Source organism: Prionailurus bengalensis, chromosome A1 (assembly GCF_016509475.1).
Source record: "Prionailurus bengalensis isolate Pbe53 chromosome A1, Fcat_Pben_1.1_paternal_pri, whole genome shotgun sequence".
Classification (NCBI taxonomy): Eukaryota; Metazoa; Chordata; class Mammalia; order Carnivora; family Felidae; genus Prionailurus; species Prionailurus bengalensis.
The window spans coordinates 162,504,391-162,576,479 of record NC_057343.1 but is presented as its reverse complement, the minus strand read 5'-3'; the positions used below and the strand labels follow the sequence as shown (position 1 = coordinate 162,576,479).

The 72,089-nt window shown below is 36.5% G+C and overlaps 1 protein-coding gene across 2 annotated transcripts; it reads right to left on the bottom strand.

Annotated features, from left to right (window-relative positions):
• Positions 1 to 22,778: 22,778 nt before the first annotated feature.
• FAM174A (family with sequence similarity 174 member A) lies at positions 22,779 to 60,299 on the bottom strand. Of its 2 annotated transcripts, XM_043594439.1 has the most exons (3): positions 59,617 to 60,290; positions 36,996 to 37,130; positions 22,779 to 23,431 (listed from the first exon to the last, which is right to left on the bottom strand). In XM_043594439.1, exons 1-3 carry the CDS (start codon positions 60,054 to 60,056, stop codon positions 23,428 to 23,430), a joined length of 579 nt encoding a protein of 192 aa, XP_043450374.1. In that variant the 5' UTR covers positions 60,057 to 60,290; the 3' UTR covers positions 22,779 to 23,427. The 2 variants fall into 2 exon arrangements, with proteins under 2 accessions (XP_043450374.1, XP_043450384.1); XM_043594449.1 differs by lacking the exon at positions 22,779 to 23,431 and having other exon boundaries at positions 36,992 to 37,130; positions 59,617 to 60,299.
• Positions 60,300 to 72,089: the final 11,790 nt, after the last annotated feature.

Sequence of the window (72,089 nt, the reverse complement as noted above, 5' to 3'; positions counted from 1 at the left end):
ATATGGTTACCTGTCTTTCTCTTTATGACTTATTTCACTTAGCATAACACTCTCCAGTTCCATCCACATTTCTACAAAAGGCCATATTTCACTCTTTCTCATTGCCAAGTAGTATTCCATTGTGTATATAAACCACAATTTTTTTATCCATTCATCAGTTGATGGACATTTAGGCTTTCCATAATTTGGCTATTGTTGAAAGTGCTGCTATAAACATTGGGTTGCAAGTGCCCCTATGCATCAGCACTCCTGTATCCCTTGGGTAAATTCTGAGCAGTGCTATTGCTGGGTCATAGGGTAGATATATTTTTAATTTTTGAGGAACCTCCACACTGTTTTCCAGAGCGGCTGCACCAGTTTGCATTCCCACAAACAGTGCAAGAGGGTTCCCATTTCTCCACATCCTCTCTAGCATCTATAGTCTCCTGATTTGTTCATTTCGGCCACTCTGACTGGCGTGAGGTGATATGTGAGTGTGGTTTTGATTTGTATTTCCCTGATGAGGAGCGACGTTGAGCATCTTTTCACGTGCCTGTTGGCCATCTGGATGTCTTCTTTAGAGAAGTGTCTATTCAAGTTTTCTGCCCATTTCTTCACTGGATTATTTGTTTTTCGGGTGTGGAGTTTGGTGAGTTTTTTTAGATTTTGGATACTAGTCCTTTGTCTGATATGTCATTTGCAAATATCTTTTCCCATTCCCTCGGTTGCCTTTTAGTTTTGTTGACTGTTTCTTAGTTTTGTTGATTGTTTCCTTCACAGTGCAGAAGCTTTGCTTCTGCTTCTTTGAGTAGCTGGGAGGCTACATGGGTGGCTCTCTAACCACTTTCAGGTGAAGGATTTCACTAAGAAGTCCTAGCCTCAGTTTCCACCTTGATTCCGGCTCCACGCTCAGTATTTAGACTGTTTTTATGCTACTGATATCTGCTGTGCCTCTACTTACTGTCTGCATCTCTAGCACCAGTTCATGTCTTATGTGCTTATTTGCTTGGGAGGGGTTATCCTCAGAGACTGCCACTACCTTATGTGAGAGAGCAATGCCTGTGTGTGTCACAGCTACGATATAGTTGTTTGGAAGTTAAAGGATCTTTCATGTCACACCACTCCACTGGAATACTGGTTAAATATGGGAAAAAGTGGTATATTTTATTTACCTTTTATATTTATAAATGCATATAGAAAATGCAATATGATTATTAATTTTTTCTCCTCTAATCTACAGTTTTTACTTTGAATTTTTCTAGGCTGTGCTTTAAATACAATTTTATGATTGATATTATTTTCCTTTTAACATGAAGTAACGTCCTTTATTTATATCTTAATTTCCCTTAAATTCTATTTTTCATATAAATTTGCTTTTGCTAGTCTTTATCTAGTGAATTCTTTTCCACCCTTTTATTTATATTCTTTTGCAACAGGTGTTCAGCTTTTAATGATAAATAGTTATATAATTCTAATCTTGTGTTTCTCAGAAACAGTAAGTTTATGTCATTTATCTTTATTGTGGATATTAATACTAATATGCATTTGGTCTAACTTTTGCAGTCTGTGATATATGCCATGCTGCTTTTGCTTTCTTTTTCTTTACCTTTTTTAAATTCATAAGTTCCTCCTTTTCCCCCATTAAACATTATGTTATACATTCCCTTTCTAAACTCGGTGACTAGTCTTAAATATTAAACACGCTTATTAAGTATTTCTTCCCTAGACTTCCCACAGCTTTCAAACTCTTAGTCATGTGTTGCTTATACACATCTTTGTGTGATTTTCACTTGTGGGTAAAAGATTGATAGAAAATTTGAGGTTTATAACAATTGCCCCTTAGAAGTTTTAAAATAAATTTCTATTGTCTTCTGAATTTTTTTTAAAAAATTTTTTTTCAAAGTTTTTTATTTATTTTTGGGACAGAGAGAGACAGAGCATGAACGGGGGAGGGGCAGAGAGAGAGGGAGACACAGAATCGGAAACAGGCTCCAGGCTCGGAGCCATCAGCCCAGAGCCTGACGCGGGGCTCGAACTCCCGGACCGCGAGATCGTGACCTGGCTGAAGTCGGACGCTTAACCGACTGCGCCACCCAGGCGCCCCTGAATTTTTTTTATTATAGATGATGTCTGCTACAATTCAGCATTTTGTTTTGTTATTTTTGTTGTTGTTAGTTATCATTCTTTTTTCTTGGGTAGTTTTGAGTTTTTCAATATGTCCTTGATATTAAGTAGCTTTACTAGAATGTATGAAGTGTATATTTCATTTTCTGTTCCACTTGCCTTATTTGTTGAGTACTCTCAGGTTTCTTTGAGTCTCAAAAATTTTAGCCATTATAAGTCTGAATTGTATCTCTCCAATTAGTTCTCTGTGCTGCTCCTAGAAATTCAATAGCATACTTGTTGAGTTTTCTTCTCTCCTTTCTGTTCTAAAATTCTACAAGATTTTCTCAGTTTTATATTTCTGATTATATATTTCTATGTGCCTAGTTTACTATAGAGCTTTTCTATTAAAATTTACAATATCAACTATTAAATTTTAATTCCAACATTTTAACTGGTTAATTTTTATATTACTCTGTTATTAAGAACTACGTGCTTTTATCCCACAATTCATTGGAGTCTGAGACTCCTAGATATCTTGGGAGTAGATTCTCAGTAAAAGCAGCATGTGCCACTTCCACATGTGGCTCATAAATCTCTCACCCATGTTTTCCCATGCTCTTCCCATTTTCCTGTCATCTTCAAGATGGTAATAGGAGCAATCCTGAAGCCAAGTACAAAGATGGAACAACCACCTACAAGTCCAGGTCATTGAACAACTGTATGTGTCACACCAGTAAAATTCCCACTCTGGACTGTTTAATGTGAGAAATACCTTATCTTTTAAGTCAGTAACTCTTACCTTGAAAACTCATCTTGCATTGGAATATTTCTCTTTTCCACAAGACCACTCCTCCCTGTGCAGTATTTTCTGAGGTTATCTCAGCCCAGCCCAAGGGTTCCACAGTTCTTAAATAGGTCAACCAAATGTTTGTAACACTAAAGGACAGTATTTCTTTCTTAAAACCAGCATTAAGTTGGCCAGCGTTGAACTTGTACTGCTACTTCTTTTTACTCCCTCCACCACATACAAGCAGTCTGTTTGTTCTACAAGTGGGCAAAATTTTACCAGCTTCATTCATGTAGCTAGCCTGGCTTTGGGACTCAGGCATGAGCTATGCTGTCTGTTTTCATACGCAAACGTTGAAATTTTAGACTCAACTCCTGCTTCTGAGCTCAGGGCTATAGGGCTTCATTTCTGATTGTAACTTGTAAAATCTTTCTTTTTTTGTATTTTATTTTTAGCACTGTGATACTCTTTTATCATCTCATAAACTGTTTCTATGTATTTGTGGAAGTAAGAACAGTTATGCTTGTGTACTTAAACTAATTTCATGAGTTCTCTAATTCATTCTAAACAGTGAGGTGTATGTAGAGATATATATACAAAGATATTTTAGCATTGTTAATACAAATAAAAAATGAAAATGATTGACAAAAGGGTTTGATTACATATATCACACTATTCTGCAGAATAGAATGTATACAGTCAGTAAAAATAATTATGTTAAAAGCTACTAAGTTGAACATATATTAATTTTCCAAATTAAAAAATAGCCATTTATAAAACATTTTATATATGTAGTTAGGCAATTTCATGTTTGAATATGTGTGTGCATATACAACATGTTACAGTGATAGGCTATCAGATTATTTTAAATTTGTGGGCTCTAAATGTGCATTTTCCAAAATTTTTATGATGAACATTTTCTTATTTCAAAAACCAGGATTAAAAAGTTCAATTTCTAAAGGTAATGCTAGACTTTCATTGTGAAAAGAGTTGGTATTAATTCGTAATGTGCTTAGAAAATAATTTGATAAAAAGATATTATTTAGCTTGTGATTTTTTATTCTGTTGTTTCTGGCCCCAAAATAATACTTATGCTTATTTACAACACTCTGGGACTCAAATCTGGGATCCTGAGCCTACTGCTTCATCTGGCATATGTTTAACAAACAGATGGATCTTCCATTATACCCCAAGGGTCAGAAAACTTGGGCTCTTTCAAGCAAAGCAGTAAATTATTTAGTAACTTCCTCATGGTTCCATTAATGACCTGATAGATCAGCACATCAATGAAATGTGTAAAGTATACTAAATTGATGGTGGTATGAAAAATTCATTGAATACAAAAGGAAGAAACAGATTAATCAAAAAATAAGTGAGAAGAAAATTTGCCAACATACATTCCTCACAAAATCTTAAGGGAAATAATGAGGTAAACGAGAACAATGTAGAGAAGCATTAGGGAACAATGAGTTTAGAACCTTTGGAAGATGCTTTTTTGACTATATATGCTTAGAAAAAATATATAAATTTCTGTTGTGAATTATGTCTTAAAAACGTAGTTGAAACAAAATCTAGAGGGCTTATGCATCGAAAAAAATTACTGGACTTGACTGCTTTTAAAGCATTCGATACAAACTAATTTTTTTGAGGGTTGGGCAAGTAACTGTAATTTTTATTTTCCAATGTTTCTGCCTAGTGATCTCCATGTACTAAGTGATCATGAAATCATTGCTGAATTGAACAGAATTGATTGGAGTTTCCAAAAGTAAAAAAGTGGGGGAAAAAAGTGAAAAGTGATATATACAATTATATAAATCTGAAAAATGACAAGGCCAAATTCAGAAAACCTATCCTTTATTTGATATAAATATTTTGCTCTCTAATTAATATTTCTGTATAGAAAGTACCTTTTAAAAATTTTTAGGTTTTAAAAAATTCATCCTTGTTTTAAGTTTTCCTGTGCCACTTATTTACTCTTTCCTTTTTAAGTCTTTTAAGACTAAGAACGGTGGGAGTAGAAATAGATGTTTTTTCAAGGTGACACATTTAAAAAACCCAAAGTTCATAAATAATGAATGTATCTTGGCCTAGAATTTAACTGATGCACACAAAAGCTAGCCTACCCGATGAGGCTGACTTTCCCCTAAGCTTTGAAGGTAATAATAGCTTTAACCTTCTTAGATGAAGAGAAAAAAGAAAGGAAAAGCATGCCTCCAAGTAGGAGGCAGCTATGTTTATGAACCCTGATGCCTGGCTAACATATTTTTGCATAAAACAAGGCTTGCTAACCATGGAAACATAAACCTAAATCATGTTAGTCAGCTCTGATTGTGAGACACAGCTGTAATGGAGAGTCTGACTGTAAAAACAACCTTGGTAGGTTTTCATGTTGCTTCAGCTAATATACATAGGTATTCACTCTGCAAGGGAGCATGCAAACAACAACAAAACAAAACAAAACAAAACAAAGCAAAACAAAACAAAACAAAAACATGCTGCTAGGGTACAGACAAAAGAAACAAATAGAAAATAAAATTTAGATATCCACTAAGGAACCCAACTTATTACCAACTTCTTAAAGGTTCCTTCGTGATATCTGGGCAATCATATATCATCCTTCACTATTTTAAATTCTCTTTAATTAATCAAAAATTTTGGCTAAGGTATTCATTTGTTACATGCAACGTATTGGCGATAAACTACAAAATAGATCCAAGAAGTCCAAGGTAATTTCTTTATATACCATTTTTATGTCTGCAAAAGATAAACATTTTGCACACATCCTGTATTTCGTATCTTTTTACTTTAGTATTCTCCCATGAAATATATATTTATTCCTCACCATTATTTTTTTTCTTTTTTCAACGTTTTTATTTATTTTTGGGACAGAGAGAGACAGAGCATGAACAGGGGAAGGGGCAGAGAGAGAGGGAGACAAAGAATCAGAAACAGGCTCCAGGCTCTGAGCCATCCGCCCAGAGCCTAACTCAGGACTCGAATTCACGGACCGCAAGATCGTGACCTGGCTGAAGTTGGACGCTTAACCGACTGCGCCACCCAGGCACCCCTATTCCTCACCATTATTAACTGAGATACCTCTGAAACGTTAACGAATTGCATTTTAGTAGTGATATCAACTCTTTAATAGTTAAAACTTGTCTTTAAGCCCACTTTTTGTAACCTGTAGAAAAAAAGAGTCTTGGCTCCTATGACTTGTTTTGAATCCACATTCTATTATAATAAGATAAATTTTGAATGATTAACCAGAATAAATGCCAGAAAGCCTACCATCCCCATAATCATAATTTCAAATATTTTATATTCCCAAACTATTTTCCATCTGGAAAGCTTACTCTTAATAACATTCCCATCACTTCTGGAATACTTTTATTTCTTCAAGATCACCAACCCATTGATCTCTTCAGTTGTTTACAATCCATCAAGGCTGTCATGTTTTCAGATCTCTCATTGTCTAGTTTAGATTCCATTGCTAATCATTTTAATATTCACTTGCAAATACTCTCAAATGCCTTGCCTTCTATTTTTTCTTTTGCAATCACTTGGCAAATTCTAAACCCAGTTCTATCTAACTATCATATAAATAGCTGAATACCTAAAATAATTATTCCCTATTCTCTTTCAAACAGAAGTCCATTACATTTTTTCCTTATGCCCATACTACTCATCATGACCAGGTAATTTAGGAAAGGCTGACTCAACCCCAGATGTAAATTCTGATTAGACTAAGCCGGCTATATATATATATATATATATATATATATGTGTGTGTGTGTGTGTGTGAGTGTGTGTGTATGGTCAAGTTAGCTAACATGCAGTGTAGTTAGTCTTGGTTTCAGTAGATTCCTGTGACTCATTACTTACATATAACACCCAGTGCTCATCCCAACAAGTACCTTCCTCAGTGCCCATGACCCACCTTCTCCACCACACCCAACCCCCCACCCTCATCAACCCTCAGTTTGTTCTCTGTATTTAAGAGTCTCTTATGGTTTGCCTCCCTCTCTTTGTAACTTATTTTTCCTTCCCTTTCCCTAAGGTCTTCTGTTAGTTTCTCAAATTCCACATATAAGTGAAATCATACGATATCTTTTTCTGACTTATTTCACTTAGGATAATACCCTCCAGTTCCAACCATGTTGTTGCAAATGGCAAGATTTCATTCCTTTTCATTGCCAAGAAGTATTCCATTGTATGTATGCATGTATATGTGTGTGTGTGTATGTGTGTGTGTGTGTGTGTGTGTGTGTGTGTGTGTGTATACACACCACATCTTCTTTATCCATTCGTCAGTTGATGGGCATTTGGGCTCTTCCCATAATTTGGCTATTGTTGATAGTGGTGCTATAAACATTGGGGACCATGTTTTCTCATTGTACTTGTTGGGGAGTGGTTGAAGCATGTAATTATGACAGAATTTGGGGCAATGAAAGAAGTTTTCTAAGTGGCTTCTAGAAACAGTTTTATTATTATTACCAGTTACAAAGAGATAATGGTGTTATAGTCTACCTTCTTTGGCTAGATGTCTGCATATGGCTCTAAAACTTTGGCAACCATTTTACATCCATAAGGGAGGCTGGTCTAAGAAAAAGTCAAACACTTGGAGAATAGCCAAGGAAAGTTGCAAGAACTTTGGTTACTGTGACCCACTGACATAACTGGAATAATGAAACTTGAGACATCTTACTTGATAAAATAATTCACCCTTACTGGTTAAGTTGATTTGGGATTTTGTCTTACTTGTAAGCAAAAGTATTCTGAGAAATGTGGTTAAGTTGATTTGGGATTTTGTCTTACTTGTAAGCAAAAGTATTCTGAAAAATGATACTAATTAGCAAGTTAATCACATACCTGGTTTCCCTTTTAAATTATGATCAATTACTCTGCATAGACACTGTATACCACTGAGCACCGAGCAATACCATATCCTTCCTAGTAATTTTACTTTTCTACTGATTGAAAATGCTATTTTATACCATCTCCTTTTTTTTTTAAGATTTCCTTATCACTTTAATTCCATTCTTACTGATCATCTTATCAAAATCACAATTTTTTTCATTCCTAATGTTTCAATCTTAGTGTCTGCATCCTACTTCTCCTTCCTTCTTGTTACATTTGAAGAAAACTTTATGCTTCTATAAAGTACCAAGCCCTCCATTGAATTCTAAATCTCCATCACCCTTGGTCTCTAAAGGACTTAGATTCCCTAAGTCTTGTTTCTTCACTCCTGTTTTCTGTAAGAAAAAATTGTTTTCTATATTGCTCCTACTTGATCTCAAATTCAGTCTTAAACTTATTTTTTCTGGGTTAAGTCTCCACCATTTAATTAAGACCAATTTAGCAAAGCATTCAATAAATTTCATGTTTCTCAACTCAATATATACTTTTATATCATGTTATTAAAAACTTTCAATAGTATCTGATAGAGTTGACCACTCCATCTTTCCCAAACATTTTCCATTTCCCTTTCTCAGCCATGGTGTCAGCCTATAACTTTTCTTCTATTTCCATGGTAATTCTTCTTCTTCTTCTTTTAATTCTTTGCATATCTGTCTCCACTAAACCTTTAAAAGTTCAAGTTTCTTAGAGCTCAGTCTGGGGTCCTCTTCTCTGCTGAATGGACATGCTCTCCTATGTGACTGGGGACCCCCCTTCATTCTCATAACCTTTTCCCCCAAATCAAATATTACGCACACAGACACATCCATATACATTTTCCGTAATCTATAATAAGTCAAGGACAGGAGAATTCTTCACAAAACTCTGGATATTGAGGTTTCTAAGATGATGAGCTTATGACTTCTTCTCCCTAAATCTATATAATCTACCCAGGTAATTTCATTTTTACCCCATGATAAATACTGTCTTATGTTGATAATGCACAGTATCTTTACCTCCGTTCAAGAGCCATAGACTTAGATACCAACGCTTTGTGGCAATACTCAAATATATATTTCACCTCCTTTGCCTTCCTGACCCATACCCAACCATCTACTTGATATCCTTACTTGCTCATCTCACTGAAATCTTACAATGGAAATCTTGATATATTGGTCATCCCCAGAAAATACTTATCTCAAACTTAATCTTTTGTCAATCTGCCCTATCTCAGAATACTACAACTAACCCAATTACTGAAGAAAGGAAATGGGGAGTCATTTTGACTTCTTTTTCTTTATCTCCCCAACCCAATCCATCAATAGCTCCAACTGGTTTGTTGTGTGTCTAAATTGTATTACATTTCATACACTTAGATCCATTTCACCTCTTACCACCTTACTCCCGCACACCACCTATTTATTTCAAAAGCCTTCTAACTAGTTTCTCTAATTTTCTCTGAACTCACTCCAATGTAGTCTCCATATAACAGCCAGAGGGATCTTTGTAACACAAATTAGATTAAATCACTCTCTATTTTAATCCTTTCTGTAGCTTCCCATTTGCATTTCAGTTATAATAAAACCCAAATTTCTTGCCAGGCCTTTGTTACTGTGCAATCTGGCCCACGTTGGCTTTCTAACAGTGTACTAGTCTCTCCCACTAGCTCACTCAACCCCAGGCATTCTGGTGTTCTCTCAGTTTCTCTAATGGCTCAAATTAGTTTCTGTTTAGGAAGCTTTCAGAATGTAATTCCCTGGAATGCTTTCCCACTGGTTTTTCACACATAGATCTCTTTTCATTCCTCCAGGTCTCAATTTAAATATACCTTCTTGGGGAAGAATTTCTTGAATCCTATGTTAAGGGGCTTACCCTGCCCCTACCAATACTTTTTTTAATATAGCAACTACATGTTTCCTTCATAGTGCTTATCATAGTCAGTAATCATTTTATCTATGTTTGTGTACTGGTTTACTGTCTGTCTCCTTTACTGGGATATAAACTATATGTTTAGTTTACTCCACCACCTAGTGTGTGTGTGTGTGTGTGTGTGTGTGTGTGTGTGTGTGTGTGTATCTCCAGTCTTAGGCAGAGCGACTAACACATAGTGTGTGCTTAAAAATTTTTCTGGAATTAGTGACTAAATATTAAGACTCAATAATATTATCCATAATTCAAAGAGAAATGTGGGGTATGATAAACTTTTTACAGAAGTCCTTTAGAACTCTCCCTGAAAAATCCTGAGATACTAAATCTTAAATTTTCATGCAACCTTTCCATACTTTAATATTCAGAATTATGTACATTTATTTAAGCCAAGTCTCATTCTAAAATTAAACTTCAAAATCCTAAAGTACCTTTCGAAAATATAGTAAAAATTCCAAATTGAGGAAAAAAAAAATAAGGTAGGAAATTGCTTCAAAGTGGAACTAATGTATAACAGCAGTAACTATTACTTAGTGAGAAATGGTTTCACATAGACACTATGCTAACTATTTGCACTATCCTAAAACAGTCATCATACTGAGCTTATATTATCCCAGTTTTTCAAAATAGGAATACTGAGGTTTATGAAAATTAAGTAATGCCTATGACCACACAGCCAGTGGAGTGCGAATGCCACTAAGCCCGAGTGCTGAACCTACATGTTGTATTTGCCACTATGATATCGTTGCTTCTCAACAAGGAAGGAAAAATGCAATAAAAACCAAGCGTGACAGATTGTACATATCTGCTTATTGATTACTCATTCTTACATGTTTTTTAGCTTGCCTTTCTGTAAAACAGACTGTAGATCTGAAAACTGTAATCTCCAGACTGCTTTGCAGTATCAAGCAGAAGTCTGGCAATAAACTGGAACACAATCAGTCAGCCTTTGGGCAGGGACATCTGATCTGGCGTGTATAATCACAGAGGTATGTTTTTCTGGGGCAGCTGTAGCAGTTTGTTATCTAGCTCCTGGTGTCATAAGTGTTAGGAGATGTTTCCCTTTGTATAGTTTTTCTCTGGCCCTTCTCGGGATTTTATGAACTAACTGTTACTAATTAAATTATTTAGAATGCATTGTTCGTGCACCTAAGTACTGTGATTGGTTCAGTAATTGTTACTAGAAATAGGTTGCTATAAGTAACAGGAACTAAAATGTGGAATTGACTTAATGGATAGAGATGAAAATTCAGGTCTTAGATACTTGACACTAGAAAATAGGTCACACTTTATACACAATGGAAAATATTTGGTTGGACTGTCATCTGAGGAACTTTGCAAAGCAAACTATATACTGACTGAGTCCTGTTGGAAAGAGTGGGACTGATCAGAATGTTGGCTAGTGCTGATTCTATTACCACATTTAGGAAAATGAAGAGCTAGATGAACCCAGGTGAAAGGTAGATAGCTTGGAGGCATGGATGAGAGGAAATGCCACTTCGGCAAGAGAAGGGCTCGATTCTCACAGTCTGATATCTGTATTGCCAGAGAATCCTATAATTTGAACTCTTAGAAGGCCAAAACAAAACAAAAACCACACAATTCGCATCCTAAATAGAAGGCATTATAAAGCAGCAAACTTAATCAGAGATAGGACTGGTAGGCAGCCAGGCAAATGCAGCCAGTATGAAGGCACAAATGAAATAAAGGGTTTAGCCTTCCCCCAAACATATGATTTTAAATTACACCACGGCAATAACCATTAAGTTAAAGCAAGAAGAGTGGGCAGAATGTAATGGCCAGGCAATAAACACAATATCCACTGTTAAAAACATTGACTAGATCATATCTTTAGCTATAGTTATACCTACAGGAGAGTAACTAGACCTGTATAACCTGCTAGTGTGTGACAGAATTGTACGGTGGCCAAACATCTAGTCTGGACTGTAAACTCGTGCAACTGTCATTGCTCCACTAAAAAGGTACGAAACTATTCCCAGGATCCCCCAACACACAACTGCATGTAATTATTTTTAGAAACTGTACAAGAGGCTGAACTATCACATCTGTGTAGCCCCTCAGAGGGCAGAGCTAGAGACCACAACAATGCAATGAGAGAGTACAGAGTTGGCTGATCCAGAGCTTCCTCTACCCCAGTTCAGGAGGTCCCTGCTATACAGGGTCCCTGCGGTCAACAGGACTTGAAGATTGCTATGAATGTTAATTCTCTGGGTTTTTTTCTTAATCCTCTATTCCCAAACGGAGGTTTTAATAACAGGAAAAAAAAAAAAAAGGACCCACATTTCCTAGTCTGCACTGTTTCTTTACCCAACTATGAAACAGTTCTGGTCAGTGAGAGAAATATACTAAGGATTTCTGGAAAATTTCATTTTCCTCAGGTCATAGATAGATAATCTCTAAGGATGGCCATGAAAATTCCTTCTTTTGCCTTACAGGCATGTTCCCTCACCCCCAAGAGATGGAGGTTTAGTTCCTGTTTTCTTGAATCTGAGATGGCCTTAGTGATTGACTTGACTGACAGGATATAGAAAGGATATTCAGAATTTCTGAAAGTAGGGCATATGGAAACCTGTTAGCGGCACAAAGTTTAGTGATAGTATGCCACAGTAATGTATAAAATAGAAAATTGTCCTAATGAATAGATATATCAGTCTAAGAAAAATGCCAGGCAGAAAGCTGAACATGCCAATTGGTTTCTGTTAGATGCAGAAGATCTAGATAAAGAAAGAATGAGCTAAAAAAGACAACATTCAACATTTTATAGAGGAATTTAGAGGATAAATAAAAGAGTTAGGACTTATTGGGCTCAAAAATAGAACTGTTTATCATGTCTTGTCTTTGCAACCTGCAAAAAGTTTCTCAAAATAAGAAACCACATCAGGGTAAAACTCAAACCCAGAATATTTCCGGTAACATGTAACAGGAGGGTAAAGTTCATTTTAGTGGTGCATTTGGAGCATCCTTCCCTGATACATAAGAAGCATTTATGACAAGCCTTCAACCAGATGAACAGGCTTCTATGAATATCACTGAATGTCTTATAGACTTTCCTAACTAAAAAATAGAGTTCCTAAGAATCCTAAAGATATGAACCCACACTATCAAGACTCTCAGACCAAAGTAGAGAGGAGCCTTTTGGGGGGGTGGGGAGGGGGAGTGGGAATGTTGATTTTTTTTCTAATGGAGTGAACCCTAATAAAACTGGACTAAACAAAACAGTTCAAAACTTAAAAGAGCCCTTGGAGGCTCCAACCTTCTGAAGGCAGAAAGCAGGCTGAGAAGACTACTCAGCAGTAAACACAGGCCAGTTGTAAAGGAAAAGAAGGGAAGTCTTAAGAGTGCAGCACCAGAAACCCAGAGGGCAGACAACTGGCACACAGCCTCATTCTCAGGGAGCAGGACTCGCCCCCACTCAAGGAACTTTTGATTCCTGTGTGCTCAGGCAGACTTCAGACTTCCTGTGCATGAGCGACTGCTATGTCTGTCAGACCGGATTTCTTTTTCAAATTGGGAGGTTTTTTGTTTTTGTTTTTTTATTGCAAATTCATACACATGCATCACCACTGTACTATTGAATGTGTTAGATAATTTATTGAGTTTATTGGGCAGACAACCTGTCTTTTTAGGCAAAAGGTTTCATTAGAGAGAAATCATGCTTGAGAAACTGCATTTGTGAAGTGAGACCCTCATCAACCCTTGATCCTGACTTAAATGATAAATCCTGGACTTTAAACCAATGTCATAATGCCTGCCACAACTTGGGAGACAGTGAAGGGCATTAGTCTACTCTGCATGTGGAAGGGACATGAATATTAGTAGCCAGACAGCAGACTGTAGTAGATACTCTCCAAAATTGGCCACCACTGATTCCTTGTCTCCATCCCCCTGTTGCTTCTCACATGATAAGCTAGGCTCTCATGACAAGCTTTCCTTCTCATGCATATGAGTACACCTTCTTTTCTAACCAAAATAATGTGACTAGAAGTGGGGCACGTGGGTGGTTCAATTGGTTAAGCATCCCACTCCTGATTTGGGTTCAGATCATGATCTCACAGTTTGTGAGTTTGAGCCCCGCATCGGGCTATGCGCTGACAGCATGGAGCCTGCTTGGAATTCTTTCTCTCCTTTTCTAACCCTCTCCTGCTCTTTCTCTCTCTCAAAAAATTAATAAACAAACAAACAATGTCACTAGAAGCAATATTCTCAAACATCAGAGACCAGGTCATAAAAAGTCTTACTGCTTTGATTTTTAACACTTACTCTTGAGATGCTTTCTCAGAATACAGCTGCCATGCTATGAGAAGCCAAAGCATGTGTAGGCATTTCAGCTGAGCTCCCAGACAACAGCCAGCATCAACTCAGCCATGAGTGTGTCACCTTGGATATTCAGATCTGTTAAGCCTAAGATGCCTCCAGTCCCAGCCACAATCTGACTGTAAACATGAGAAATACCAAGTAAAAATGGCCAATTGAGCCTAAATCATTACATAGAACCATAGGTGATGATACTAAATTATTTTAAGCTACTAAGTTTTGGGAACGTTTGATATGAAATAATAAATGGCAAGAACACCTGTTACCAAGACCAACTATTTTTTTCTGGTACTTTCTTCCTTCCTTTTGCAATCAAAGGCATGATTCCTACAGCTATAACAGTCATCTTGAGACCATGAAGGAAACACCAAGACATTTTTAGAGACTTTGACCCTGAATTTCTTGATCTATAAAAGAAACACTAGCAACCACAAACCTCTTGACTTCGAGATAATGAAAAAAATAATCTATTTGGATTTTCAGTTACATGTAGCCATGCTAATAAACTGATACTCCAGGAATGAGATGAATACACAAAATGATATACCATAAGGTGTTGTACTTTGCTAAACAGGGGTTGTTGGTTCAGCTTCAAGTTTTATGGGCAAAGAAAAAAAGTCAGTCATACAAATTACAAAATTGCCAGAGTACATAAAATAAATATCCAACTAGCTGCTCAATGGTAACACAAATATTTCTGGTACTCAACTGAAGGAAATATTTATCATTTCCTTGTATAAAAACTGATGTGAGGGGCGCCTGGGTGGCGCAGTCGGTTAAGCGTCCGACTTCAGCCAGGTCACGATCTCGCGGTCCGTGAGTTCGAGCCCCGCGTCGGGCTCTGGGCTGATGGCTCAGAGCCTGGAGCCTGTTTCTGATACTGTGTCTCCCTCTCTCTCTGCCCCTCCCCCGTTCATGCTCTGTCTCTCTCTGTCCCAAAAATAAATAAACGTTGAAAAAAAAAAATTTATAAAAAAAAAAAAAAACTGATGTGATGTGATGTCATATACAACTTACTCATTGTTAACAAGTTAAATGTAACCTTATCTTTCACAGCTAAAAATTTCATAATCTCACTCTTCAGCAAAGGCATAATCCCAGATAGTCCAAAGTGATTCTACAAAATGAAAAACAAAAGCAATGAGGTACAGCTTTACAGGCTATTGGCAGTCTGAATTAATCCAAGAATTGAATTCAGAGTGTAGAGGAATTGGTGGCCAGTGGTTTCTACTTCCAGTCTTCAAAAAAACTTCTTGCTAGTAAGATTTTGATGAATCAATATAATATTTAGTGCTGTAAATACTCTATTATTCAAGATAGATTCAAATGCTGATATGGAGACAGAGTTAACATTCTCTTATGGAAACTGAAGAGTCTAATTAGGATATGTGCCTGGGTGGAAGACTGTAATTCAGTCCGCAGATTGGCCAAGATAGTAGTCAGTAACAGAATAAGGACTTTCTTGCAGAACATTTCTGTTCATTTTACAACAAAAATGGAAAACTGAGATGCTAATAATCTAGCCCACAGAGTATAGGCCCCATAATTTTTTTATGCCCCATAATTTTAACTTGGAAAAATTAAATTTTGTACTGCCAAATGCTCTCTTTGATTATATGTATATGTGAACATGGTATTGACTAAATATGGCAGGTGAGGAAGATGCTAAGGAAGATTCTGTGACTTCTGGTTTGCATACTTAAGTGAATGCTGATGTCCTTCACTGAAAATTGGAACACAGAATAAGGCCTAGTCTGTGTGAGGACGATCATGAATTTGATGCCTCTATGAGCCATCCACATGGGGTGGGAAGTATATACAGGCATTTAAATATATAGGTCTTAAATATCAGAGAAATTTAAGGAAATACACATCTGTGAACAACATGCTGACCAAAATGGCCTTAACATTCTATTCCCCTTAACTTGACTAAAATGAAAACTTCTTCCTAACTCATGATTCCTTACCTACCTTTTTGTTTGTTTATTTATTTGAGAAAACATAATTGTAAATTCTCTCTCTGCCCCTTTGAGATGTAAATCTTTTTTTTTTTTTTTTCTTGTAACCTCCTGACAGTTTTACAACCCAGAATGTCTTTCTTAGGGACTTGGGAACCATCTGTTGGAAGCATAAGTAAACATCAAGGGAGATAGTACCCTTATCTCCCAGTTCTTGTGGGAGAGCAGGAGCCCAACTTTTTTGGGGTCAAGTTGCAAAACTATCATCATAACGATATGACAAGCTTATTTTCCATTTAAATAAAGTCAATTAGTAAACATATATGGACTGTAACTTTACCAACATCCTCTAGTACTTTAGGGCTTAAGAACCCTTCTGATCTTTGTTTCAGTGGACTTTAGATTTTGTTCTGGCCTCTATTCTTCTCTTTTTAAATAATTATTTATTATTTGCGGAGGCCAGGGACAGAGGGGGAGAGAGGAAGACAGGGAGAAGGAAGGATAGAAGGGGGAAGAGACAGAGAGAGAGAGAGAGAGAGAGAGAGAGAGAGAGAGAGAGAAAATCTCAAGCAGGCTCCACATGCAGTGTGAAGCCCAACATGGGCCTCATTCCCATGACCCTGGGATCATGATCTGAGCCGAAACTAAGAGCTGAATGCTCAACTGACTGAACCACCCAGGTGCCCTAATATACTGTCCACTATTGTAACAGCCTTGAATGAAGTCTTCCTTGCCTGGTGCAATTTTTGATTTGACACTGTCTGTATGATAAGTGAAGTCATGAGTAGTTATGCCAAACTTATGCTTATAGCCTAAGGACAGATCAAAGTATGAAGAGGAGAAGATCTAAGAGAAACCTAAAAGTAAAGAGAACTACAAACAAAAGGAGAAAGAGAGGAGGAAAAGCAAACACATGTTGAAGAAGTGATTCCTTTTATAGGTTTTTTTTAAAGAATATTTTGGTAAAGGCTGACTTAGATAACGTTAAGACTTACCTTCCCGTTAGTATGAATCAGTAGATAGTTGCATAAAAACAGGATTATTTTGCTTTCCTGTGAAATTAATTTTACTGAATTATATTGGAGTGTGATGCCTACAGTCTATATTAAAAGACATTTTAAAAGATGTGCATGGCATACTTTGTGAGTTTATCATAAACATGTTGAAGAAAGAGTTATCAGAGGACCTTCATTATATTACTACTTGAGAACCCAGGAAAAGAAATTTCCTTCTAGTCCCTGTACTAGCAGTAACTGAATAGCTTTGCCATCCTCTTCAGTGACATTAATGGCACACTTATAGCAAGGTATGGAATTTCATAGCATAGACATGAGATAATAAAATCATAGCATGACCTTATTTTCCTACCTATTCCTTCCCTGTATCTCAATTTTCTCACCTCTGCAAATTGATTTTATCTTTTTGTTGTATGTACATTTACAAACAACCTAATCCTTTCTTTGGAAACAAAGTGAGATTTACATTAGTAAAAACAAATTTTAGAACTTACATTCAGTAGACCGTTCTGCTACTTTCTAGCTCTTGGATTTGAAACAAATTTTCCAATCTTTCTAAGCCTTAGTATCCTTATCTGCAAAATGAGGATAATAATCCCTCTCTCAAAGAGTTAGTATGAGAATTGAATGTATTAACAAACCTAAAGCATTTAGCACACTAGTCGTTTAGTTAGTATGAACTATTACTTTTATGTGGAAAATAGGAGACAGTGAAAAAAGAAATACTGGAGTTACTAAGAGGAAAATGATGGAACCAGAATTCAGTACAAGATCTGTTAGACTCTGAAGCTCTGTTCTCAATCACAATGTGATTCATCGTTAGACTGGAAAAGGATCTCAATCTGAGTTTACAAAAGAATTGCTCATGTAGCTTTATTTTTTTTTCTTTTTAGTTTCTTTATTTTGAGAGTGTGAGCAGGGGAGGAGCAGAGAGAGAGAGAGAGAGAGAGAGAGACAGAGAGAGAGAGAGAGAGAGAGAGAGAGAGAGAGAGAGAATCTCAAGCAGGCTCCACACTGTCAGTGCAGAGAATGAGGCGGGGCTCGATCTCATGAACCGCCAGATCATAAGCTGAGTGGAAATCCAGAGTTGGGCACTTAATACAGTGAGCCACCCAGGAGCCCCAGCTCATGTAGCTTTATTTTAATTTTTTTTTAATGTTTATTTATTTTTGAGAGAGGGAGAGAGGCAGAGACAGAGCGAGAGCAGGGGCGGGGCAGAGAGCAGGGACGGGGCAGAGAGCATGAGCAGGGACAGCGCAGAGCCTGTCACAGGGCTCTAACTCATGAACCACCAGATCATGACCTGAGCCGAAGTCAGCTGCTTAACTGACTGAGCCACCCAGGCACCCTTTAGCTTTCTAACTGTACAGATGCTTAAGCCACTCCCAGTGCCAATATAACATGAATTCTTCAGTGTGGAACCAGCAAATGTATACTTAAAATATTTTTTTTTTCCATAGGCCAGGAACCATCACACTTCCTGCAGAAAAGAAATCTTCTTGCTCTTGAATAATTCTAGGAAGAGACCCCCTTTGGTCCTGCTAACAGTTCTGGCCTTTAGATCCCAAGATACAATTGTTTTTTTTAAACCATGTACATCATAAACAAATTAAAAGTAAACTAAACTGTGAACAGATACCCAGAGTAGGTGTGTTTGCTTGACAGCATACTAATTCAGGAGCAATAACCAGTGGGTTCCTATGGATGCCAGAAACAAGCTTGATTAATCAACCCCTATCTATCAAAGTCTATTTTACCACAGAGAGAAAACAAAATTACGGAATATTATGAAATAAAATTCGTGCATCCATATCTTAAAAACAAAATACTGAAATCCATTAAAAGGTTAAGCCAAAGAATTGGGATGCTTACTTTTGGAGCCTAGCTTGCCATATTTCAAGGAAAAAAAAATGCAGAATTTATCTTTTGTGAAAGACTGCACCTATTGATTTTACCTTAGATTTTAGGGTTTGTTTAACCCATAGCATGGGTATGGTGTATTGCAAATCTGATAAACCCTCTGACAAAGGTCACATGCCTGTTGCTTGGAAACAAGTAAATCTACAGGCTTCCTGGACCTCCCTGACCACACTGGTACCAGTCTATTTAAAATTTAGCTAATTAACCCATGAGAAGCTATTAGCTCATAATAGTTTATCAGCTTACTGACTAAAATGCAGTTCGAATTTTAGGAGACTAGATCCTGAACAGATGAAGAGTTGCAACAGACTGAGTGGGAAAAATACATAAAACAAGGGGATAAGAGCTAAAGTCTGAAGCTTAAAGACTGCTACCCTTCCTGATTTGGAGATAAAGGATTTAAAAACAAAACAAAAACAAAACAAAACACAAGCTGCACTCTATGTCAAGAACTTTCTTCAGGCAAGGAGGTGAGCAGAGTCAAAGGATGAAGTGAACACCTAATCCTTCTTAGGTAATAACAATAGGTGGAGACTAAGGCTGCTTCAAAAAGGACACTGGCAGATTAAGAACAATAACTATCAGAGATGTTCGGCTTACTTTCCTTCAAATGCCTATTTAACAAAAGCAATCTGAGTGATTTTGTTTTATTCTTGGATGACATAGCATGGGTACTGAAAGAACGTGTATAGTAAGAATGGAGAGAAATACAAATAAAAACATATTTAGAGTGAGATGAAAAAAAAAAAATTAAGAGCCAGACACCTGCCAATACATCCTATACTGTGGCTTTATAATAGGATCTTTTAATGGAACACACAGCATTCAAGGTTTCTCAATGAGCTAGTCATGAAAGCTTTGGGGAGGATCCCTCCCCTAATTTCTTCCCTCTGTCTTTATCTCTTGCTTTGTAACAGGCTATTCCCATGGGCAGGTAAAATATATTGGAGTCTGTGGATTTAAAATGTTCAACTTCTGATATAGGAACTGACAGTGTAAATTAGAAAATATCAAACATCTATCTTACTAAATCAAGCATAGCATCTATATTGAGAATAATTTTTGCTTGATTCTTACAAGTCACTGAAACTGTTCATAAAAGTCATTACTGACTGGGATAGCTTTGGTGGGGTAGCCAGAGAAATATTCAGGGAAATAAGTATTTTAAATATTTATGGAATGGCTTCTTTCACTACATTCATCCCTTCAATCCTTTTTTTCTAAGTTCTTTTTACATTCCAACATAAGAAAAACAAACTATCTTTCCTTTATTGTTTCACGTAGAGAGGTAAATTAGGTAAAACTATACTACATAAGTAAAAAGGAATAAAGTTAAAAAGGACCAAAAGAAAAAAAAACAAAGGACCAAAAAAAAAAAAAGGATAGGTGATACAGGGTCACAACTATACCTTCAGTGAGGTAACTAAACCCAGTAACCACCTGTGAGCTGACTCGGTGTGGCTTGAGTACCAAGCCCAACAGCTTGTCTTCACTGTATTGTAGTGACTGTCTACCTAATAATTATAAGAAATTAGGCAGAGAGAAGCTACTTAATTTTCTAGCGCCATGCGGTGATTGATCAGTTGAAGTGTATGACATCTATAAATTACTCCAAACCCATCTTTTCTCTAATTTACTCTAGTCCTAAACTATGATCACAATTATACTACTTTCCATTGATCTCTAATTCCTAGGGTAGGTTCTTACCAACAAATTATAGCCACAAATAAGTAAAAAATGAGACAGGAGAATAGTAACAGGTTTTCACAACATCTAAGATATCACCAGGTATTTTATAATGTACACATAACTTTATAGATGAAAATCCTAACCATTTTATCAGCATGCTTGTTACATATCCAATGAAGCTAAAATCCGGCATACTATCTGGCACTTTAATCAAAGTGTGGCTTATTATGATTACTATTTAACAGATTTGCAGTTCAGTAATGATTATATGAATATAATGAAATAAGAGCATTTCTAACAAACATGCCAGAATTCCCATATTCAGTTGAAGGATATTCTCTTTAAAGTAGTCACTTAGAGAACTTGTGTATTTCTAATAAAGTTGCTGCTGCCCAAAGATTTCAGTAACACCTTTTTAAATTTGTTTTTAAATTTTTTTTAATGTTTTTATTTATTTTTGAGACAGAGAGAGACAGAGCATGAGCAGGGGAGGGGCAGAGACAGGGGAGAGACAGAATCTGAAGTGGGCTCCAGGCTCTGAGCCGTCAGCACAGAGCCTGACGTGGGGCTCGAACTCATGGAGTGTGAGATCATGACCTGAGCTGAAGTCGGACATTCAACCGACTGAGCCACCCAGGCGCCCCAGTAACACCTTTTTTAAACCTAACTTAGAGGGGTGCTTGGGTGGCTCAGTCAGTTAAACGTCTGACTTCAGCTCAAGTCATGATCTTGTGGTTTGTGAGATCAAGACCGGAGTCAGACTCTGTGCTGACAGCTCGGAGCCTGGAGCCTACTTCAGGTTCTATGTCTCCCCCTCTCTCTCTCTGCCCCTCCCCTTCTTGTGTTCTGTCTCTCTCTCCTTCTCTCCCTCTCTCTCAAAAATAAATAAACATTAAAAAAAAAAAAATTCTAAACCTAACTTAGAGATCATTTATTAAAATTATCTTTACTTCATCTTAAACATTATTCTTATCTTCAGGCAGATTTGATTTTTACCTCCATTTAGTTTTAATTCAAAAGTCAGTTTATAAATAACAGCAGTTAGTAAATTATTACTATTTCTAAGATACTATAGTATATGATTTTCAAATATCACAAAATGGTAGGTAGGGGGCTAAAATTAAATCCAATATTATGTTGTTTTAATTACATTTAAAAATGAAGAAAGTTTATATAAGAAATCTGGATCCTTGGCTTCTCTTAGAAAACTATGAGTTCGTAGTACTGGGCAAGTGTTTCCTCATGGTAACTATTGGTGGGAGCTAAACTGAGGCTGCTCCCTTCAGAAGAGGAAATGTATTTTCACTTTTAAGTTCCTACTTAGACAACATATAAAAATACAGTGACATCAGGGGGACTAGACTTATTGTAGTTAATTTAAGCCATTAACATACTTGATAAAACTAAGTTGGCATTTCAGGTGGCCAAATACTCCAACTTACCTCATTGCTAGAGGATTACCTATCCTTGCCTTGTTGAACTCTGGAGTAGCCTTAGGGTGTGTTTTGGCCAATAAAATGTAGATGGGAATGAAATATATCACTTTAGGGCAGACGCTTATGAACTAGCATGTAGTTCACCACATCTGGACATTTAGCTACGAGGCATTATTCCAGGCAGAGGTTTCTCCATCAGCATTGACCCTGAAGAAAAGACAACGGAAGAGTAGAATCACAGTCCATAACAAACGGGCAGCAATCTTTGTTGTAACCCACTGTGATCTGGGGACCATCTGTTACTACTAAACAACTTAGACTATCCTGATAGACAGACACATATTTAATTTACCTCCCTGGCCCATATCAGCAACTAAATTTGTGACCCATGCTTTTCCTGTAAGTTCCTTTCTAAGTTTTAGAATGTGGAAAACTGAAGCCCAACAGGGTTAAATAGCTTAGAGTTAATAAAGTCAGTCTCTGTATTCAGGTCTGTCTGACTCCAAAGTTTATGCACTTACTTTAATTCCTTTTTCTCCTGCACCAAAATATATGACTGGAATGTTTTGTCATTACTTCTATCTTTCACAATACTGTAAATAAATAAAATGGCCTTGAAATTCACATTTTTCTAAAATATCTAATCAAAGAAGGTATCTTAACAAGTTGCTCAATAAAATAATCTTTTTTGAAAGATTTTTCTAGAAACCATATAATATGTATATATTAATATATAATTCTATAGTCTTTGGATTTATTCTGTAAACATATTCTGTCTGTACCATGTTAAAAGAATGTTTACATCATTTCTTGTTTTGCAAACAATTCAGACATTTATTAATTTACAAAAAAACACAAATGCAAAGTAATAAATTTGGCTTCTTTTTCCCAAAAAAATGGGAAATACATCTTGGTAAAGAAATTTTAAATTATTTTTACACACCAGTTGGTTGTTGGGATTTATAGTTTTATCAAGAAAAAAAAAAGGCAAAAATCCTCCCCAAAACAAAAAGTCCCCCCCAAAACCCACAAAAAAACAAAACATTAGCTGATTAATATATAAAACTGTTTACAACAATATGGTAAGCAAGAAACAATAACTGATCAGAAAACACCCTGCTTTAAAGTAATTTTCACACAGATTTCTACTATAGTGCAGTTCACTCCCAACAACTGTGAGCCCATTAAGAGCACTTCTGTACATTCAAAGACATAACAAAATGATACAGTATTTATTGCAACAACAAATTAAAGGTTGTTATAATATATATAACTTAAATACCCCGCCCCTAGTGATAAAGTGGCTTCTTATTCCTTAAACATAGAAATTCTGCTCTTCATTGTAGAAAGATGAAGTCCTTTCATCAAAAGGCACATTCTTATCTGCAAAAAACAAAACAAAAACAAAAACTATAAATGTTCATCCCGGAATAAACTTGAACACATTTTAAAATATCCCCAAAGATTTGGCCTGGCAGGAAGGTAATGAAAGTATTTAATGTAAGGGAATTGCAATGAATGGCACTGAATAAAACAAACGATTATTTTGCCTATATTAATTAAATCAGACCCTATCTTTTGAATTATAATTCTAACATTTCCAAAGAGATTTTATATGGTAGTGACATGTAGAAGAAGTACAGGCAAATCTATTTCAAATATATAGTTTCATGTGAAAACAGGAGTGACCATAATACTTAATGCTTTGATTTATTTAAAATAGGGCCTGCAACCTATTCAGCTATGTGTGCTAAGTTTAGTACTTAAATACATCACCAAACATATACCGAGCTATTATCTGCCAGAAAGAATGCTTGATACTGGGGAAGATGGTGATGACAAAAAAGAAAAAAAGAGAAAAATAATAAACATTATTCCCTGCTCTTGTTATAGAACCACAAATAAAGGGCAGAAATCACTCAGAGGACAAAAAACCTGGCCTAGAAAGGAAGTCTGAATTCTAATACCATCTTGGTCAATTATTTACTGCATAAGTTCTTCTTCTTAAGAATGGTATAAAACAGGGATGCCTGGGTAGCTCAGTCAGTTAAGCATCCAACTTCAGGTCAGGTCATGATCTGGTTCATGAGTTCAAGCCCCGCAGTGGGCTCTGCACCAGTAGTGAGGAGCCTGCTTGGGGTTCTTTCTCTCTCTTTCTCTCTTTCTCCCACCCTCTCCCCCTCTCTCTCTTGCTCCCCCTGCCCCTTCCCCACTTGCTCACTCTCTCTCTCTCAAAATAAAGACATAAACTTAATTTAAAAAAAATTTTTAAAAATAAAAAAAAGTAAAGAAAATAGGATAAAACAGGGGCACCTGGGTGGCTCAGTCGGTTAAACATCTGACTCTTGGTTTCGGCTCAGGTCATGATCTCATAGTTCGTGAATTCGAGCCCTGCATTAGCCTCTGCATTGACACTGTGGAGCCTGCTTGAGATTCTCTTTCTCCCTCTCTCTCTCTCTGCCCCTCCCCTGTTCATGCTCTCTCTCCCCAAAAATAAACAAAAAAATCTGCTTATTAAAGCTTTTTAAAAAAGAATGAGATAAAACAGTTTCCAAGAATTTAAGGATGTCTTTTTATGGAAACCTTCAGGATGAAAACAGAAAACTATTATAATAAGAGTCCAAGAGCTGGGAAAGAGTTGAGAGATGCAGACCAATCACACTATTTGTCAGGTGACATGGTGAGGAAGAAAAGCCAAGATTCAAGAAACAGAATTAAGGAGATTCAGTTATCAATGACAGAAGCTCAAGAAGCATTTCAGTCTACACAATCATATTCTGTTGCTCCTTATTTTACCACAGCACTCCTCAGTCATGAGGATTTAGTCACAGAAGTTTAAAGATTATATCAGATTAGATTAGCTGCTCTATCGTTCTATTGACAGAATTCCCACTGCACACATATACACAAAACGCTACTCTGTTTACATTGGATTCCTACTCATACTGCTCTGCAAAACAGCTACTCGTGAACGATAATTCCTTAAAACACATACATTCATTCTGTGACCTCCAAACCCAAATATTTCTCTTACTAGCTGACAAATTTAACCTTCGGAAAACATCTTGAATAGTTAGGGTGACATATTATAAGCTGCGTATTTAACACTAATCTACTTTTTGTTTGCTGATAAAAATATTGACTCATTTTTGTCTTTGTTTTTGCTAGTAAAAGGGGGTGAAGGTGTATTGGGAAGAATATAGTTCTGAGAAATTTTGGCTTTCTGATAAAGAGACTGAGGTGGGGTGGATTCTTGCCTACCACCCTCTTGTTACCCGAAACACAGATGTGGTGGCTGAAATTACAGCAGTCATATAACCAGGATAAGACAAGCATGAGGAAAGGCTGGAGAAAAGTGCATAAATTTAGACTCTGATCAAACAGCCATTGAGTCAATGTCAGGAGCCAACTACTACAGATTTCTTATGACATGACAGAAACTCTTGAATTCAGAAAAAATTCTGCTATTTTATGTTCTTTATTAAAATAGGGAAAAGTAAAAAAGTTGTAGAAAATAGTCAATCATAGAGAAGCAGAGAGCAGAATGGTGGTTGTTGGGGACTGAGGGAGAATGAAATGCGGAATTGCTATTCTATGGGTATAAAATTTCAGTTATGCAAGATGAGTAAGTTCTAGATATTTGTCATACAGCATTGCACCTATAGTTAATAATATTGTATCGTGTACCTAAAAATTAAAGAAAGTAGAGCTCATGTATTCTTAACACAATAAAAAAAATCACCATGCTCTTCTATGAGGTAAAGCAACTGTGCAGTTTTTAATAATTTTTATGGAAACCTCAGTTTGAGTACTTTTCAAACCTCAAGAATGTTTTGTCTCTTCATATTACAAAATGATGCAATAATAAAAAAAAGTCATTATTTTCAAGGACAACTTAAAAGCTACCTCAGAAAATCTTAAACTATTAAAACAGCTACAAATCCAAATGAAGTTAAAAAAATGTCTTAGTGCAGTCAAGAGTATTGTTACTCTTTATTCATTTAAATAAATTTGCAAATATTAGATGCCTGTTTTTGTTTTTTGTTTTTTGTTTTTTTTTTTGTTTTTCCTCCCAAATTCTTTTAAAGAAGATACAGTATCTATGGATCTGGAAGAATGAATAATATCTGAGAACACTAGGAAAGGTTAATGACTTAATAATTGTGTTTATAACTTTTCTGTCCATAAACTTGAGGTCCTTGTCCCTATATTGTCTTTAACCCCATTCAGGCACATCAGCCTCATGGGGTAGCTATGCTCTGCCTCCCATATCTGTCTATCTCAACTTAGAGGGACTACAATCCAAACAGTCACAGTGGGGTATAAATCCTGAACAAAAGCAGCAAGCATTTCATTAAATGGATCAACTGCTATATGGACAGAAATTTGTGATTTAACTGTTGTAGAAGTGTTCATTTAATAGAATTAATTTAAACCAGATCAAGCAAACATTTTTGCTCTAGGTCTGTTCTGTCCAACAGCCACTAGTCACATCTGGCAATTTAACTGTAATTTCAATTAGTTAAAATCCAGTAAAATTAAAACTTCAGTTTCTTAGTCACACTAGTCAAATTCAAATGTACGAGTCACATGTGGTTAGTAGCTATCAAATTAAATAGGATAGCTCCAGATCATGCAATGAGATGAGAAAGGGCATTACCAAAAAATCTGATGTTATATAACATTTGTTAAAATAACATACAAATAATTCATGTTCTTAGGGCACCTGGGTGGCTCAGTCGGTTGAGTGTCTGACTTTGGCTCAGGTCATGATCTCATGGTTTGTGGGTTCAAGCGCTGTGTCGGGCTCTGTGCTGACAGCTCAGAGCCTAGAGCCTGCTTTGGATTCTGTGTCTCCCTCTCTCTCTGCCCCTCCCCTGCTCACACTCTCTCTTTAAAAAAAAAATAAACATTAAAAAATAAATAAAAATAACTCATGTTCTTATGCACATTGTAATGTCTAATTAATGGAGCAAGGCAAATTTTCTTCTAAGGCTCAATGTTCACAGAAAAAACATACAACAACAACAACAACAAAAACAACAGGGGCATCTGGGTGAGCATCCGACTTCAGCTCAGGTCATGATCCCACTAATCGTGAGTTTGAGCCCCACATCAGGCTCTGTGCTGACAGCTCAGAGCCTGAAGCCTGCTTCAGATTCTGTGTCTCCCCATCTCTACCCCTCCCCTGCTCACACTCTGTGTCTGTCTCTCTCAAAAATAAATAAACGTTAAAAAAAACACAAAAAACATTAAGGCTCTCTTTTATTACCTTTTATTATTACTTTTATCATTTAAATAATGACAAAGTTGCATAGTACCCTTTAAATGGATAAAGTACAGACTAAACGTAACATTACCAATTTTTATCTAAAATAAACATTAGTACTTTGACATACTCTTATATTCTATTTACTTTGAATACTCTTAGTGTTTATTCTGATAATATGTTTCACAGTGAAAGTAGTGTTTTAGGAATTAGAACTATTTTCAAATTGGTAACTGAATAAGACCTTCTTAATGAGTGTTTCTGGTTAAATACTTATACATCAAATCTGCTTTCTAATTCTGATATAGTGATGTTAATATGAAAAAAATATTTTGTGGTCAAGTAACATTGAGCACAAATGTAATGAAGACATATATATTAAATTTAATGAAGCAGAATAGAAGTAGCTAAGAAGCAAATTTAGGGTTTTAAAAATTACATACTTGAAAAAATAGAGGTTAGAGTGAGAGAGAGCCAAAGCATAAGACTCTTAAAAACTGAGAACAAACTGAGGGTTGATTGGGGGAAGTGGGAGGGAGGGAAGGGTAGGTGATGGGCATTGAAGAAGGCATGTTTTGGGATGAGCACTGGGTGTTGTATGGAAACCAATTTGACAATAAATGACATACATTAAAAAAAATTACATACTTGACAAAAATGACTAAAACAGCCTTGAAGTGATGTAAGTGCCAGCTTTTAGAAGCTGCTACCAAGCCTGTTAAAATGTCCTGTGGTGTACATCATTATAAAATACTACTGGTTATTTTAATTTTTGGTGGAAATCAAACAGAATAGCAAGAAAGTATTGTTCCCATTTGTTGTACATTGTTTTAAACTGTTTTGGGGACTGGTTATGAGTATTTGTTTCCAATATTTTTCTTTGAGGAAAAAGGGACTTTTTAGTCAGTATATGCTGATTCCTCAACAGTTTTTCTATGCAAGAGGGCTGAAACATCCTACACAACACTTAAAAACTGACATTTGCTTTTTAGTTTTGGGATTTCTTTGTGCAAAAAATTTTAGTAACCAAACATAAGAAATCACCTCTCATTTACAAAATTAGGATATCAATAGTAAATTCAAGAGAAGTTATATTAACCAAGTTGCTCAAGTTACTTTTTTTCCCATTCATATATTTTCCCAATTTCACCATATTAATATTAATGTTTAAAGTACTACATATGAGGACACTGCTGGATAACTCCGCAATATCCACTGGAACACAAATGATAATTCTTACCTAATTATGGTACTTCCATTTTTCTTCCCAGGAGTTTAGTTTAGAAATGGCCACATGACCAGTGATATGGAAAGCAAAAACAAAAACAACCTTATTTAGAATTTCTGGGGAAACTTTTCTCATTCCTAAGAAAGGGATATAAGAGAGCAAGTCGCTAACTTCCACTGAAAGTGCCATTCTAGATATGATTGTAGAAACTGCTGGCGCCGTTCTCTTATCAGCCTGAAAATAAAGCCAACACATGAAGATATGCAGAACCAAGGGGACTGCAAAGAAAAGAAGCCACAGTCTTAATGTACTGTGTCCAGAGTTAACCCTGTGACATACTATTATGTGAAATAATAAATTTCCTTGAATAAACTTAGATGAAACCATATATTGGCAGTTTCATATGGTTCCATCTAATACAAAGAAACAGTGAAAATAACTACCCCAAATCCTACCAACAACAAACATTAAAATTCTGATGTATTAAAAACCAAAGTAAAAACACTCCTCTCAGAAAGAGCTGACTACAAAAAGATAGTTTGAGGCTGTGATAAAATTCTAAGCAAGGAAATTCATTTGCCTCTCTGGAAATAACTTGCTTCCTGTTATTTTGTGGATAGAATCTGGAAAATAAAGAGGAACTAATTTTAGAAAGAACTTAAACAATGAAGGCAGCATCAGTAAGAGCTGATTCCACAAGAATTACTAGCAGTTATACTCTAAGACTAATATGATTCTGCACTGCAGTTGGCAAAGTAGGCATATCATAATATTTACATTCCTTATTTTTAGGGTCCTCGTTTGCAAAATAAAGAGTAATAGCAAGTGCTGATATAAAAGACAGAATGAAGAGAATTTAGAATTATTCTCTTTATTATAAAGGTATAAATCAAGTAAATATTTAAAAAATGGAATTAGGTTACAGCAGGAAGAGAAACCTATTATTTAAACTCTCTGAGACTCAAACATCCTAATCTTTAAAATAAGACCAATGTGGGAGTGGGGGGTGGCAGTGCCTGGGTGGCTCAGTCTGTTAAGCCTTGGACTTCAGCTCAGGTCATCATGATCTCATGGTTTATGGGTTTGAGCCCCACATCAGGCTCTGCACTATCAGCTCAAAGCTTGGAGCCTGCTTCGGATTCTGAGTCTCCCTCTCTCCCTGTCCCTCCCCAGCTTGTGCTCTCTTTATCAAAAAATAAATAAACATTTAAAAAAAAAAAAAGACCAACAGCAACTACTTTGCAAGACTGTCTTGATGATTTCATAGTACATGTAAGGAACCCAGTACAGTGTCTGCTATATCCTCCACTAAAGTAGGTAAAGTAGGTACCTACTAACAAATGACTATTGTAATTGCTCCTATTGTAGTTCTCTGACCCCACTCAGTCCAGGCTCCCCACTGGGTTCATTGATAATATCCCTTATCTTATCCCTCTAAAGACATTTCTACCAATATCATCCATTCCCTTGATTTCTTCTATCATTTATACAGTAGGACTTCAGGTAAGTCTTTGGTGAAAGTCCTCTTTTAGGGCCTAAAATGACCTTATAATACACTCTCCACAGAAGTACTAATTCTCCCTCTATATTAACTTTTTAAAAGTGTATTTGTTTGTTTTGAGAGAGCAAGAGTGCATGGGTGGGGGAGGGGCAGAGAGAGAGAGAAAGAGAGAGAGAGAGAGAGAGAGAGAGAGAGATCTCAGGAATCCCATGAGATCATGACCTGAGCCAAAATCAAGAGTTGGATCTTTGACTGAGCCACCTTGGTGCCCCTCCCCTCTTTTTAATGGGAGAAGCAAATGGTATCAACCCTGATTATCTGTTACTAAAGTCAGTCACAATGAGATCTGTATGTATCTTTCCCACAAGATAAATATGAAATGTTGACTAAATTGATGGAATTATTCATGTTTACGCATGTTTAATTTCTAACACCAACATTAGACGATCAGAGCTTTGCTCATTGAATCAGCTTCAAATGAAGTAGCAGAGTTTGGACTGTGTATCTCATTACAGACAATAATCTCTGAACTACAGAAGGCAACAGGAATATAAACACATAGCTAGTCACAAAGTAGAAAAGAAATGTGTCCACCTTCCCCAAAGTGAAAGACATTTCAAAAAAAGGGTCTGTAACTGTACAGACTACAAAAAAATTCAAAGCAGAGGTCTAGAATCAGTGTAGGTGTTATTTAAATGATGCTTAATATTGTTTGAAAAGGAATAAAAAGGGAGAATAGAATAGTGGTTTGATGTTTGCTTCTTGGTGTATGGAAATATCCATCTCATTGCTCATTTTGCAAAAGTAGCTCTGGCCTAGTGAAGAACATTACCCCTGATTGTGCCAAGGTCAAAAACCAATTAGGTGAAGGGTTCCTGGGTAGCTCAGTCGTTAAGCGTCCGACTTCAGCTCAGGTCATGATCTCACAGTTTGCGAGTTCGAGCCCTATGTTGGGCTCTGTGCTGACAGCTCAGAGCCTGGAGCCTGCTTTGGATTCTGTGTCTCCTCCTGTCTCTGCCCCTCCCATGTTCATGCTCTCTCTCTCTCTCTGTCTCTCTGTCTCTCAATAGTAATTTAAAACATTAAAACATTAAATTAAAACATTAAAAAAAAAAGGGTGGGGGGACCTGGGTGGCTCAGTGGGTTAAGCCTCCGACTTCGGCTCAGGTCATGATCTCGTGGTTTGTGAGTTCGAGCCCCACGTCGGGCTCTGTGCTGACAGCTCAGTACCTGGAGCCTGCTTCTGATTCTGTGCCTCCCTCTCTCTGCCCCTCCCCCCATTCACACTCTGTCTCTCTCTCAAAAAAAAACAAATAAACATTAAAAATTTACCCCCCAAAAAAACCAATTAGGGGAATCTCAAGTCTAGTCAAGATTTCTTTGTTCTGTATTCCTGGCCTACTACATTGTTAACTATATAAAGATGCTTTTTTTTTTTTTTTTTTTTTTTTGTCTAATTTTGTTCACCACCATATATCTTAGTAGAGTATTTGGGGACAAATGACAGGCAGTTTATCACTGCTCTTAATGAAAAAATAAATTCATGAAATTTGCTATGTCCACTGGGATGCCTTATATTTTCATGGTTAAAACTGATTTTCACACTCTTTGACCCATAATCTCAGTACTAGAAATTTACTCTGAAAATGCACATGCACAAGGTTATTCATCGTAGTATAACTTGTAATTGCAAAGTAATTAAAACTATCTAAATGTCAAAGCATAGGCAATGGACTGAATAAACCATGGTACCTACACACCATGGGGTACTATGAAGGTGTTAAAAATGAAAAATATCTTTATGAACTTATAAAGCATGACTCACAGGAGATATTACAAAGCAACAAAAAGGTATAAAATAACATGTATTATACCTTTTGTGCAAAAAAGAGGAAAGCATAAGAAATACATATTTCTGCCAACTTCTATAAAAAAAAAAACACAGGGTAGATAAACCATAAAATAATGAAACTGATTACCTAAAGGGGTGAGGTGGGGAAAATGACATGTAAAGAATATAAGAGGGAATGATATTTCTGAGTGTATGTGTGTGTATATTTAAAAAAAAATGTGTATAGTTTTTACTTTTAGAAGCATGTTAGTACTTTTCATATTAAAAATGTCAATGAAAATGGGAAGGGGAGGAAAAATCTGAAACAAAAAGCAAACTCAAATGACTTAAATTATATTTCAAGTGATTATGATAATCACACTAAAGAGGGGAGGAAAAGAGAACCAAGCCAAATCACGTACATATCTAACTATATATTCTGTCTTGGGCAAGATGAGGTTGTAAAGAGAGAACTAACAAACTCTAAACCTTAGCTGGCTTGTTTATCATAGTGCCATAGGTAAAGCAATTCTGAAACTGTATTAATATTATTTTAGGAATAACCAAATGAGTAAATGTGCTGATGTTGTTGGGATCCAGAACATTGTTGGAAGTCATTCTCATGACAGAACAAAGAGAATGCAGCTATGGAAAAGGAAGAAGGCAAGAAAGAACCCAGTGCCGATAGACCAGCATGATAGAATGGGAGGTATGAAGTAATACTATGTAAAGTTTATGTATATATGTGAATACGCATGTTTATATGGGCATGCGTGTGTGTGCCCACACATTTCATAGCCCTATTGGCTGAAAGGACCAAGAAGTAAGGACACACTTTAGTAACAAAGAGCTCATTTAGGGGCCATTAACAGAAACCAAAGCTCTTTGGAGAAATGGCTGATTCCATCACTAGGGCAGGATAGATACAAAATGGGCCTGGAATAGCTTATTAGGCTAGAAAGTAAGGAAGTGCTTTAAAAACAATGGGAGCAAATCACAAGGACACAGAAGCCAGCTTGAAGAGGCTCCCACTGGCAAGTACAACAATGAATTATACACCACTGAAACAAGAGAAGAATTAGGATTCTATACTGTCAATAGTTAGATAAATGAATGCAGAAGGAACGAGGAAAAGCTCTTGCTTACACTATAGTATCAATGCTAATTGGTAAATATGAAGGAAATGTTGAAGTTGGAAAATCATTACTTTGCAACTATCACAGTGAAGATCAGATCCGGCAAGAATTAAGACGAATGACTGCTAAACCTAGGGGAAAATTTTGATAAGAATATTTTCTGGGGCGCCTGGGTGGCTCAGTCGGTTGAGCGTCCGACTTCGGCTCAGGTCATGATCTCGCGGTTTGTGAGTTTGGGCCGCGTTGGGCCCTGTGCTGACAGCTCGGAGCCTGGAGCCTGCTTCGGATTCTGTGTCTCCTTTTCTCTCTGCCCTTCCCCAACTTGTGCTCTGTCTCTCTCTGCCTATCAAAAATAAATAAATGCAAAAAAAATTAAAAAAGAAAGAATATTTTCAGGATTTTAAAATATCTTCTTGGTTGCAGTGAGGAAAAAGTTGTAACATACTATTGAAACTGGGCAAAACTTTAGATAGGTGCATCAAAATTACTACTGCTAATGAAGGAAAGAAGGACATTGTGTGTCTCCAGATATGATAGCCTGAGAAAGTACTTCAGGTAAGAATGTATAACCTGGATCTAATTACAAGGAAACATCAGAACATTAGGTAAACATAAAATGAGGGAGATGCATTTTTCTGTAGCTACACTATGAGGTAGAACACAAAAGAAGAAATGTAGTAAAATGTGTTGTTTTTATTTAAATTCTAGTTAGTTAACATATAATGTAATATTGGTTTCAGCAGTGGAAATTAGTGATTAATCACTTAGGTACAACACCCGATGCTCATCACAGCAAGTGCCCTCCTTAATACCCATCACTCACTTAGCCTATCCCCTGCCTACCTTCCCTTCGGCAACCCTCAGTGTGTTCTCTACAGTTAGTTAAGAGTCTCTTAAGTACAATGTTAACAATAGGTAAATCTAGATTTAAAAATAATAGGATATTCTGGGATGCCTGGGTGGCTCAGTCAGTTAAGCGTCTGACTTCAGCTCAGGTCATGATCTCACAGTTTGTGAGTTCGAGCCCCGCATTGGGCTCTGTGCTGACAGCTCAGAGCCTGGAGCCTGCTTCAGATTCTGCGCCTCCCTCTCTCTCTCTGCCCTTCCCCCGCTCTTGCTCTGTCTCCTTCTCTCAAGAATAAACATTAAAAACCATTGAAAAAAAATAATAGGATATTCTTTGTACTATTTTTATTCTTAGGACTTTTCTGAAATTATTCCCAAACAAAAAGTTTTTTTTTTTCCCTAAAGTAGTGCATAAATATATGTTCTTGGGGAAAAAAAAATCAACATAGAAAGATATAGAAACAAAAATGAAAATGAACTGTCAACCTCCCAATCTCAACCTTTTGTCACTAGAAGTTAACCTTCACAAAGTTAGAATTTTTTTTCTTTTTCTGTTGCTCTATTGTATCCCAGGTCAGCGCTAGGCACTAAACAGTTGCTGTGTAAATTGCTTTTCAATCATTCATTTCTTGGATCAATAAATGAATGAATGAATGAATATGTAAGCACTGTTTACTGTTCTCCCTACTTTAATCAAACATATCTACGTTAAAGTTTTTTCTACGTCTTTTTTTAAATAAGTGGAGTCATACATAGTAGTAAAAGATTATCACTGGGGTGCCTGGGTGGCTCAGTCGGTTAAGTATCCGACTTCAGCTCAGGTCATGATCTCACACTCCGTGAGTTCAAGCCCCGCATCGGGCTTTGTGCTGACAGCTCAGAGCCTGGAGCCTGCTTCAGATTCTGTGTCTCCCCCTCTTTCTGCCCCTCCCCTGCTCATGCTTTGTCTCTCTCTGTCTCAAAAGTAAAAATAAAAACATTAAAAAATAATAATAATAAAAATAAATAAAAGATTATCACTGATAATTATAATTACCCCTGAAACATGCTTTCCTATTATTATAACCATTTCTCCCACTTTAACTCTCCAAACACAATTTCTAAATCTGGTTCCTAATACCTTTCAAAGGCTCTTGAATAATTATCTCCTTTCCATTTCTCTTGCTATCACTCTACTACTGGCCACCCCATGTACTTGCACCATCTAACTGGTCTTCCTGGTTGCCTTACTCCTTAACTTACTTTTCTCCAATCTATGTAATCTTCAAAACACAACTTTGATTATGTTTCCTATCTTAAAATTTTCTAAGTGGCTTTTCATAACCTGTAGAATAATTTCTCACTGATTGTCATGGATCATGATCTGCCTTTTGATTCTTTGTTCTTCCTTGCTCATCACGCTTACTTTTGCATTCAAAGCTCAAAAATTATTCACTCATTCATTTATTCTCACATAGATTAACATAGCATCTATTTAACTTCTTTTAGTTATATTTTATTACTTTTTAAACTTTATTTTTTAGAGAGAGGGAGTGAGCAATCAGGGAAGAGGGGAATGGGGAAGGGGGAAGAGAGGAAGAGCGCGAGAGAGAGAGAGAGAGGGAGGGAGGGAGGGAGAGAGGATCTTAAGCAGGCTCAGCGCTCAACATGGAGCCTGACATGGGGCTCAATCTCACAATTGAGCTGAAATCAAGAGTTGGATGCTTAACTGACTGAGCCACCCAGGCACCCCAGCATCTATTTAACTTCTTTTAGATTCTTGAATACTCTATATTCTCTTTTGCCTCTTGTGTTGTGTGCCTGCTGTTCTCTCTCCAGCTCCCACCTCTACATCCACCTTTAATGTTGCTAATTTTTGCTCATTTTTCAGTATCCATTAACATATCACGTCTAAGAGTCTTTTCTGAACCATTAGTTTTTGCTTAAGTGTTCTATGCCCCTAGTACAAGTTCTCATACCACCCTGTATTTACTGTTTATGTAACTCTAATGTCTAGCTCCCTAATAGAACACAAAATTCATGAAAAGTGGGCAACAAGAGTGGTGTAAGTATTAGAGAAAGGTCTGTGGTGAGGCAGGATACAAAATAAAAGATAACTACAGCTAATTACATCTCATGGAAACCATTCCCTCCTTTATATGCCTCCTATATTCCTTGGTTCTGTCCCTCTCCATCCTTCAGCTCTTCTAGGCCACCTTCTCCACTACTACAAGACATACTCTTCTACAACATGAATCTGATTATCTGATTACATACACTCCATACAACACCAATGGTTCCCCATTGACAGCAGGTTGATACCAAACTCTTTAGCAGATTATAAAACTACACATTTCCCTCAAAAAAAAAAACAAAAACAAAAACAAAAACAAAAAAAACTTGCACATTCCTATGTCCTGCCAGAGCTGATCCTCCCATCCTTACATGTATAAAAATCCAAGATTTCTGTACTCATGGTATTTGTAACTAAATCTGGACTCTAGTTTTCTTTTGCCCAAAAAATCTCCTCTCTATTCCAACATGTCTTCCCCTATTGAGGGGATTTTTTTTACTACCTCCTTTCTTCATTCCATCTGCTTTGAAACTAAGTCCATAGCCGTTTAACTCTGCTTATCCAAACTTCTTAGGAAGCATCTTAATAGTCAGCAAGAATAGATCTGAGAATAGATATCAGACCATTAGCTATACTATCAGACCACTAATACCATAATTTGCACAAAAACATGATTTACAAATAGAATAACAGACTAAAATCAAAATATTTTCAAAATTCAAAAAGAAAATCAAGTTTATTAATATTTCTCTTTCTTTCTCTCTCTTTCTCACGCACATACGCACACACAGACTTACTACATGTTACATGTAGCAGCTGAAAGAACAAAGCTCTACAAGGAGACCTACAATGAAGATCTCTTGTGGGGATGATATTCTGTTTATACCTATTTTAGCAAAGCAATGTGCATGTGATCTATTGGTTGGGTAAAACAAAGAACTTCATTAAATAGAACTAAATAAAATCTGTTAGGATAAAAACTGCTAAATGAAATACTGTATTTTTTCTACTTTATTTTTTCACTTTACTTATCAAGAACTTGCCTCCTAATTCATGGAATGAAACTGTCCAACACTTACTTACCTTCGAGGATGATTGGCATCAAACAAAGTGTTATCATCATCCTCATCATCTTGTTCTAAAGGTGTCAACTCCATGTTTTCTATGTTAGTATCCAAAACTCCGTATCTCCTAGTCTTTCGGTTTCTTCTTCTCATCCTATTAAATAGAGCATATTAACAAATAAAAATTATTTGGATATGGCATAATGATCCTTATTTTATATGTAATTATAAACGAAAAATAAATTATCCCTCTGTTGCTGACATACGAGGCACTCAATATCAGAATGGCTACGTTTCAGAAATGGAAATGATCTACTACCTAGGATTATTTATGAAACAAAATCTATCCTAATCCTACATGTTGTGTACCATTTCTTCTGTCTGACACATTCTCTTCTCAATAAGCTTATGGTATAGACAGATAAACTTTTAAGCCTTAGTTTGGGTACCATGTTTTCACCGAAGCTTTGTATTCCAGCCTTTTCCCTACTTCCTCTATGCCTTCTTCCCATTGGGCAGGATTAGGTATTTTCTGCCCCACTAAGAAACTCTATGTGATACATGTTCAAATTCTACACTAAGCAGCTTACAAACCTGGCTGCATATTAGAATCACCTAGGGTATTTTAAAAAGCTCCACACTTAGTCCATATCTCCACATAATTAAATCAGATTTTCCAAGGAGAGGAACTAAGCATCAGTATTTTGTTAAAGTTCTTCAAGTTATTCCAATGTGCTGAAAACCACTGTCTCAAGTCAGTGGTTCTTGAAGTGTCATTTCCTGGACCAGCAGAATGATAATCATCTAGGAATTTATTAGAAGTGTAAATCCTCATGCCCATTCAGACCTACTGAATACAAAACTTTGAACTTGGGGCCAAGATCCCTACATTTTAACACTTCTTGTCAGTATGATACATGCTAAAGTTTCAGAACCACTGCCTTAGAGGACAGAAAATATTTTAGGGTGCTAAACATTAATCATTATTTGAATTCATATGGAAGTCTCTGACTTAGGATTGCACTCTAAGGTTTTCTCTCACATAACTTGTTCTTTTCCTTCAAATTATTTATCTCAGTTTGCATTTATATTTACTTGTAGATATGGTTATTTGAGTGTTTATTTGCCTCTCTCTTCCACTAAGTTCCAGGAGGGCAGCTATACATGCCTTGTTTGCCATTGTATTACTGCTTTGTACAACAGTTTCTGATTGATTAGGATGCTCCTTAAATACTTGAGGGTCTGAATGACACATACTAGGTCAGTGATCCAAATCTGATCCTACAATCAATGCCTAAGTCACCTCCAATGCAATAACCTCAAATCCATACACAAGAAAATATGTTTTACACAAGTTTCTATGGGAGGTTAAAAACAAAACAGAAGATATTTCAGTAACAACATATATGTTTATGCTTCTGGGTCACTTTATATGATGTAGTAAGTGTAAAAAGATATACTATGACTACAGTGCCAACTGGGAAAAGCTATACAAGCCTCTGTAAAGATGACAGTGGATCCCCTGAGAGACAAACTGTCTCACACATATACATACTCAAGAAATATTTGACTCTTATGAAGCATCAAGCATTGTGCTAGCTTCTGAGGGTAAAGTACCCGGTCTCAGTGATGAAAATTTAGAAAATACTACTAAGTCTGGACAAAAACCAAGAAAAGATACACCAGTCACTGCCTATAGATCTATTTATATGCCTACCCAAACATGTTGGAACAGGAAACAAGAAGTTTCAGTATAGTATTTAAAACTACAAATGCAACCAATGTAAGAGTTAATACTAATGTTAAAACTAATAAAATAAAATAAAATAAAATAAAATAAAATAAAATAAAATAAAAATAGCAAAAAGTAAAAACAGCAATAAATAGTATAAGCTAGTCTTTTATATGGCAAGAAACTAAATGGTTAGGTTGTTAAATTAGTAAGCACATCCATGTGTGCATGTCTGTATGCATGTATATGTGTGCAAGCACATTGATACACACTCACACCCATGTAGAGATCAGAAATCTAAACTTTTTCTGCAAAGAATCATATAGTAAATATTATAGACTGTAGCAATCACATACAGTCACTTGTCACATATTCACCTTAATTTTTTGCTGTTGTTACTTTGGTTTTTTACAACCCTTTAAAAATGTAAAAAAAGAAAAAAAATCTTGACTGATAGGTCTTAAAAAAATAGATCAAGAAACCACATGTGACTGATGGGCCATAGTTTACCAACCTGTGATTGAGACTAATAAAGGTATTCACAGAAAAACTAAGAAAATAAAAGTGCTGATCCCAGAAATAGGAAAAGCACAAGGGAGATATACCTAACTAATGGTTCTTTTGAACTACATAATTCAATAACCTTTGTCATACATTCCTTTGGTTTCAAAAAGTGAATACACAAGAGTAAGTGAAGGGATGTGGCAGTGTAAGTTAAGGATATTCAGAGTTAGAATTTCTCCTCTTCCCTTTTGCCAGTCTTTCACTCAATTTTCTAAATCATGTGGCTTTTCAAACATTCTGGCATTTTCACTAAACAAAGAAGAAATTAATGTCATGTGAATTATTTTTGATCCTTCCAGGTCATATATTATTTGTCAAAGAGTCAATACGTCAGTAACCTAGTCATAGTCGGTCACAGGATACCTTGGCAAGTCTTAAAAAAGGGAATGATACAAACGTAGACCTTAAGGACTTGAAATTTTATCTCAGCTGACACTCCTCCCCACTCCCAAGGTCTTCATTGTTTCTTGAATGAATCTTTCAGTGCATGGCTGAACTAATCTGGCTAATCATGCTATTTTCTATACTCTGTATAGTGTAAATGTTTGACTATATTGGTATGAGTGAGCACTCTGTTACTTATTTTAGCTTGCACTGTATTTTATCATTTATATAAATGCTGTCTTCCAAACATGAATCTAAGCTCTTTAAAAACAAGAACGTACAGAAAAACTACATTGTTAGGCACCCAATAAACAGGGGAATGCTGTTCAATTTAAGTGAAGTTAGCATGTTGGGGCGCCTGGGTGGCTCATTCGGTTAAAGCATCTGGCTCTTAGGCTCAGGGCATCATCTTATGGTTTATGAGATCGAGCCCTGTGTCAGGCTCTGTGCTGACAGCTGGAGAGAATTTAAAGAATGAAACTTAATTTAATAGAATTTAAAGTTGAAATGCAATTTCTCAAAAAGAAAAAAAAAAGTCTTTCCTAAGTCTAAAGATCTAGGCACTGATGGTTACATGGCTGTGATAGTAACATGGGTATAAAAACACCAAATATATCCACATGCAGTGATTTTTCTCAGGGAAGGTCAAAAACACTTGTAAACCTTTAAGTTATTGGGCCCATTTAATAAGCCATCTACTTAAAATAATAATAAATATTGAACATAAAATACAAAACACAAAATAAAAGTACACATTTTAACTAAAAAGGCTACTTTTATCTTAATATGCAGTGCACCTTAGTCTTAAACAAAAGTATAAGGGGGCTTTAAAATTCATGTACTTTTAACAGCTATGGTTCTTTTGTCACAATTGAATGTTTTCTTTAAGCTCATGACATCCCATCTTGTCTACATGTATTGATAATTACATAAATCTATAGTTACACTTTTCTATTAAACATAGTAAATGCATATTGCAACCTGAAAAAAAAATTGTTGGCTCTCAATTAACAAAAAAATGAGGATTTTATAAATGTGTAGAGGAAAATATAGAAGATTAAAAGGGCAAAAGAAAATAGCTATATGGTTGATTATATTGAATGATATTCACTCATCACATGGAATGCACAGGTAAATGATCTTGAGATCCCTTCTAGGTAGTCAAGTTAATAGCTAACCAATATAGTTTGCAAATTCTTCAAAATTTTATTTTACTAAGGTTGGTAGGAATTATTTCCATTTAAATAACATGTAAAAGCTACAGTACAAAAATAAAACTAAACTACTAAAGTAAGCTTGATAAAATTTTATGTAAAAATGTATGAGGCTACATAAAATAAACACAACAGAATAAAACTCCATTTCATTTTACTACTCTATGAAAGAGAGAAAACTGATCAATGTAACTTGCAGTACCCATCTGGTCTTATTCTTTTTGTGTTCTTTTAAAGGAAAGCCTGTAGGTATTAAGTATGGAATAATGTAAGTAATATTACTTAATTTCTTCCAAAGCATATTCAAAACTAAACTGAGGAATATATCATCTACTGGATATTTTATACACAGAAGCTTCTCTATATGAGAGACATAATGATTAAGCTGAGTAATTTTTAAAAATTTTTTCTGGGGCACCTGGGTGACTCACTCGGTTGAGCAACCGAGTTCAGCTCAGGTCATGATCTTATGGTTTGTGGGTTCGAGCGCCATGTTGGGGTCTGTGCTGACAGCTCGGAGCCTGGAGCCTGCTTCAGATTCTGTGTCTCCCTCTCTCTCTCTGCCCCTCCCCCACTCATGCTCTCTGTCTCAGAAATAAACATTAAAAATTTTTTTTTTAATTTAATGTTTATTTTTGAGAGAGAGAGAGAGGGAGGGAGGGAGGGGCAAAGAGAGAGGGAGACACAGGATCTGAAGTAGACCCCAAGTTCTGAGTTGTCAACCAGAGCCAATGCAGGGCTCAAACTCACAAACTGCAAGATGATGACCTGAGCCCAAGTCAGATGCTTAACCGAATGAGCCACCCAGGTGCCCAGCAGAGTAAATTTTTTTTTTTTTTTTTTTTTTTAGTTTTTTTATACGCTTATTTATTTTTGAGAGACAGAGGGAGACAGAGCATGAGCCGGAGAGGGGCAGAGAGAAAGGGAAACACAGAATCCGAAGCAGCCTCCAGGCTGTGAGCTGTCAGCACAGAGCCCGATGCCGGACTCTAACTCATGGACCATGAGATCATGACCTGAGCCAAAGTCAGATACTTAACCGAGTGAGCCACCTAGGCGCACCAGCAAGCAGAGTAATTCCTAATAAGTAAATGTACAACTACTACAAAATTTTTGACTTCACTATTTTTGGCAAAAAAGTAAATCAGTGACCAAGAATGATTTTGAAACTGATTACTTTGCCATTGTAACATAATACAAATAAAAATTAGTGAGCCACAATTTAGCCGCCTATGATTTATCAAGAAATCCAACTCAATGGGATATATAACATATTATAAAAATACTTTTATCTGACCTGTCTGTCATTTCCATATCCCATTGCCAAAACCGAATCCATCAGTTATCACTTCAAGTTCTTCAAGAAGTAGACACCAACAAGAGATAAGACTATGTTATGGCTTGAACTGTGTCTCCAAATTCATATGTTGAAATCCTAACTCCTAGATCCTGAGAATGTGACTTTATTTGAAGATAGAGTCTTAACTAGTCAATTAAGTTAAAGTCATTTAGAATGGGCCCTAATCCAGTGTGACTATTGTCAAAAAAAAAAAAAAAAGAAAGAAAGAAAGAAAGAAAGAAAGAAAGAAAGAAAGAAAGAAAGAAAAGAGAACAAAGAAGATGAAATTTGGAGACAGACTTCCAAGTGAAGATGAAGAGTCAAGGAGAGAAATCTGGAACAACCTTCCATATATTAATCTGCTCAGGCTGCCATAATGAAATACCATAAAATTAATTGCTTAAACAATGGAAATTTATTTGTTACTATTTTAGAGTCATCAAGGTATGAGCAAGGTAGGTTTCATTCTGAGGCTTCTTCTCTTGGCTTGTGGGCAGCTGCTATTTCACTGTGTGCCCACATGATCTCTTCTTTGTGTGTACAGGGAGAGAGCTCTTGTATCTCTTCCTTTTCTTATAAGATGCACCTGCCCTATTGGATGAGGGCACTGTCCTTACGACCTCATTTTACTTTTATCCCATCTTCAAATATAGTCACATATGAATTTGCGGGTAAATAAACATTCAGTTCAGAATATTCCCTCATAGCCTTCAGAAGGATCCAAGTCTGTTAATTAATAGAGTAGAGGAGATTTATTAGGGGGAAGGCCTCTGAAGGACAGATGGAGAGAATAGGAGATCCTACAAAGGCTAATGCAGGCCTTCGACCTGTGCAAGAGAGTGGAAAAGAAGCATAATTGGTTAGGAAGAGCAGTAGACAATAATGCAATTATGAGAAAGCTTTGACCAGGACAATGGGATGTCCTCACACAAAGGCTGTCCATTAGAGGAGGGAGTCCTCTGTTAATCAGGATGGCCAGATTTAGCCACAGTCAGTCACTGGCTGGAAAAGGCCTAAGAATTACGGCTCTGTCATGGATGCAATGATGGATCCAAAGCTGTGGCAGCTGGAAGTTGTTGGTCAACTATGCTTCCTACAGCAGTGTCTCTTAAAGGGAAGTCTATTCAGTGTAGCTTCATGGCTGTCACAATCACAAAGTCCTATTGATTGTACTTCCTGAGAATTACTGAAATCCACTTACGGTCTTCACCACTGCTATCACCAATTGCCTTGACTATTAAAATAGTTTAATAACCATAGCACTATCTACCTGGCCACCCACTAACCTTCCCTCCATTTTCTAAAATCTCCAACAATTTCCTTTAGCTTAGCAGTGATGATTGTGTAATACGGCCTACAAAGTCCAACACAGCATGGCTCCTAACTTACGTTGCTAGCCTCACCTTGCTGTTTACTCTACATTCTGCTTCACCTTCTGCACCCCATCCACAAAGCCTTCTAACTCATTCCCATATAATGGCCATACGTGCTCTGTCATTGGCCTCATACTCTTCCCCACACACCACACTGTTGCTGAGTTAATGCCTATTCATGTTTCAGCTCCAGCTCAGTTATCACTTCCTTAGAGAAGTTTTCCTTAATCTACCTAACTAGGTCATACATAAACACCTAGTACTGGCTTCCATAGCACCCCTGGTACATGTCCTTTGAAGTATTTATTAATGATATACTTGTATACTCTTTTGTGTAAACTATTTGTGTTCCCTACTAGATTTAATTTCAGGAGAGCAGGAAGTAAATTTGTTTTTGCTCACCATGATAACCACAGCACACAGGGAATGGCATAAAGCAGATGCCTACTATCTGTCAAACTAAAATATATGGATTCACATATATATTGCATTTTCTATGTGTACCAACAAAACCTACAATTTTATATGTTAATCATCACCTCTGGGGTAAGAGAAGCCTGAAAAGAACATCATCTCCAAAATTATACCAAAACCTATAGGAGTTAGCCAATTGTTAAATCAGAATACACATAACAGCCTTCTGGCTCAGAGGGGAGGGGGGAAAGGACTAGAATAATTAAACATATCAAACATGCACTCACTCCAGGATTTCTTAGACACTCATTTAGGATGCTTTAAGTTGAGCCCGGGTGATTCTCATAAGCTATCCAAACAAGAACCACTAGTATTCAGCTTGCAACCTGTACTGAGTAGTTTCATTTTCATCTTTTGGGTATGTAAAATTACCATGTTGTAATGTGTAGTTATACTTCATTTAGATTCTAAATAATTGAAGTTTATCCATTCAAAGCCAAACTGACCTTTTCCTTATTTTCTTTTAAATTCTCAGCATTCTACATGGAGATATATCCAATGCTAACAATATCTCTACCCTATTATACAGGATAAAATGAGCTAATTCTACTATTTTAGATGTCTCAATATTATTATGATTATTCCATTTTGCTGTAAAACAATAATGCTCTCAGGAGCAATTGACCCCATGTTGAAGTTCTCAGATTATAGTGCTTTTTAAAAATTCTTTTGGCTTCCTTTCATAATTATAATTGGGTCCTCTCTATTGGCCTATCAGCTACCAAGCTCTGTCACTATCATGACCTTGACCAAGTGCAGCACTAAATAGAAGATTCCCTCAACAAAGTATCCTGCCATTCTTTATCTCCAGTAAAATGTTCACTGCTAACACCTAAAAGTTAAAAAAGATCAAATGCATGTTCATCTATGTTTAGGATACTGCACTATTTTCTCTGATAGATCTCTTCTCACCTAGCTCCCTGTAATTTAGCACATACAATCAGTTCCTGTGTTTAGACTTGTCTCCTATTTTATGTTATAATGGTAGATAGCCCCAGGTGAAGTAAATCCTAAATAAGTATCATATAGCTTAGCTAGGACATGTCATGTAGTAAGTGCATAGCACATAGCTCCCTTGTTCATTTCTTGCCTTGGTCTTTACATGGATATCCTAGTGTTCTTTTCCTGGCACTAAAACTCGGGATGTGAGGCTTGATAAATTCTTCTGACATCCACTTCTAAGAATTCAGCATGGAATTATTCCCCAACTAACTTTAAAGTACTATTTACAACTCAGCATTTACAAAGTTCATACTATTTCACCTCCCACTCTAAGACCAACCCCTCTAGTGGGTTTCTCTTACAATCTCCTCAGCTCCCACCCTGTCTCTAATAATCTTGCCAGTCCTAACGTCTTGCTGATCATAGGTATTTTAGGAGGTCAAATACTACATGTATAAAGAATGGTGTGAAGAGGTATCAAAAAAACAGAGTAAAAACCCCAAAATATATTACAACTCTAGACATACAAAATCACTAATAAGGTTAACATTTACCTGGTCTGCACATATGACAGGCAGTGAGCTACGCAGCTTACAAGAATTACCTGATATAAACCTCACAACAATCCTATAAGTACCTTCATTTTATACATAGAAAAGCAGGACTTGGAAAAAATTAAACTTGAGATAGTAAATGGTAGAGCTAGGATTCAAACACAGGCAATTTGGCTCCTGAGTCTGGGATCTTAAAACATTAAGCACGACTGTCTTCCTAATGAATCAAAGTAATTTTAAACAAGGTCACAAAACCAGTTACCAAAACAGTCTTCTGATCCCTAATATAATTATCTCACACTATGCCAAAATGAACATATTATTTTAGTGAACTGCATTTTCTGGTTCATCCTTTTGCAGTAAAACTAATAACCCAGTAGCTACTTGCATTAACAAGTACATTTATGTTTTGGTAAGGCCATCTCTTAGTTCTGATCACAGAAACAGAATCTGCTTTTTGTTTATCCAAAAGGAAACCCTACTTTGCTTTAACAGAATCATGATTTTGTTTACAGAGCAATTGGGCCCAGCCCTAAGAGATACATAATGATCATAATAATTGGTGTAAACCTATCATGGAAATATAATTTTCCTTTTGCCAGTCATTGTTTAGGGCTGAGCAGATAAAGCAGTTCAGACAAATGAGATAGAAGGGGATGACTCTAGCAGTGTGGTTTCTAGGAAAGGCCCCCTTCTTTTTTGTGTTTGAAACACTACTGTGTGAGAACAGAATGCTTAAAGCTGAGGTAGCCATCTTATGAAGAGACAAGGATGGAAAAACCCAGAATTCTTGATGCTATCACAAAATCACAGAACCATGTCTGAGCCTTGTTCATATTCATGACAAGCAAACAACACCACCACCAAAATATGTCCTTATTTTAAAGTCACTTTTAACTGGCATTTTATTACCTACAGGTAAAAACCTCCTAACTGATCAGGGCACCTAGCATCTTAGCTTCTCTAAGATGGGCTGACAATCTTCCATAACTCAGATGTGTATTTCCTTCTGATGTTATTCTTTTTAAAGAATCTTTTAGGCAGGTTCTATTACCAATCCCTCCATTCTGAATATATTATTCACCTTTTTTTCTTAGCAGAGTTTGATAAAAAATCAGTGCCACATAATAAGCCCACTAAAACTTTTCACTTTCATTCTACCCTTGTTTTTCCAGGAATTCAGTAGTCTCAGCTCCATCTAGATCATCCAAACCTTTTCAGTTTTTTCTCTCCTCAGAGACTGAGCAGCCCAAATTCATGAACACAACAGTTCTTAAATTGGACTCCTCAGAGTGCTAGGTTTCAGTGGAAGTATAGCCAGCCTCTACCACTAAAAAAGATGGAGCTCTAATATTAGAACAAGGCCTGCTATCATGCGACCTGTCATGTCTGCTGTCCCTATCCTAAGAAAAATTACTTTGCCTACAAGCTTTTTTGAACGAGTAACAACAGTTAATGGTATATTCTACTGTGCAAAAGTCCCCTACTCTCAGCCATAACTAAAACCATGCTAGGATAGATACTTTTTTTCAAGGGCTATCAGTCAATCTCTAGAAGGGATTGTGACCCATGATGTGGCCTAGCCCATAAAGATAAGCCAATCAGAATACTCTTTAGGGAGTCAATGTAGAAGAAAACACATGCAACTATGGGCAAAAATGAACATGAGGCAATTTGAAGCTGCGATGGAGATTAACTCTTTCTCAAGAGTTAGTATAGTTAAAGAAAAAAAAAAAGAGTTAGGATAATTTTCCAGTGGGGATCAATGTGCATCCATTATAATGTATCCTATGGGTAAGAAAACATTGGGAAACAGTACAGACTAAGCTAACTGCAAAAGCGTTATTTAATTGTTTATTATTTTCAGTATCATTAAGAATTTGTTTTCCTGTTCTGTAAAATACAAATTCATCCCAATGAAAAAGTGATCAATCAATCACTTCAAAAACTGCTGTGCAATATAGAAGGAACACCAAAAATAGAATTCAAACTCTGGATTCTGCAGGAACTTGGATACTTTGTAGCTCAATGACCTTTGATATATCACTTTATATGGCAGACATTACTAGAGCTCACCAAATCTGGAACACACACACACTCTCTCTCACTTTGTCACTTCCCAGCTCATCATTCAGTTAGGCTACTTTCCAGGCAGAGGCAATCAAAGCCCCTGGGCATTCTTTAGTCTCTTTTACCAAGGTCTGACACTGTAGCGGGCTTAGGTTGAAAGGGCAAAACCCTAAGATCAAAGTCAGCCAAACTGCTGAGTTGCTATGCAGAGGACAACTTTCCTGGAGGAGAGCCCAGGCCTACAGCTGCATTTTCATAAGGGAGAAATAAACTTTTATTGCATTAAGTCATTGGAACTGAGACTGTTTATTATCTCAGCATAAGCTATGGTACCCTGATTAAAATATTCAGACTCTCATATGCATTCCAATATCTGTAAAATCATCTACATAAGAGGTGAGGATAAAGTAATATAATGTTGATTAAAAAAAAAAACTTTATAGTGGTGTCTGGGTGGCTCAGTTGGTTAAGAATCCAGCTCTTGATTTCAGCTCAAGTCATGATCCCATGGTTCGTGAGATGGAGCCCCATGTGGGGCTTTGCATTGACAGCATGAAGCCTGCTTGGGATTCTCTCTCTCCCCCCTTTCTGCCCCTTCCCACAGCTCATATGTGCTCGTGCACTCTCCCAAATTAAAAAAAAAAAAAATTAAAAAAATTTCTATGAAAGTTCTGCATAAACATACATGAACTAATATGAACTATATGTCTAATATGCCTAATGAAAAGAAAAAGAATATAATTGATAACATAGGATTATAATTATTCAAAATATAGTATTGCTAACATGAATTGATATTTACAGGCTTGAGTATAAAAGAGGAGTAGAAGCCTACATGAAATAGTACACATGTACACATTTGTATGTACGTACGTTAGCCAGTACAAAAGTTTATTTTTCACCTTTTGTCTTATTACTGAGAAAATCAGTGAATAAATAAAATTATAATATAAACTAGAGACAAGCCGCAGTGCATTTTTACTTTAGAAAAACATAACACAGTTTGGCCACCTCAAAGGAATAACATTATCTCTTAAGTAGACTCAGTATCTTCATGTTATTCTGAGAATTGCCAAGTCTATGCCTATTTATTGGTATAGAAAAAAAAATAATATGAAAGAAATTAACAGTAAATATCTCTGAAAAATAACTAGTAAAAACCTAAATGATTTATTTTAAAATGTTTTATTTATTTTGAGAGAGAGAGGAACACAAGCAGGGGAGGGGTAGAGAGAGTAGGAGAGAAAGAGAGAGAGAGAGAGAGAGAGAGAGAGAGAGAATGAATCCCAAGCAGGCTCCATGCTGCCAGTACAGAGCCCAACACGGGACTCAAATTCACGAACCATGAGATCGTGACCTGAGCCAAAGTCAAGAGTCAGTCATTTAACTGACTGAGCCACCCAGGCGCCCTGGAAAAACCTAAATGATTTCTTAGGAAAATGATTTTAATTACTATAAGATTCCAAATTTATGATTGAGGTATTTTTCATGCTATGTTTTACATCATACTGAGCAATGCAACTTATCAAGACATACCTTGCAACCCAACTTTAACTTTTTATTGTCTTTCTCATATTTGAGAAAAGACAAATTAAAGTAAATTAAAAACATAAATTTGACAGTATCAAAAATAAAGTTAAAGGCAAATGCTGTAATATAGAAGATAAATACCAACAAGGGCAATGGACAAAACAACTCAAACTCTGAAGAGAAGGAAAAGCAGAGGTTGTATTCTAGATATTCAGCTATTTAACAACTGCAAGACGTAGAATCAACTAATCAAGACAGACAATGGCTGTAACAATTGGTCCAAATATACTGGAGGAGTATACTGGAATATACCATCTGAATATTAGCACTAAGTTTCATAATTCTATTTGTTGATTATTTTATTTTCAGAAAAATTCCATTATAACTAACAAGATGCTTCTCAATTCAGTTTCTCCTGTTTGTCCCAAATCCAAACTTTCTTAGTTACCAGAAAATGCATCTCCCAGTTACACTTATACAACTCATCCTGATTACTGCATTTATCTTAGATATATGTAATGAATATTATCTTGAATAAATATATACAAATATTTATGTATTTTAAAGGGCCCCAATTGACTTTTCTGCACAGCCACAGATGCTGAGTCCACAGCTCTTCAAGTACAGAAAATATGTGAAGTGGGGCACCTGGGTGGCTGAGTCAGTTAAGCATCTGACTTTGGCTCAGGTCATGATCTTACAGTTTGTGAGTTCGAGCCCTGTGTTGGGCTCTGTGCTGACAGCTCAGAGTCTGGAGCCTGCTTCGGATTCCGTGTCTCCTTCTCTCTCTGCCACTCCCCCACTCATGCTCTGTCTCTCTCTGTCTCTCAAAAACAAATAAACATTTAAAAAAATTAAAAGAATCAATAAAATCAGCTAGGAGACACTGTTTATGAATCAAAAACTAAGCTTTAGCCAGATACCAAAAATGTCAGTACCATGATGCTGGACTTCCAGCATCAAGAATTGTGAGAAATAAATGTCTGTTGTTTATAAGCCACATGGTCTGTAGTACCTTTGTGATAGCACCCTGAATGAGCTAAGACAACAAAGGGGTCTGGCACCACAAAGGGTTTTTGATACAGCTGATGTTTTATTTCCATCTTAAAAGAAATGTTAGATAAAACAAAGAATGCATGCAATCTCTTTGTTTGAAAAATACATTTCCATAAAAATATGGCCCATTTGAGACTAGAACACAAGATATACATGGAAAATGATGAAAACAAGATTGAGGAGGACCTTACATGCTAAGCTGAGGAATATGAACCTTATCCCATCAGATGCCATAGAATAACAATGCCCAACAGAACTTTCTGCAATGATGGAAATATCCTATACTGTGCAGTCCAATATGGTAGCCAATACACTCATGTGATTATTGATCTGTGAAATGTGGCTAGTGCATCCACCAAATAGAATTTAATTCTAATTTACTCAAGTTTTTAAAGCCACATGTAGTTGGCTACCATATTGCACAGCCATAAGGCACAAATTATAAGCACAGAGAATGATTGGATCTACACTTCAAAAGGAATGCTAGCTGTTTAGAATGTAGGATGAAAGACAAATATACTTGGGAGTGAAGAGACAAGTTAGAATAGTACCACCAGTAGTCAAATGATATGAGCCTAAAGGAACGTGATATTAGTGAAGCTGGCCAAGTGGTAATGTAGTCAAGAGCTATTTAGAAAATGAAACTCTATGAGTGGATGTAGAAGGTAAACAAAAGGGAGACTTGGCATGGCTCAGGTTTCTAGTTCAAGAAACTATGTATATGGTGATACCATTTACCTTTAGAGAACAGTGAGGCAAAAGTTTGGGTACAAAAATGATGGTTACAAGTTTTAACTTTATGAGTTTGAATCATACATCCAGTAAAAGTTGGGTGGTTATACATGATGGAAACTCAGAGGCAGTTAATAACTTAGAGGTGGTATTTAAAGAAGTGAATTTTTGATGGATCACTCAGATCCATTTGATGGATCACATGGGCAATCAAACTGCAGAGTTAAGGAAAGGACCTAGTAAATTCCCAAATATAAAAGAGGTGAAAGTCATTCTCTTCCACAAACATTTAATAAAGTCTTTGTCTTCCAGGAACTCGGTGGGGTCTTTAGGGAATAAATATGAGTAAGATATGGACTGTTCTTCAGATTAGAGGTGTAAAAGAATTCTAAGAGCAGGAAGAAGAGTCCTTGGAGAAATAAGTTCATGGATAACATGGACAACAAATATTGAAAGAGTTAAGAAAATCAGAAGATGAAGTAAGAGATAAAATACTGAGTGCTACAAGAAAGACAGGAAAAGTGTCCACGAACTGATGTGAAAAGGTTATTAATTATCCCCTGCAAGGGCACTTTTAGAATGGTAGAAGTAAAACCAGACTTCAACAACCAGAGGAGGAAATGAAAGGTGTGAAAATAGGGACATTTCAACGGAGGTTATCTCTCCCTTCTCACCCACGCTATTCCTATACATTGGTTTTATTCAGATTCTTTCTCTCCGTGATTTCTGAAGGACCTTCCGTTCCTTTAACTTCAATATTTCTTTTTCAACTAGCTCTTTTCGTATTACTAATATCTAAATATACTTCAACATTACATTCTTAAACGAATACTCCTCTCTCTCTTCTATTCAATACTTCTCCCTGACAGCATAGCCGAGATTGTTAAGAGTGACCAAAACATATCCCAGGAGAAAAGGCCGACTGAAAAGTAGATTCAGTTGTAGGGAAAGTTTTTAGATCATTCATGTTGATTAGGAATAACAAGCCTTCTATTCAAATTTAATATTTTTTGCTGTATTAAGTGACTGTCCAAGTAGTTTTGTCTATGGGAATGAGATTTCCAAGCAGCCCCCACCAATTAGCTTGATCTCTTGCAACATACTCCTAAAAGTTCAATGTGTTATCACAAAAAGCATCCACTTTACCCTAGATGTTAAGCTCCTTGAGAAACAATATCATCTTACTTATCCTTTAAGATCCAATGCCCAGAACAGTTTATCAAGTGACATAATAGTCACTCAAACTGAATCATGAAATGATTTGACTGGAATTAAACGTGGCCCATACAATAACTTGTCCAACCACTTCTTTGCATAGTCACATACATCACTATTTTACAAACACTCCCCAACCACTGTGCCACATATGAAAATGGTTTACTGATGTGCCAAAACAAAAATACCCTCAGCCCTTGGGTTGCTATCAGGGTTCAAGGTGGACAGTGATCAGGGTAAATAGTCTCAAGCATTTACCCCACATGGATATTAATTTCTAAGTATGGCATGACATGGAAAAGGTTGGGAAGCATTGCCCTGGCCCAGATACCCCCAACAAATTAACCTCATTGCTTTTGCCTCCCAGAACTGCATACCTGATGAACACTGCTTAAATACAGAAAATCCTGTTATCACATGTAAAAAACAAAAACAGAGGGAAGAAATAGTTTTAAAAGCATTCCCTAAAGCCAAGATTATTACAGGTGAAAACAGAAAAGACAAGTGGAAGAGATCAGGAAAGAGTAATGAAAGAAGAAAAATAATAGTTATCACTATTAAAATTCATTAAGCAGTTATTATGCCCCAGGAACTGTGCTGTGTTTTGTAGAGATTCTTCACACAATCCTTTCTGGTAAATACTATCATTTTCCCTATTTTGCAACACCTAAGCTAAACCTTAGGGTTGCCATTTAACTCATCCAAGGATATACACCAAGTGTATTCTCATAAAAAGCTACTATAAGAATTCAGGGAATCTGACTTCCCATCAGGCTACACTGAAATGGGATCATGATAGCATAATGGAACAGAAGTCAGGAGAGGAAAAATTACTCAAGAACTAAATGATAACAAATACAGCCAAACTGTTCAGAATAAAGACTCTCCTTGTAGAATAAAGAACACTTGGGGAGGCTGGGTGGTTCAGTCAGTTGGGGGTCCGACTTCGGCTTAGGTCATGATCTCACCGTTCAGTTCATGAGTTCAAACCCCTTGTCGGGTTCTGTGCTGACAACTCAGAGCCTGGGGCCTGTTTCATATTCTGTCTCTGTCTCTGTCTCTCTCTCTCTCTGCTCCTCCCCTGCTCATGCTCTGTGTGTCTCTCTCTCAAAAAGTTAATAAACATTAAAAAAAAAAAAGAAAAAAAAGAACACTTAGTAATTTGAAGGTAGTGACTTTACAGACTGGTGGTAAAATTGCAGTATACTTTTTGAGCCAGGCATGAGAACTGGCACTTTAAACTGATGGATTAGGGGCGCCTGGGTGGTTCAGTTGGTTAAGCATCTGACTTCTGCTCCGGTCATGATCTTGCAGCTCGTGAATTTGAGCCCTGCATTGGGGTCTGTGCTGACAGCTCAGAGACTGGAGCCTGCTTCAGATTCTGTATCTCCCTCTCTCTCTCTGCCCCACCCCCACTCACACTCTGTCTCTCTCTCAAAAATAAGTAACTGTTAAAAAAAATTTTAAACCGCTGGATTAAAAAACATCTAGCAAGATGGGTATGAATAATTTATATTCCTCCTTGAAACCTAGAGCAAAGATGGATCAGGAGGTAAACATCTGTTGTTTTTGGTGACTGCATCCTTTTCCCGTTTGCACTCATATTCCTTTATTGGTAGTATCTCTACCACAATAGTCTGGTGAGATATTAGGATTGCTACCATCTCTGCTAAAAGATAGGCCAAATTTATTTCTCCATCCAAGGAATTCAGTCCCTGAGCTGAGGGACAAAAAAAGTGAAAACCACTGCATATCTATACAGTAGGGTGGAAAGAAACTTCTGTTTTGGGTTATCTCCTAAGCTGCTTTTAGTTCCTACCTATTATCCAAACCTGATTCTTTAGTTACTCTTTGACTTTTTGAGATATAAATGAATGAATGAATGAATGAATAAATAAATAAATAAATCCCTTCTAGTTTAAGTTAGCCAGGGCTGTTTTATGAAACCATGTTTTATGGTTACTATTTCAACCAAAATAGTAAGTGATACAAGCAGTAACCTAATTCTTTAATATTAGAAGGAAGCAGGAAAGGAAAAGTATATATAAGGAGATAGATAAGGGATGTCATTTCTTTCTTTCTTCGAGGGAGGGAGGGATGTTATTTCCTTTGAGAAACCTAATGACTATTTTCCCTAACTAAACATTTATTTTCTTAGTCTAGTCAAACCTATTCCATTTATTAAATATCTGGGTGCAAATACTATGCTTAGTCCTGGATGAAAAATAAGTAAATTGCCTCTGCTCTCATAGAGTTTCTCTAAGTTCTCCATCAACTTCATTTCTCAATGATCCTGGACATATGAGATTGGTATATCACTGATACATAATCACCTTGACATTTTGGCATTTGACCTGAAAGCCAAATTAACATTTTACAGTATTTTAAGTGTACGGCTAAACATTTTGGGAAGGTTAAGTTTCATCTGTGCAAAGAATATCAATTCTTTAAGAATGTATACTTGTTAAATATATTTCCAAGCTCTGAGTCTTTGTATAAAACATTCAATATATACTACCTAGCTGAACAAATGATGCCAAACCAGGACAATTTGTACATGTTGAGAAAATTCCACTTTCCAAGGATGCATAAACACATAGAATGAAGTCCCAAAAAGGCAGAGACTTCTCGCATCTTGAGCCCTGCTAATTCTCACCATAAGGCCCACCACTGACACAATTTAAGTGCTCAAGAGTATTTACCAAATAAATGGCAGTGAGAAAATATATAAATGTTAAATAGTGAAAGCATTCCCTATTTTTGCCTAAAATGAGTGATTCCTATTGATGTCTTATGATTTTACAAGCTTCTTGTAAGTAACCAGATGGGAAAGATATCATTACCAATCCCACATCCATAATTCAATAATGAATTGCTCCAGGAGGAATTGAGGTAGAAATATGTATGATTAGATTAATAGAAGTTGCTGTAAAATAACACTACTCCCAGACTGTGTCTAGCAAATCAAGAAAACCTTTGGAGGAGGGATGGGAAGCAGGGAATTGAGGTAGGATATTAAATTATTTGAGGTAGGATATTAAATTATTTAATATAGGATATTAAATTATTTATTAATAATCAATAAATGCCAAGGTTAACTCACTTTTTAAAAATAAAATTTGAGACTTTTAATAGTCACAAAACTCACGTTTTAAACAGAAAGATACTGTGCATATAATATTCACTTGTTTTTTGTTCGAAAATAAGCTAGCCATCCTTATGTACAGTATCACTTTAAATTGGTTACTTTAAATAATCACAGGAAGCAGGATGGTAACTAGGCATGTTGGAAAAGTTCAGACAGAGCTAGGTTTCAATGCAGTTTTGCCATGGCCCAACCATGTGTCCTTGGACAAATTATTTAAAATAATGTTAAAAAATAAAATAAAATAAAATAAAATAAAATAAAATAAAATAAAATAATTATTAAATTAAAATAAAATTAAATTAAAAAAATAATGTTTCAGTTAGAAAGTAAGGTTATTTTAAAGAAAACTAATTTTGTGTCTTAGCTTATTGGTATAGGAACAATTAAAATTAAATTAATATTGTGTAATTACTAGACACTAGGTATTAATAGTACTTGCCTTTTATTACTTTTTCATAGCATCCTGTGTGTTCTTCATTATAACAATTGTTTGATTAGTGTCTCTCTGCTCCTCTAGTCTATAAGTGCCATGGAGGAAGAAATGTCTATTTCGCTCACAACAGATCCCCAGTGCCTAGTTATTCGCAGCTGAATAAATACTGACTGCCTAAATAAAGGCCAGCATGCTAAATTTCATGCTCATCTCCACTATATAAAGTACCTTTCTTTCCCCATTTTTAATGAGGAGATGTTACACTGGAAAGGTTAAGTGACTTGCTAAAGATCAGAAAGGAAGAAAGGATCAGGATTGGAATCTGAGCCTTGGTCTCCTAATATACCATATTGAATACAAAATGAAAAAGCATCAATGCCATGGCATGAAAAAAGAAATAATTTCCTGCTTTTAAGGCAAGGACCATTCTTCACAAAGTTATACCAAAATTGCTTACAATAATTGTTTATAATAATCAACCTACATGCTAAAAAATATTGACCCTACAATTTTTTTTCTTGCTTTATAGATTTTACTGTGACAAGAATGTCCTACAGAGAGAAAGGAAATCTAAGTATTAATGGAGATGTTCATTCCTCCTTATTCTATCAATAAGAAGCAAATACCATTAAATTGCTAAATCTTCACCATCTATAACTATATTAAAAAAAATAAGAATGCTCAACCATTAGACAACTACTTATACAACGCCTATCATATGTTGTACATAATATTTAGCACTTAGGATATAGCAGAAGATAAGACAGACAAGGAGCCTCTTATAGAAACTGGGTATTTTTAATATTAGGAAGCCTACTCTTTCCTTTGTATACATTTTCCAATTTCTACTGAGATAATCTAATTGTTCTTTGGAATATTTTCAGCTTCCAACTTAATGTTATTTCTAGTTACATATTCATTGTAACTGAGTTAGATTAAAACAAAACAATTTGGAAATTTCATGGAGTTCAAGTATTTTACAAATAAAATATTCTCCTCATAAATGTTACCATATAAGAGTTAGGGAAATGATTTTCACCCATTCTTTCCCGTGACACAAATAAACTGGCACTGGTGTGCTGTGACAAATACTTTTAAAGTGGGGAGGCAAAATGAGCATTCACCAAAATAAATAATTCACCAAAATAAATAATTTCATCCCATAATCTGGAAGCAAATATATGAGTTCTGAACATTGCCGAAACACTGTCAGCAACAATCAAGCTTTGGACATCAGGTAGCCAGCTAATTTTAGGATTTGAACTGAATGAATATATTAGATGCTGGTTAAAGAGCACAGTTTTCCTAAGCTATAGTTCAGAATTTGGCTTTTAACATACACTATGTTAGTGAGTTATCCAATAGAATCATACCGAAAAGTCTGTACTCTTCTGAGCATTATAGAAATGAAGACAGAAAATCAATGGCAATAAACATTATATATAAGATTTATAAAAGCAAATTATAGAAGCAAAATAAAAACATAAGGATCATCCCAAAGTTATCATCAGGCCCATAATTTACAAGTATAAGAAATATAATACTCAGGGTACTCTGGACTTTCATAGGACTATACAGATAGCGCTAAATAACAGATAGTGAGAAAAATAATTTCTGCTTCAATCTTTATATCAAAGTCTTCTAATCTTTATATCAAAAACAAAGTCTCAGTTTGGTGGTAATGTCTTTAACACCTCACGAATATTTACTTACTTCCACTTTAACAGAAAGTGGACCTGGATTCACTGGCTTTGTGAACCAATAGTACCCACCTCAAATAATGCGATTTACACCAGTGGTTCTCAAATGTTTTGGTCTTTTACATTCTTAAAAATTATTCAGGATTCCAAAGAATTTATATTTATGTGAACTATGCATATCAATATTTAATGTTAATTAAACGTAAGAAACTTTTAAAATATCATTTAAGATAAATCCATTACATGTTAACTTTTTAATGAAAAATATATTGTCAAAAAGAAAACCAAAAAAGTGAAAAAGTCACACTGACAGACTTTTCCAAATCCCTTCAATGTCTGGCTTAAACAAACAGAACTACATAGAAAAAGATAAACTGCCAGGTTTTCATATTTTCTCCTGCAATCATTTCCAATGTGTTTGGTTGAAATATATGAAGAAAATTGCTGTTCACATAGATATGAACTTGGAAAAAGGAAGAGCATTTTAATAGCCTTCTTAGATACTACTGCGTAGTTTGTTTTTTAATACTACACCAAAACTCCACAAGAGGTAAAAACTACTTAGTGCTTCCTCAGCACTTTTCTTGGATGGATCCTTCAAGTAGTGAAGCCTTGGCTCTGTAAGTCAACTCTTCAGAGAGGGAGTAACCAACAAAGCCACTTTAATCATCTTACAGATTTTCAACGTTGTAAGTCTTATTACAGATTTGTTCTAACTCAATCTTATTACATGGAATATTTAAATATTATGATTGATGCCATAAAACAATTTACATCAGTAATAAAAGAATGTATCAAATGAAGGTTACTATCATAATAAATGTCACCAATTGGATTATATCATTCCTTTGCAACTTTATAAGGCATTAAGTAGAATAATAAGTGGCAATCAATCATCTACTTTTATTCATAACCTGGTATTTACAACATAATGACCTGGTCTACTTAATCAAAAGTCTGATCATATGTCAGACCTAGACATCTTGTTAAAGGGGAAAAAAAAGGGAAAAAAATTCAAACAAAGAGTGGAATTTACAATCCTGGATTATCCTTAGACCCCGTGGGACACTAGATAAATCACTTTACTCTCCTGAGTCATCTTTGTCATATTTAAGGTGTTATTTAAGTCATCATTTCTGTTCCAAATCTAATATTTAAAGAACTCCACAATCTAGCATTCTATAGTAAGAATAGGCTCAAAAAATTTATTTTGTAAATTTAAACTTTTGAATGACTTAGAACTATTATTTATAGATGAATTCATTTTAGAAAGGATTTTTCAGAGGGTGAAATATCAAATTTATCCACTTACTAATTCAAAATTTGGTATATTTAAAGTCAGATATGTTTAGTTTTGTTAGGTATTAAATAATTACTCCAATATTAAAAGTGACTATATTTGCCTTTTTTTTTTCCTTTGCCACATAGGAAAGGAAATGTTACCATGCAACTGATAACATTGTGCATTTAAATACTTTGTGCCATGCAAAATGAATGCTGTTTCTGACTAATGGGGTATATGACATAGATTGAAGCATACAAAATTGTTACTTTTCCAGGTCGAAAACAGTGGAATGCAGGAAACTTCATATAGTATAAGCAAATTACTTAAGGGAAGATTAAAGACCAATAACAAGAAAATGCTGGTAAGGAATAACTTTTCTTCTTTTAAATTTTATGAGATGAAATATTCATAAGGTTTTTCTGCACTACTATTATTCCAAATAATAATGATTTTCTAGTAAGTAACAGTACCGTACAAAGAACTCTAGGACTCACAGACGCTACTAAATAGGAATCCTGCCCTTAAGAGGTCTGCATTCTGATAGGCAAAATGAAAGTACGCAACAATATATAAAGCAGAAAGACAGAAGTATTACAAGATAGTGTGGTCAAATACAAAATTAGTTCCTAAGAGGAAAGCATGCCCTTTGAACAAGGTAAAGAGATTTGGAGGTGAGGTATTAATTTATTATTTATAAATGAAAGCGAGTAACTATTTGGTTGTTTAACTTCTTAGGGTACATAGGCTTTTAAAGACAACCGTCATGATCTCAGGCAGGCACCCTTGATAATGGGGGCAGGGAGGAGTAACACCAGGTCAAAGAAATCTGCCTTGCTAGGTCACCAGGCAGCCCATCTTAGGCCTGCAGGGAAAGCTCACTGAGGCTTTGCCTCACCTGACCGTCCTGACGACGAAGTACACCAGCACCGCGCCGCTCACCACCATCAACACGGTCAGGGCCCGCTGGGTCATTGGCTTGTCGCCGGGGTTGGGGCTCACAGCAAGGCTGCCACCCAATGAGTCTTCTTCCCCGGCCTTCCCTCCTGAGTCTTCTGACGCAAGTCCTGCCCGGGGGCTGCTGCCATTGCCGCCCTCAGAGCCCCGCGGCCCTTTAGCTTCTGCGGGAGCGCGGCCCGTGGACTGGGCAACAGCGGGACCCGGAGGCACGGGCGACAGGGTCCGCGGCCCGCGGTCCGGAGGCCCGGGGTCCGGCGCGGCCTCGGCCGCCTGCAGCAGCACAGCCAAAGGCCCTCCCAAACCTGGCAGCAGTAGCAGAAGCAGGAAAGCGGAGATCAAGAGGGGACTGAGGCAGCAGTTGCAGTGCGGGGCCTTCATCGTCCCCGGACCGTCCTCTCACCACGCGGGAGCCGCCAGGCTCGCCGCCCTGGCTCCAAGAGGAACCATGGGCGCAGTGGAGAACGAAGAAGAGGTGACCAAATCGGGAACTGAGGCCCAGCCGTGGCAGGTGGTAGGGGCAGCAACAGCGGCAGCGGCAGCGGCCAGGAAAACCGGAAGTTCGTACATCTCAGCAGCCAGTGATACTACAGACGCTTTAGGTTGCTAACAAGTAGGGGCAGGCGCGTCCAATGACGTCAGGCGCGCCTGGTAGTCTGCGCACGCGCTTTGCCAGGACAAGGGCAAATCTTTCGGTTTCGTCACAGGTAAGAAAGTAAACACGAAAGGATGGTGTAAAGTGTGCAGCAACTCTGCTTGGGAAAACCATGAGAAATTGGAAGCTCATAATTGAGGTCCTTGGTGCAAAACTGCAGAAACACAGCTAATCATTGATCAGGCGAGCTTTACTTTGCCTCAGCTCAGGTACAAATTACGGTCATGTTTCCCACTGTCTCTAAGACCCTGACTTCCTTTCCTTAGTGCATTTACTTTAGAAACTTGGGATTGTAAATTCATTCTCTGCCTTTCTGAGATACAAATCCTTTTAAAAGTTCTTGCCAGTTTTACAACCAAAGGCTGTATTTCTTAAGGAACATCTTTTTTGAAATGTGATCAACAAAGAAGACAGCCACTCTAATAAGTCCCAGGCTCTGTGGAAGGGTAGGAGAGCCTAACTCAGGCAGGCCCCTTGACCAAGTTCTAAAACTACCTTCTGTCACAAAACTATGAGAAAAATTAACCACTTCCCTCCGGGAAGACCAATTAGTAAACACAGGTGTTCTGTGATGCACCCTACCTCAGCTTTTAAAATCTCCAGCTGTTTCTGAGGACTTGAACTAGAATAGAGTTGTGCGATAATTTTGAGTAAAATCTTCCTTATCTGTTTAACTTTGACATCAGTAATATAGAATGTTGGTTTGAGCAGATAACTATAAACAAAAGAGGCCGGACCGCAAGCCAAAGTGAATATTTGTTCTTATTTAAAAAACTTACTTATTCAACAAATTGATTAGAAATTCTACTCCTTGATTAGCATTGTGGTAAATTATGTGTATCGGACAATAGACAAATAAGATTGGATCCTTGCTCTTATAGCACTTAAGTTCAAGTAGAGGTAACACAATGAGCAGTTGCATTAATTCTGAATTCTGAAGTGTTACAAATGACAAGTACAGATCTAGGGTAAAACTTTTGTAAAGGGCTTTTGTAGGTAGTGTAGATAGGATAATATCTTTTAGCCACTTGGAAGTAACAGAGTAATGCAATTGCTCCTGCCTGGTAAAATTACAGGGACTAGACATCTTAATTCTCGGTTGCAGTGTGAGGGAGAGCATTAGTGACACACCCTAATTTTAGCTTTCAACCTGGCACTTATCAGTAATAAAATGGCTGTTTGGATTTTCTATCTTCCTTGATTCACAATTTTCATCAGAGTCGTATATAGAAGAGTGTTGGTATTATATGCTCTCCACCACCTCTCAAAAACCTCCAGTATACAACACATCAACCCCCCTACCCCCCCAAAAAAGGTATCATCTTTCCTTCCTTAAAATATATCATTTTACCAGTGTGTACTTTATTTTGATTTGATGGCATTATTCTTCTCCAAGATGCTCAAGTATAAAATCGGAGTCATCCTTTACAATTGGTTTACCATCTGCAGCAGTCTTTGCCAGTAACTGGAATATACAAAGTACTGAATAATTTAAATAGCAGAGTCAAATTATTGTTTCTAAATGACTAGAGTATGTCATGTTCTGATTTTTTTTCCAAATATTACTCTCAGCCACCTGAATCAGAATCTGAAATAGAGTATGTTTAAAATGCAGGTTTAGGTCACTATTCCAGAAATTTTGAGCTAGAATTCTTGGGATTGGGGACAAGGCCCATCTGCATTTTTACTAAGCTCTCAGAGTGATTTTCATTTGCATTAAAGTTTAAGGATCTTTTTCCTTTCCCTTGCCACATGCATCCAGATGTTGTCAAATCTTACCCACTTCCCTCTCATCTTTTTCATTAATTCTTTTTTGTGCTTCTGACAGGGAATCATTTTTTTTATATTGCTAGAGCTATTATGTTGGTTTTTTGGGTCCCAGCCCTTTTTACCTTTAATTAAACTTTATGTACTACTGCTGGGGTAAACTTTCAAGCTCAGATCTCTTTTAAAATAACAACACCAAGTATATTTTTACCCAGAGATTTTTAGTCCTCAACAACAGTGAGGACTGCAAACCAGCTACAAATTATTGTGTTCTTGGAAGAACACTATTATTTCCAAAGCATAATGAAAAAAAATATTTTCAATTTCATCACAGGAACTAGGAGCAAGTTTCCCGGGAGAAAGTACTATATTTTGCTTGTGTATAAAATGACAACTTGAGCCACACATGTCTATTTAAAAAACATTATATAATTATACCAAACTATATAATTAGTGTTTCTGAATTATCACTATTAACAATAAAACTACATGTTCATTTCCTTGTTTTCATTTGGCTTGTCAACAAGTTGTGCCAACCAATAGAGATTTAGAAACATATAAGTGAGAAAAATTCTTATAACAAAGAATTTATATAAACTTACTTAAGTTAATATGCATAATGGGAAAAGGTTGCCATTATTCTGATTTATCAAGGAATACCTCAGCTGACCGACAACAGTCTTCCATGAAAATACAGTGGCCTGCTGAGTAAAGTCTAAAGCCTACAGTCTGGTGTTGAATAATGATACTGAGTACTAATTAAGTATCTATTGTGTACTAGAACTCATATTATCAAATGTTAAGCTATTATGTGTTTAATCCTCACAAAAAGCCATCATTATTCCTGTTTCGTAATTAAGGAAACTGAAACACAGGATCATCATTTGGGTGAAAATCCATTTGAGTGAAAAAGAGCTGGGGAGTCTAGCAGCAGAGGGGGGCTATTTCCTCTTACATTTTTATCTTCTCCTAATTAAGAGTTTCCAATTTTTGACCCTAGCTTATAATCTCAACCAGCTTGGTCTCGAATCAGTGCTCCATAACCAATAGCAAAAAGATCTCAGTGGCATACAGCAAATAGGCATTTATTTTGCACATGTTTGATGAAGCTGAGGTTGACTAATTTAAGCTGACCTTGTATAGGCTTGGTTCCAGGCCAAAGACTGAGTTCACTTTTACTGCAGGCACCTCTCATTCTGGGATCTCATGGCCTCCTGGGTCATGTCCTTCACAAGTCTAAGATCAGAACTTAACGAAGCAGAATGGGTGAGTGGAAAGGCAATAGGCATAATTCTCAAGGAGACAATAGGCATAATGAGAAATGAGGAGCCATGTGCATCTTTTTTTAAACGAAAACAACTGGTTACCACAAAGTCCTACCTTATGCCCTTGACATGCATTTCATTGGAAAGAGATGTGTTACATGGGCACTTCTGACTTTCAGGAATCTGGGAATTTTAATATTTAGATGGATGTTTTCTAGTCTCTAGCCAAATTGTATTTATGCTAACAAAGAAAAAAAAAGAAAGTTTATATTGATATGTATTTCATTTTTAGTTCAATGTAATGGCAAGCAAGGCTCAATAAGTGTTCCCTAGTGTTAGAATCTCCTTGTCCACTAAAATGATGGATGATGGGAGGATGGCTCAACTGTAATAGTCATTCATAGTCATATCTGACTGAAGGAATCTCTTACCTTTTAAGGGGCAGAAACTTCCATATCAGTGGATTGTCTATATCCTGAAATCCAAAAGTAAACAGAGTCCAATTGTCCAGAAAAGAGAATATGAACTGATTACATAACCAAGAGGCCAAGAGAATTTACTGAAACCTAGAGTATAAAGGCAGAATTGGAGTGTCAGTTAGACAACTAAAGAGCAATAGTTCAAGAATAAGGGAACAGTGCTATTGGGATAAGCACAGCATAACCAAGTAGGAACATGAATAAATGTTAGAATTAAGTGTCTAAAAGAAAATTACCACACTAATGGGCTATGGTTCCTGAGAGCAAAGAAAAAGGTGAGCCTACAGTTGCTCTGGACCTCTGTTTGGGGAAAATTTCCCAGCTCCAATGCAGTAATCTGAAATTCAGTCAGAATATGGAAGCCTTTCTAATCTAAGGAGGCAGAGATGAATGAGAGTTTGAAGTGGTTGGAATCTGTGGGGCAGGGATTAAGAGAAGGAGTCTGTAGAGTTTTGTCATTCATATGAGGGTTCCCCATAAGTCCTTTACTGAGAGCTGGGCTGGACAGCCACAGGCATGGCCCCTCAACGCTTATAGGAGAGTGACTGCTACAGAGGTGAGAGCAGAACAGAGATGTTAAGACATTAGAGTGCTGAGGACCTTGAAATTTTGGCCCAGACATACTGAATAGACCTTAATAACTCCTAACAACATGGAAATCAAGTTGAGTCACTGCTGAATGATAAAGGCCACACCCAGATAAAGGCCCACTCCAACAAAGCTTAAAACCAAGGCCTAATATGATTCTTAGAGGACGCAGAGTTTGGAGTTCCAACCTCTCCAGTTTAGAGGGATTTGGAACATAGAAAATATAGCCTCAGGAACAGAGATATAAAGATTCAAGAAAAGTGAACAGAACCTCATGATCTTAAGGGACACTATTATATGATTTAATATGTGCATTGGAGCTCCAAAAGAAAAATCAGAATATAGTGAGGCAATAAACATTTTTGAAAAATGAGAGCAGAAAATGTTTACTTACAGTGCCAAGAGGATCACATCAGAATACAAAGAAAACTACCTTTAGGCATATCAGACTCCTATAGACAGTCACCAATATCAGAATCTGAAATAGAATATCTTGAAGGGAGATATATAAAAAAAGATGCATTACATTCAAAAAACAATGATAGAAATGAAGGCATACATTTAATTAGAAACAGTGTAGACTAGGAGACAAATGTAATGACATCTTTAAGTTGCTAGAAAAATAAAACAGCTATTAATCTTGAATTAAATAGGTGATAAAATTAGCTTCTAAAATATATGGTAAAATAAAAATATTTTCAGGCAATTGAAATACAGATGCCATTGTATAACATTGGGTCAAAAGTGTACAAATATTAGGTTACAGCAAATAATTACCCTTCAATAAACAAAATACATTTTTAAAAATCTCTTCATCAATAGGGAGTAAATAACACAAAACTATTCCATATGATATAATCTACAGTAGTTAACCACAACTGCATTATTGGTTTTCATTGGACACAAATTGGCATATCTAACTTCTCTGCCAGGCTTTATAAAGAAAAATAGTAAATAATGACAATGTGAGCTCACATATGGTAAAGGTAGAAAATCATTGCTATAAAAATAATGTTACTGCAAAAATTCATGATCTTAATTTTACCTAATTGTATCTGAATTCCATATGTCTAGTGTAAATTTATCCTTAAAAAGTTCTGCCAAACAGGTAAAACAAGAATGTCTAATTGTGCAGAATTCATCTGTATTATGTACTAACCAATCAGAATCTTTTTATATCATTTTACACAAAATTGTTGCCTTCCAAAGTACTCCTTCCAAATGGGACAGTGTTATATGAGTGAGATTTTAATGTTTCTAAAATTCTCTTTTCTAAAGACTTTTAAATTGAAAGATAACCTATCGAAATGAGATTCATATAAGAATGCCTATTGGATTCAGTGCAGCTTGAAGTTAAGCTAGGATTTCAAAATATTTGAAGCTTAGAAAACTGCTAAGTGCTTGTGTTTTATAGCACGGAATGGGTTTAAAGATTTTTTTTTATCATTTGGGAGGGATTTTTTTTCCATTTATTTATTTTTATATATAATTTATTGTCAAGTTAGCTAACATACAGTATATGTAGGGTGCTCTTGGCTTTGGAAGTAGATTCCTGTGATTCATCACTTACATAAAATACCTAGTGCTTATCCCAACAAGTTCCCTCTTCAATGCCCATCAGCCATTTTCCCCACGACCTCCTCACCCCAATCAACTCTCGGTTTGTTCTCTGTATTTAAGAGTCTCTTGTAGGGGTGTCTGGATGGCTCAGGTCATGATCTCATGGCTTGTGAGTTCAAGCCCCCTGTTGGGCTCTGTGCTGACAGCTCAGAGCCTGAGGCCTGCTTCAGTTTCTGTTTACCTTTCTCTCTGCCCCTCCCCTGCTCACACTCTGTCTCTTAAGGTTTGCCTCCCTCTTTGTTTGTAACTTATTTTCCCTTGCCTTCCCCTATGGTCTTCTGTTAAGTTTCTCAAATTCCACATCTGAGTGAAAACATATGATACCTGTTTCTCTGACTGACTTACTTCACTTGGCATAATACCTTCCAGTTCCATCCACATTGCTGCAAATGGCAGGATTTCATTCTTTCTCATTAACAAGTAGTATTACATTGTACATATAAACCACATCTTCTTTATCCATTCATCAGTTGATGGACATTTGGGCTCTTTCCACAATTTGGCTATTGTTGATAACGCTGCTATAAATATTGGGGTACATGTGCCCCTATGAATCAGTGCCCCTGTATCCTTTGGATACATTCCTAGTAGTGCTATTGCTGGGTCATAGGGTCATTCTTTTTTTAATTTTTTGAGGAACCTCCACACTGTTTTCCCCAGGGGCTGCACCAGTTTGTATTCCCACCAACAATGCAGAGCATCCCCCTTTTTCCACATCCTTGCCAACATCTCTTGTTTCCCAAGTTGTTAATTTTAGCCACTTTGACTGGTGTGAGGTGGTATCTCAATGTGGTTTTGATTTGTGTGTCGCTGATGATGAGGGATGTCGAGCATCTTTTCATGTGTCTGTTAGCCATTTGGATGTCTTCTTTGGAAAAGTGTCTATCCATGTCTTCTGCCCATTTCTTCACTGGCTTATTTGTTTTTCAGGTGTTGAGTTTGCTAAGTTCCTTATAGATTTTGGATGCTAACCCTTTATCTGATATGTCATTTGTAAATTGACATAGTAATGAAAAGCCATTCTGAGGAATACTGTATTATTGAAGATTGGTAGTGAGGACTGGGAAATTTAATCTCATTCTGGAAAAGAAACCTGGTGATTTATACTTTGAAGTGATAGAGAGGTAAGTGTACACAAACTTCAGATTCTTGGCCAATTCAAATTAAAGCAGGTATTAGACATTTATTTCTAGTCACTAGAGAGTGGTATTGTGTTAAACATCAAGGTAAAGGCAAATGTGTGTAGTAGATACATTACGAGAATTTCAGAATTAGATTTTAGACTACTCAGATGAAATCAGAATGCCTATGAAGAAAATTGCTTATCACAAAAAGATATAAGGAATAGTGAAAAAGTATATTATTAACTGATTTCAATTTTTAAGTGTTCATTTAAAAACACTGTGTTATTGGGGCACCAGGGTGGCTCAGTCGGTTAAGTAGCTGCCAGTTCGGGTCATGGTCTTGTGGTTCGTGAGTTCGAACCCCACGTTAGCTCTGTGCTGACAGCTCAGAGTCTGGAGCCTGCTTCAGATTCTGTGTCTCCCTCTCTCACTGCCCCTCCTCTGCTCACACTTTGTCTCTCTGTCTCTCAAAAATAAGTAAACATTAAAAAAATTAAAAAAAACCTGAATTATTAAGAGACAAACATACATTAGTTTAAGAAATATACATAGTGTATGTACATTTCCTATTCCTGTGATAAACTGAAAATCCTTTTTCACACTAACATGGAGAGTAAATATAGAGCAGATTTTGGGTATTAGTCATCTTGGGTCTCAAAGCTTGGGAATAACCAGTGAGCCCCAAGCAACCCCATTTCCTCTTTGCGTCCATGAATCTGTCATCCTCAAGGTACTCTCATTCTCCCAAATCTCCATCCCCAACATGTTCAAAATTTGATTATAGAAATAATGCCACTGAAACCTGGGAGGAGATACCAGGGAAATGACTCGTTAGTGGCTACCTGAGAGAATAAGAGATTTTATTTCTAGAATTTCCTTTCACTTTAGTGTTTATTGTGTCAATTCTGATATACTCTTCCCCTTTGCCTATTCTCCAAAGAGAGCACACCATCTTAAATTTTTGTTTTAATCTTTTTAAATCTTTTCATGTGTCTATTAGTCATGTGGATGTCTTCTAAGGTATCTATTCATGTCTTCTGCCCATTTCTTCACTGGATTATTTGCTTTTCAGGCATTGAGTTTGGTAAATTCTTTATAGATTTTGGATACTAACTCTTTATCTGATATGTCATTTGCAAATATCTCCTCCCATTTTGTTGGTTGCTTTGCAGTTTTGTTGATTGCTTACTTTGCAGTGCAGAAGCTTTTTATCGTGATAAGGTCCCAGTAGTTTTTTGTTTGTTTGTTTGTTTGTTTTGTTTTTTTTTATTTCCCTTGCCTTCAGAGACGTGTCAAGTAAGAAATTGCTGCAGCTGAGGTCAAAGAGGTTGTTGCCTGTAATCTCCTCTAGGGCTTTGATGGTTTCCTGTCTCACATTTAGGTCTTTCATCCCTTTTGAGTTTATTTTTGTGTATGGTATAAGAAAGTGGTCTAATTTCATTCTTCTGCAGGTTGCTGTCCAGTTCTCCCAGCACCATTTGCTAAAGAAACTTTTGTTTTGTTTTTTTGTTTTTTTCCACTGGATACTTTTTCCTGCTTTGTTAAAGATTAGTTGGCCATACATTTGAGGGTCCATTTCTGGCTTCTCTATTCTATTCCATTGGTCTGTGTTGTTAGTTAGTTTGTTTTTTTATTGCCAATACCATACTGTCTTGATGATTACAGCATTGTAGTACAGGTTAAAGTCCGGAATTGTGATGCCTCCAGCTTTGGTTTTCTTTTTCAACATTAGACTGTTTGGGATGTTTTGTGGTTCCATACAAATTTTAGGACTGTTTGTTCTAGCTCTGAGAAGAATGCCAGTGCAATTTTGATTGGGATTGCATTGAATGTGTAGATTGCTTTGGGTAGTTGTAGAGAGACAGGTCCTAAAGGTGTGGTGAGGAGAGAATTAGAAAGCACGGGGTTAAGACTCTCCAGGAGACAAAGCACCGGTCTCCTGGCTCAAGCCTCATTTATTTTTGCAAATTGTCTGATAAAAGCAAGCACATACAACATAGTATGTGGCATCCTGATGGGTCGTGCACCTGCAGTGTATTCCATACTGGGTCATGAGTACATCTGGCACCAGACAAAACATTCCTATCCCAGGCCTGGTGTCTCTCTCTTTCTGGAGAGAATGCACAGTCCTGGTGGCTTTCCACCTGGGAATGGAACTGCTTTAAGTTCCTTGCTGCTCCATCCCTTTCCTTCAAGACATTCTTACAGTGCCTCCGGCTTCTTGTCCTCCAACAAGTATTATTGACATTTTAACAATATTTGTTCTTCCAATCCATGAACATGGAGTGTTTTTACATTTCTTTGTGTCATCTTCAGTTTCTTTCATAAGTCTTCTATAGTTTTCAGCATGCAGATCTTTTACAATCTTTGGGGTTTATTCCTAGGTATTTTATGATTTTTGGTGCAGTTTTAAATGGGATTGATATCTTGATTTCTCTTTCTGTTGCTCATTATTGGTGTATAGAAATGCAACTGTTTTCTGTACATTGATTTTATATCCTGCAACTTTTCTGAATTCATGTATCTGTTATAGCGGCTGTTTGGTGGAGACTTTTGGGTTTTCCATGTACAGTGTCATATCATCTGCAAAAACTGAAAGTTTGACTTTTTTTGGCCAATTTGGATCCCTTTTATTTCATTTTGTTGTCTAATTGCTGAGGCTAGGACTTCCAACACTATGTTAAACAACAGTGGTGAGAGTGGACATCCCTGTCTTGTTCCTGATCTCAGAGGGAAAGCTCTCAGTTTTTCCCCATTGAGGATGACATTAGCTATGGGCTTTTCATATATGGCTTTTATGATGTTAAGGTATATTCCTCTATCCTTACTTTCTTTAGGGTTTTTTTTTTTAAGAAAGAATGCTGTATTTTATCAAATGCTTTTTATGCATCTATTGGCACGATCATATGGGTCTTTCCATATATATATATGGATATATATATATATATATGTATGTATGTATATATCCATATATATATATTTACACACACACTACACACCCTGGGTTGGGTGTGGTGCCACTCTGCCAGGCTGACAAAGGGCCTCTGGCTGGTGGGTGCCTGCAGGGTCTTTTGTCCTTGGAGGGGCTATATGCCCTCTTCCCACAGCACTCGAGGGAGGGGACTGCCCCCTCTGACTGCTCCTGTGAGCTCACTACCAAGCCGGAGCTGGCTTCCCCTTCCCCCCCAGTGCACACAGGACAGCCAGCCCCAGTCCAGAGGAAGTCCTACAACCCTGGACCCTCATTGTTAAGGCTATTTGCAAGTTAGAAATTGGTTCTTTCTCCTTTTTTCTGTTTTTGTTTTTTGTTTTGTTTTGTTTTGTTTTCTGTTCCCTAGTCCAGTCTGTGGTCTGGGGAGGTGTCTCTCTTTTCCAAATACAATCCTAGGCTTCCACAGCCTTTCTTTCTCTGCCTTTGTCTCTCCACAGAAGGGGATACCTCCCCTCCATGCCTACACTGCCCATTTTATCTCTCTCAATTTGCAATCATGCACCTGTGGCCCACCAGGTTGTCCCCATGGGCCCCTGGAGATGTTTCTGTCACTCTGTAGCCCAGATTCCTGGAATTAAAAGTCTTCTGGCCTCAATACTGCTGTGTTTGAGGGACTAGGGAACTTCTGGTCCCCTGACTTCACCATGTTGACCTATTCCCCCTAATTTTTTTTTAATGTTTATTTATTTTTTAAAGAGAGAAAGAGACAGAGACAGAGAGTGTGTGAGGGAGGGGCAGAGACAGAAGGAGACACAGAAGCTGAAGCTGGCTCCAGACTCTAAGCTGTCAGCACAGAGACCAATGTGGGGCTCAAACTAATGAACTTCAAGATTATGACCTGAACCCAAGTCGGATGCTTAACCGACTAAGCCACCCAGGCACCCCAGTACTATTTTTGTACATTTAAAAAGAATATACAGGTTTTGTTACAAAAGTCTAGTAATATTGAGGATGATATTCAAATCTCTTGTATCATTTCTTTGACTCCTCAAGCTATTGAAGTCTGAGGTAAATAAGTTGTTGTCTCCTAACATTAAGTTGTCTTGGAAGGTGGGAGGGTGATAATCTTTGTTTCTAATATTTTTACTTTATATATTTTGCTTCTACATTAAAGGGATGTGTGTTTATAAATGGTCATAACTTTATAGCTTTTCTTGTTGTAACAGATTTATACTCATCCCATGAATACAATATAAGACATTTTTCTTGAGTACTGTGTCATTTAATATAAAATTCCCATTTTAAAATATTTTTATTTTCCTTTATCTTCTTTTTTGCTTCTGTGTTACTTATTTCCTTAGTTTTAGTTTTCCAGTATAAAACTACCTGCATTTTACTTTCATTTTCTTCTTCAATAATATGCAAACGGTTTTTAATCTTAATTTACACTTATCATAAGCTCTTACTTAATTATCTTGATTGGTTTTATATTCCAAGCTATTAGGTTTCTTATGGGTTTTTTTTGTCATTTGTGAATTTTGCTAAAATAAGACTTTTTATTCATTCCATTTTTCTTTTACACAATTGAAATGTTTTTGTTTCAAATTTGTGTTTTCATAGGGGTATCCTTAATTTTTTAAAATGTATTTATACCTATAGATTTTAAGAAATGTGATGTTTTTCTGATCTTCTTTATGTGTAGTCTGTTTTTCTATTTAAAAACTATTTAAAAATAAATTTCATGTTACAATTGTTCTGAAATGTCCCTATGTAATGGTGAGATTTTTGCATATATCATTGTCATAATTTATTAAAAAGTTGTTATAATTATTCTCACCTTTATACTCTTCCCAGAATCTCAAAACTTCATCTATGAATGTTGAAACTTTCTCTTATTATCCCATTGTAGCTGTGAAACAGCAATTTATGTCTGAACTTTTATGTCCAAGAAATTCTAGGCAAGGAAGTCTCTAGAGGAAAAAGA

Coding starts and splice junctions, on each gene's coding strand:
- FAM174A (XM_043594449.1), bottom strand. CDS start 60,056: ATGAAGGCCCCGCACTGCAACTGCTGCCTCAGTCCCCTCTTGATCTCC. Junction 37,131..59,616: donor TTCGTCGTCAGGACGGTCAG/GTGAGGCAAAGC, acceptor TCTATTTAATAG/GATGAGAAGAAGAAACCGAA.